Source organism: Bidens hawaiensis, unplaced genomic scaffold (genome assembly GCF_021521415.1).
Source record: "Bidens hawaiensis isolate Kalapana, Puna unplaced genomic scaffold, B.hawaiensis_p1.1 tig00058230_1, whole genome shotgun sequence".
Classification (NCBI taxonomy): domain Eukaryota; kingdom Viridiplantae; phylum Streptophyta; class Magnoliopsida; order Asterales; family Asteraceae; genus Bidens; species Bidens hawaiensis.
The window spans coordinates 796-72,884 of NW_027500523.1; the positions used below are offsets into that span (position 1 = coordinate 796).

The 72,089-nt window shown below is 37.5% G+C and overlaps 2 protein-coding genes, 1 long non-coding RNA gene and 1 pseudogene across 5 annotated transcripts; 2 read left to right on the plus strand and 2 right to left on the minus strand.

The window, feature by feature from the left end:
* The first annotated feature begins 9,704 nt into the window (after positions 1–9,704).
* LOC143602263 (protein DETOXIFICATION 14-like) lies at positions 9,705–16,095 on the plus strand. The gene is made up of 7 exons (XM_077079438.1): positions 9,705–10,174; positions 14,288–14,832; positions 14,930–15,016; positions 15,113–15,169; positions 15,257–15,495; positions 15,572–15,777; positions 15,872–16,095. The coding sequence occupies exons 1-7, from the start codon at positions 9,944–9,946 to the stop codon at positions 15,923–15,925; spliced, it is 1,419 nt and encodes a 472-aa protein (XP_076935553.1). The 5' UTR covers positions 9,705–9,943; the 3' UTR covers positions 15,926–16,095.
* A 3,553-nt stretch (positions 16,096–19,648) lies between these two features.
* On the minus strand, positions 19,649–21,652 carry LOC143602265 (uncharacterized). 2 transcript variants are annotated; one of them, XR_013147802.1, is made up of 3 exons: positions 21,589–21,652; positions 20,279–20,469; positions 19,649–19,734 (listed from the first exon to the last, which is right to left on the minus strand). It is a non-coding gene; the product is annotated as an uncharacterized LOC143602265 (long non-coding RNA). The 2 variants fall into 2 exon arrangements; XR_013147801.1 differs by having other exon boundaries at positions 21,434–21,636.
* Positions 21,653–32,233: 10,581 nt separating this feature from the next.
* On the minus strand, positions 32,234–34,134 carry LOC143602257 (protein DETOXIFICATION 14-like; annotated as a pseudogene). The gene is made up of 6 exons (XR_013147799.1): positions 33,525–34,134; positions 33,114–33,200; positions 32,965–33,021; positions 32,644–32,882; positions 32,363–32,568; positions 32,234–32,281 (listed from the first exon to the last, which is right to left on the minus strand). The product of XR_013147799.1 is annotated as a protein DETOXIFICATION 14-like (transcript).
* Positions 34,135–55,050: 20,916 nt separating this feature from the next.
* Positions 55,051–57,163, plus strand: LOC143602262 (protein DETOXIFICATION 14-like). Its single transcript, XM_077079437.1, has 6 exons — positions 55,051–56,085; positions 56,180–56,266; positions 56,361–56,417; positions 56,488–56,726; positions 56,803–57,008; positions 57,099–57,163. Exons 1-6 carry the CDS (start codon positions 55,547–55,549, stop codon positions 57,150–57,152), a joined length of 1,182 nt encoding a protein of 393 aa, XP_076935552.1. The 5' UTR covers positions 55,051–55,546; the 3' UTR covers positions 57,153–57,163.
* The last annotated feature ends 14,926 nt before the right edge of the window (positions 57,164–72,089 follow it).

Sequence of the window (72,089 nt, forward strand, 5' to 3'; positions counted from 1 at the left end):
TAAATCCTTACACCAGTGCTTGACTTTATTGATAATAGATGAAGAAGACATAGCAACTGAATCATGAACAGATGCATTTCTAGCAAGCCAAATCTCCCAGCAACCAGAGAAGATAAAACTACCCCCATTTTAGATTTGATAGAACTGCCTTGCAAACAGGTCTTAGTGAAAGCAGACAGACTATCTTGAACAAAACTAGCATGTTGAACACCTTTCAAATAAGACCAAACCTGAGAGGCAGTTTCACCTTGACAAAACAAATGAAGTAAAGAATCCTGTTGACTTCTAATGCAGAAATGAAATTGATAAGGCATTTGAAAGCCCATGTATCTGAGCCTGTCATCCATAGGAAGAGCATTCCTGAGGAATCTCCAGAAGAAGAGAATCAACCGAGGAAGCCACTGATTCCATAATAGAGACCACCAAGGACTTTTTTGGCCATGAATTCTGGGAAAATGCCAATAGGAAGCAGAGGAGAAAAGACCTGAAGGGGAATGATGCCAAACTAGTCTATCTGGGATGTCAGAATCTAGAGAGATATCTTACAAAATAGATTGAGCCTCTGTGGATAAGCTAGGCAGAACTAAGGTAGAAAAATCAGCAGATTGAATAACTTCTCTAAAAGGAGTATTAAGATCCACATTCTGCACAGAAAAATGAAATCGTGGACCAGAAATTGAAGGTATGTTGTGTAATTGGGTTGTGTGTTGTGAATTATAGTTAATTATAAGGTGAAAACTTCATGCTATTTGAAGTAATTAATGTTTTCTTAATCGAAGTTCCCTACATAGCAGAAGCTGATGAATTAGATTGTGTAAGTTGTAGTAACAATTTAGTTTCATTAAATGTAGGTTAAAACACTCATGAAGTTTTGTTGTGGTCTTGTTTTAGAAATATTGAAAAAGTCTAATTGTGTTGGGTTGTGAATTGTATATTTTGTGGACACGTTGTTAATGAAGAACTTGCATGTTGTGTAATATAAATATTTGAAGATACAATAGTTTTTCAAGGTTGTGTTTATTTTTACTTTTAATGTATGCACAATGTTTTTATTGTGTAGTTATTAGTAACACATGATTTGATGAATGTTACAACTCATGTTTTGGTTGTGTAATTGTGTAGTTACAGTAGCTTTTCAAGGCTGTGTTTATTTTTTACTTTTAATGTATGTACAACGTGTTGTATATGTGTAGGTTGTGTATCGTGTATCTGCAAATTGTGTAGATGTTAATTTGAGTATACATTTTGTTATATGTAGGCTATGTAAGGTACAAATTGTATGTGTAAGCTGTGTAGGTATTATTTTGAGTTCGAATTATGTTATGTGTATGTTGTTCAGGAGTTAATTTGCATATGTATAGTTAATGGTTGTGTAGGGATATGTTGGCTGCATATGTGTAGCTTCTATAATTGTCTGGTTAGCATAATGATACATATGTGTAGGTATATTCTTCATCTTTCTTACAGTGACAAGTCTTAACCTAGAGATGACAAAATGAACGGATTGGATAACATGCCAAAATTATTTAATATAAATACATGTCAAGTTAGGTTTGATTACCACCAATTTTTTTTCCTGACATGTGTAGGTTTTTGTGTATGAACATATGAGTAATTTGTTAATGTGTATGGGCAGCTATTGTTGTTGTGTATGCAGGCTTTTAAAATATCTAATGAATTAAATTTGAATAATATTACTTGTGTAAGGGGTGTGTGCAGTTTGTATTATATGTAGGATTAATGGGCATATTGTGTAAGTAATTTGTTACTGCATAGGGGGGGGGGTGCTGTGTTTGTTATGTATGTAGGTTGTTTAAATATTTAATGAATTACATATGAACAACGAGCATGCTATATGAGTATTTTTTTTCATGTAGGGATTTCTTTTTTGTGTAGGGTTAATGGGCCTATAAGTAACTTTTTACTATGTACGGGTTACTGGTTGTGTATGCAGATTTTTTATTTATTGAATTTGATGAATAAGTAACTTTTTACTATGTAGGGGTGACTGGTTGTTGTGTATGCAGGTGTTTTTTTTAATTTGATAAATATTTAATATTAATAATAACTATATTATAACAATAATAATAAAACTATTTTGTGATTTTTAGCGAATTAATTGAGTACATTAATATGTGTATTCTGTGAAATTTCTTATGTGAAGGCTTATGCATGTTTATGTGTAAGTTCCTATGTGATTATATAGGACTACATGAGGAAAACTTAAAAACGTGCAAGACCAGATTGTGCAGGATTTACTGTGTAGGAGTTGTGTCATGTGAGCCAATTATTGTATATGTTTGTGTAGGATGTTTCGTTTTTATGTTGAAAATTTTTATATTTTATGGGTCAGACTATGCTACTTTGTTGGTATTGGTATATAAATGCGAAATAACTTTTTTTTATTTTGCCTAAAATAGATGGAAAGGTGTATGGCTCTTCAAAATATTCCAAGCAAAAGAGGAGATGGTTATAAATAATATTAAATGCAGACTGCGGTTCATGTGAAGACTCAACAAAGCAGAAACCTCCATTGCTGTTTTAAGGATTAAATTTTCCTTTAAGATTTTGCTTTCAAACATAAACACGAAAATACCACATATTTTGGAGATTTTTTTTTTGAATTTGATGAATAAGTAACTTTTTACTATGTAGGGGTGACTGGTTGTTGTGTATGCAGGTGTTTTTTTTTAATTTGATAAATATTTAATATTAATAATAACTATATTATAACAATAATAATAAAACTATTTTGTGATTTTTAGCGAATTAATTGAGTACATGAATATGTGTATTCTGTGAAATTTCTTATGTGAAGGCTTATGCATGTTTATGTGTAAGTTCCTATGTGATTATATAGGACTACATGAGGAAAACTTAAAAACGTGCAAGACCAGATTGTGCAGGATTTACTGTGTAGGAGTTGTGTCATGTGAGCCAATTATTGTGTATGTTTGTGTAGGATGTTTCGTTTTTATGTTGAAAATTTTTATATTTTATGGGTCAGACTATGCTACTTTGTTGATATTGGTATATAAATGCGAAATAACTTTTTTTTATTTTGCCTAAAATAGATGGAAAGGCGTATGGCTCTTGAAAATATTCCAAGCAAAAGAGGAGATGGTTATAAATAATATTAAATGCAGACTGCGGTTCATGTGAATACTCAACAAAGCAGAAACCTCCATTGCTGTTTTAAGGATTAAATTTTCCTTTAAGATTTTGCTTTCAAACATAAACACGAAAATACCACATATTTTGGAGATTTTTTTTTGAATTTGATGAATAAGTAACTTTTTACTATGTAGGGGTGACTGGTTGTTGTGTATGCAGGTGTTTTTTTTTAATTTGATAAATATTTAATATTAATAATAACTATATTATAACAATAATAATAAAACTATTTTGTGATTTTTAGCGAATTAATTGAGTACATGAATATGTGTATTCTGTGAAATTTCTTATGTGAAGGCTTATGCATGTTTATGTGTAAGTTCCTATGTGATTATATAGGACTACATGAGGAAAACTTAAAAACGTGCAAGACCAGATTGTGCAGGATTTACTGTGTAGGAGTTGTGTCATGTGAGCCAATTATTGTGTATGTTTGTGTAGGATGTTTCGTTTTTATGTTGAAAATTTTTATATTTTATGGGTTAGACTATGCTACTTTGTTGGTATTGGTATATAAATGCGAAATAACTTTTTTTTTATTTTGCCTAAAATAGATGGAAAGGCGTATGGCTCTTGAAAATATTCCAAGCAAAAGAGGAGATGGTTATAAATAATATTAAATGCAGACTGCGGTTCATGTGAAGACTCAACAAAGCAGAAACCTCCATTGCTGTTTTAAGGATTAAATTTTCCTTTAAGATTTTGCTTTCAGACATAAACACGAAAATACCACATATTTTGGAGATTTTTTTTTTGAATTTGATGAATAAGTAACTTTTTACTATGTAGGGGTGACTGGTTGTTGTGTATGCAGGTGTTTTTTTTAATTTGATAAATATTTAATATTAATAATAACTATATTATAACAGTAATAATAAAACTATTTTGTGATTTTTAGCGAATTAATTGAGTACATGAATATGTGTATTCTGTGAAATTTCTTATGTGAAGGCTTATGCATGTTTATGTGTAAGTTCCTATGTGATTATATAGGACTACATGAGGAAAACTTAAAAACGTGCAAGACCAGATTGTGCAGGATTTACTGTGTAGGAGTTGTGTCATGTGAGCCAATTATTGTGTATGTTTGTGTAGGATGTTTCGTTTTTATGTTGAAAATTTTTATATTTTATGGGTCAGACTATGCTACTTTGTTGGTATTGGTATATAAATGCGAAATAACTTTTTTTTTATTTTGCCTAAAATAGATGGAAAGGCGTATGGCTCTTGAAAATATTCCAAGCAAAATAGGAGATGGTTATAAATAATATTAAATGCAGACTGCGGTTCATGTGAAGACTCAACAAAGCAGAAACCTCCATTGCTGTTTTAAGGATTAAATTTTCCTTTAAGATTTTGCTTTCAGACATAAACACGAAAATACCACATATTTTGGAGATTTCGGAGTCTAAATGAATGTTAGGTTGACCTTGAGTAGTAAAATACAAAATACTAGTTGGTTAAGTGTTTATGACCCGTTTATAGAATTTGGATAATTGTACTCTTGATTTTGATGAGATCTGTTTACTCTATGTCAAGCAAAAAAATGCTTTTCTAGTTTTTGTGTATTATGTATTTGTGTTAACAATTTAATTAAGGAAAATCAACAGAATTGGATTGGGATGTAGTCCTCATCAGATAACACATCGACAACTCTCTAAAGTAAGCGGGTACCCAACTTTCCCTAATAGCAAACATGTCTTTTAACAATTTGTTTTTGGTTAATCTAAAGTCGTCAATCAAATCATGTCATCTGGACTCAAAGGTCTTTGGCTTGATGAATACATTCCAAACTAGCTTATTAACCCAACATCTGATTTCTTCATTCAGATGCATCTCGCCCTTCAGCTTTAAACAAAAAAAAATCGATAATATGTTTGATGTGGTACGAACCGTATTAGGTAAATAAAATGGTTAGTATATAAAATGGTAAGTACAAACTAATGTATCAAAATGGGGCCTGGTAAGTATAAGAAAATGTAAAATGTAACAATATTACAGTTTTGAAATATCATATAAGTTGTTGCTGGTGGATGTGTGGTACTTAATTAAAATAGACTAGAATTTGGGTAGATACACAGATTAATTTAAAAAATTGTAATGTCAACATACTTAAACCATCCGATCAAAAAACTAAACAAACTTAATCTGACCATTATAATGAAAGGGATATATACATTCCTTAACATGTATTTTATTGGTAACGTGCCACATGCACAGTCTATATTAATGTTGGAATTTTAAGTCTGATACATGCATTGCAACCAGTAACCTTTATATTAATGTTGCGTCACTTGGAAGAAGGTGATGACGTTTCCAAGGTATCCACATCTTTGCAGCGTGAGCTACCGGCTTTGCTGCAAACAATATACCTATGTGAAACAACACCCTTTATCCATTTTTTGGTTGACTTCCTTATATCAAAACCAGCTTTAGCAGCATATGCCTTGTGCATATCAAAAGCATCTTCCCAGGTTTTAAAATGTAGCCTGACAAAAGGTTTCTCATCAGCTGGAACATTTGGAATCCAATTTTTGTCCCATCTGGTATGTATAAATACTTAGGTTGCACGTCTTTTGCATCTAATATAAATTAAAAAAATCAAATCAAAAACTAATAAATGGAGTATTATAACAAACGTTTAACTAAAGAAACTAGGAATACATTACACTTTATTAAATCTTAAATTCATCGTTGATAACCTGTCGAACACTCGACGGCCCGAATAATGTCAATATGGTTTGTATATCAGGAATCGTTAGTTTTAGTTTTTGGGACCATGGTTTCTTTCTTTGTGAACACGGTATCTTTCTCAGGAGGATGACTATTTGCTGTTAACATAGGAGTAAACGCATGTAAAAAAAATTATACACAAACAATTATAAAACCAAAATAAGGAAGCTAATGTACCAAGAAAAACGAAAATACCATATACATCCGTACATATATACGGACATACAAACAAATATATATATATATACACATCGACAAACAAACGATGACAGACATGGATACAAACATACATAAACACATACACACATACATACGCACATAGAAACATACACACATAAATGCAAAGATACAAACATACAGAGCATTTATAAATAAACATACATACATGAAAACGTGCAGACAAACGTACACAAATACGTACATAATAACAACGTACGTACATCTAATTATAAGAAACGACATACACACAGAATAACAGATCCTTTATGGATTCAATTTTCCCACCATATCTTTACAACGGGAAAAATTAATACAACAAACTCTGATGGATGTTTAAAATATTAAAATGAATATGTCTATAATCATGATAAGAATAAGCTACCAGGAAACTTACCGACATAATCATCATTACGTACGCTACTTGATTGATCATCATGTGTATTTGATCCAATTTCCATTGCACATATTTTATATATTAAATTTGAGAAAACCTGAGCAATAAAACATTCCAAATAAGAGAAACAATCATATCAGGATATTATTTACCTATTTTTTGAAATACAAAGTGAACAATGAAGATGTGAGGATTATAAGTTAAGGAAAATCAAAAGTTTTATAATGATAATCAACCATTTATGGCTGTATATTTAGTTGATCATCTAAAAGTTAATGAATTTAATCTTTCACAAATAAAAACAAAAAATCAAACATATATTGATATACATAAACCAATGAAAAAAAATCAACACTAAAACTAAATAGAAATCACATTAATTTTTTAGTAATTGAAAATCATTAGATAAAATCGGTATAGGTTCTGGAATAATATCCAATCTGTATGATGGAACCCTAATAAATAAACTCATCCTACTGCACATAATGGGGAAAACAAGTAATGTTTAAAATTGAAATTGATATAAAGATCTTGAGTTAAACCTGATCTTGCTGATAGATAATAGATTTATCATCATCTTGACCTTCAATCGATCTTGATTTATGGCAGAATAATAATAGGCAGAACAAACTTGGTGAATCTCATAATCGAAATTGACATCATCGTTAACAAAATATCTGAATTAGATATATGATTAGGTTAATGTGTAGCTATTTGTCTGGGATTATATTATCATCATATTGATGAACGATGGTGAAGATAATAATTTAATTAAATCTGGTAATATTTAATAAAAATGGTTGTATATTATAAGTAGTTACCATAAATAAAAGTATAATAAAATGACCACTATAACCCTATATATAATTAAATCAAAATAATAAAAGAAAAAATATGATTGGTTAATATTACTTCTCGCATTTCTCACTGTAAATTTACTTCTGAAAAGAACCAATACCTATATATATGCAAATATATATTTAAATTATTTATGACGTCATCTGGGTCAAACACAGGTCCGCCCTTCCGAGTCGGTCTGACCTTTGACCCGATAAGACATCCGGATCAACGTCTGGATCGGGTCTGAAAACATTGGATACAAGAAGTAAGAAAAAGGGTTGCTTAGCCTTACCCTAATTAAATCATCAGGAGTAAGAAAAGTACTAGATAATAACTAAATAAAATAAACAAATTAATAAATATTTTATACATATCATTAGGTTGACTAATTATTTAATATTTCAGTTTTTTAACTCTCGAATATACGGATTTTCAATCTAGTATATAAGGAAAAAAGTTTTTTTTCTTTTCATCTTATAATACTTGAGTAAAAGTATAACACAACTATAGCATGGCGTATTTAAAAATTCAAAGAAACGATTAGTTACATGATTTGCGATAACATTTTGTAACAGAGTTCGTAACAAACAAACTCACAGATTCAAGTACAACTTTTTTTTCTTATTTCATATAATAAATATACAGTTTTTCTAAAATTTAATAAGTTCAGATAATTTAATTTATTTTTATACAATATAATTTATACTAAAATTTAACTTTTGTAAATTATTACATTTAGAAAACGCAAACGCCTATTTATATTAGTTTTACACCTACATCAGTATTTTATAAAAATCAAGATCTAAGTTAAAACAAGTAACACTTTAAGAAATTCATCAAAAGAAACATGTTCACTCATGTTTTAATCAAATGCAACAATTTAGCATCAGTCAAAACAATTTATCTTCTAAACATTAGCTTTTAGGACAAATTAAAAGGTTATAAACATGTGTAATAAGTTAGCGGAAATTTCTTCCAGTTTACGCATGTATAAACGAATAACACGTGAAACCAACATTGAAATTCACAAAGTGCCTTTTCAAACACAAATTAAGCCTTAGATCATATTCAACCCATTTTCTAAAAATCTGTTAGGAGATTTTACAAATTATAGGGTGGGATTATGATTTGTGGTTAGAGTAAAGTGAAAAAGTAGTGATTTTTTTTTCTTGTTTTGTAAATTTACGGAAACAGTGTTTGCCCCAATTTGTTTTTTAATATGTGTTGAAAGTGGTTGTAAGTGAAAGAGAAAGAAAAATAATGATAAAGATAAAAAAAATTATTTAATTAAATAGAAGAGAAAAATGTAGTGATTTGTTATAGTGTAATTCTATAGATGATAATGAGGATAGCCTATCATTATCTTTCCATCTCCTACATTCACAATCATTTCAGAAAATGTTAAAAGTTATACGATGTTAACAGTAAAACCGGAATTTAATTTTCCCATATAACATTTCTCACTCATCTACTCACACAAAACTCATAACCATGCCATATACTTCACAAAATTCACTCACATGAATATAGGGAACGAACAGAGAATGCACTAATTACTTTTTGTCGTTTAAATCATACATAATTTAAAAAAAACAAAAATTTTAACAACTAATTTTTTTTAACTAATATTTCCACAATGTCTCAAATGAGAGTAGTACCTACAACCGTTTAGTTGAAGGACATACACATTTGTCAAAATTAGACCAAACTAGTGGTTGTTAAATCATACATAATTATTTGTAGACACAATTACACAGTTAGTCTCTAGCGTTTCTATAAATTAATATAAGATTGAGTACTAAGGTTTAAAAGTCGCATGTATGGATAGTACGGCTTCTAACATTTCTATTAACAATTAATGGAAGTTAAAGTTAATACATAACATTGTTTCAAAATTAAAATTTAGTACTCATACATGTGACTTTTAAAACTTGGTACCCAATCTTATTACTTTAGATAAATGTTAGGTACTAACTATGTAATTGTGTTTTATTTATATAAATGGGAGGAATGCATATATGTAAAAACTGTTGGGGATTTCTGCAAAGCGTATATTTTTGGAAAATCTGATAGTCGTGATCAAAATTATTTGTGGTTCTTAAATATTTTGACCGGATAAAACTCAGATTTGAGAGCAAGAATCAAGTATTGATTCTTAAGGCTTCACCCTTAAGTACCAATAACATTATAAATTATAATAAGATTATTGTATACATATAATATATGTGTAATTAATCATAAGTGCTTAAAAGTAAAAAATTAATCAAGATGAAAACCTATCGATCTTAAAAACCTTTTAAATCAGGTTTCGAGTCTAAAATCATCATAAGATCTCAAGACTTAACCCATCATCTTATGCCGTCAGACCACATGTCCATGTGCAATAATTTAGTATTCAGAAACTAATCATCATTCTAATAAAACAACTTAAACGCTGGTATTATAAGTTTTTTTAAGAGTAACCAATGGGCCATGCACCAACACATGTCCATGTTGTCTATAAATAAATAAATCAACTTGATCGACAGCTAGTAGCTACCACGTAAGCTAGGAATAAAAACCGACACACCGTACGTACGTGATATGGAGGAGGGGTTGTTGTTGACAGCCGGGCAGCCACGGAGATGGGCCGACGTATTGGCGGAGGAGGTGAAGAGAAGTTGTTACGTAGCGTTGCCCATGGTGGTGGTGACAGTGTCACAAAATCTACTGCGGGTGGCGTCTATGTCTATGGTTGGTCACCTCGGTGAACTGGAACTTGCAGGCACTGCTGTTGCTACCTCACTCACTAATGTCACCGGTTTCAGTCTCATTGTAATATCATCTTCTCACTTTCTATATTTTCTTAGTTTTTCCCTTAATTTTTCTTTGTTAATTATCTATCTACTCGCATTATTAATGTTTAATACAATCGGGTTAAGATCGAGTCAAATAAAATAATTTAGTAACACCAGCAATAAAAGAATTCTCGTGTAAAGCGCGGTTATTATCATCTAATACAGTGGTAAAAAACTGGTTTAATTATTCTTGATTTTTCTTCTTACACGCACACACAAACTATATAATTAACTTGGTATTTTTTAGAAAATCGGACTCAGACTGATTAATTAGTGACACTAGCCAACTATGTTTCATATATGGCTCTAGTTAAGCATCCACAACAACAAAGCTTCACAAACCGTCACATCATCGTCACATCATATTTCAAACTTTTCCTAAAACCTTATTTTTTTTACAACAACAAACCTCCATAAATCTGTTAAAAAATTATTAAAGTTAGATACATATAATGTTTATATATATATGTATGTGAGATAGAAAGAGAGAGTGAATATGCCACGTACATAAAGATTGTTTCAAGTTTGTAGGAGCAAACTTTCCTCTCAAAGATCTCTCTCCACAATGGTGAACTTGGCTTTTCTCGAGTTTGCCGTCCGCCACGTAGATCCGGACCTAGGGAGATGGAGCTTGTTGTGGATGCTCTTACAACTTACAAGCTAATGATCTGATCATCCAGTTTTATTCATGTACTAGTTTTTAATTTCTTGTCTGTACAGGCTTTAGGATCTTGCTAGTTGGGACTTGTTATAGGGCTGTCATAACATGTCGAATACGACACGATAAGACACAATGACCTCGATAATTAATCGTGTCATTTTTTGAAACACGAACACGGCTTGTTTAATAACATGTTAGCCTGTTAAGACATGTTAAGGGATCTATTTAAACATACAATGAATAATACATGTATAATGAAACAAAAATTTTCAAAACAAGTATAAAAATCTGATTAATACATAATCCATAACATATTTGAAACAAAAAACCACATTCCTTAACATATATGAAAAAAAAACCCACAAATGATAACATACTTGAAACAAAAACCATATAAGCAAATCAAAATATTCATTAAAAGTATAATATCAGGTTATGAAGGACATGCGTGAAATGTCGTATATAAGTATGTCTTTAGTTTTAGGATTTTAGAAGTGTATATTTATTTATTTTTTAAAATTAAAAATCTACACAGGTTATTAACAGGTTAGCAGGTCTTTAATTTGTTAGGGCACGAATTTTAACATGTCTTAAACAAGTTGACATGTTTAAGACACGAAACCTGTTAAGCTCAAATCCAAACCTGTTAAAACTCATGTCGTGTCGTGTCGTGTTAACAGGTCTGTATCATAAATTGACAGTCCTATGACTTAATAAGTTTCATATGAGAAAAGAAAATGAAAAATGACTTCTATAACATTACAATTACAATCAACGTTGGTCTACTCTCACATCACTGGTCATAGAAATTCTATAAATGAGTCTTTTGCACCATTAGTTGGTGATAGTCTGATAGACATTCATAGCCTCTAGCTAGGAAAACCTTAACCTTGTAAACATTAATACAAGTTTAAATGATCAACTTTGACTCTTTGCGTATATTATCAATGATCACGTGACCTAACTTTAGAGCTCATTAATTTTATTTAAAAAGAATATGTTAAACGTGGTAGATCATTTAAAAATGCACCACGGCACCTTGTTATCCTGATCATGCTCCTTTGAAAATCAGTTAAATGATTCTTAAGGCTAGTTATGTGTAAATTTCAATGTTGTTAAACCCGAAATGGACCGGTTAGGCTAGGAACCGGTTTGCATGAGTTGAGACGTCAGTGGTTAGCCCAGCCGGTTTATCACATGTGGTAGTCAAACTGGCTGATGAACTGACGTACTGAACATGTATAATTAACTAATATAAATTATGAAATTTGAATTTGTTATGTCATCAACTAATCTTCCTACTCTAGGAGGATGTGACATGTTATATTTCTAAGAGTATCAACAATAAGGAATTTTTAAAGTGTTTTTGAGAAGAAATGAGTGATATGAATGAGAGAGGTTAAGATGTGGAGGAGAGATAGTAAGGTGAGATTCTTGGTGTTGGTGAGAATGTACTAAGAATAAGAGAAAAATTTTCATAACCGGTACTTTTATAAAAGATATTTTAAAAATGACATGGTTTTGAAAGATGGTTAAAAAATGGTGTAACCGTGGTTTGAAACCAAGGTTTGTGTATTTTTCTATGAATGTGTTAGATGGATATTTCAAAAAGTAATAATTCTGATTAAAATAAAGCAAGCCGTGGTTTCAAATCACGGATTGCATAAAAAAATAAAACCTAATCACTTCCAATTATGTGGTGGTTTTGCCAAGCCGTGCTTTGAAACCACGGTTTGATCTTTTTTTATTTAATGCTGATAACTATATATGTAAACACGTTTTTTTTTCAGTCAATCCATGATTTCAACCGAGGTTTGGTTTTTTTTTTCCAATATATTTAGGATGTTCGAGCTTATTTGGTTTTTTCTTCTTTGAGATGACAGTTCACTATTTTTAAGTATTAGTCACCTGTATTATTTTTCTTCGAAATATTTTAGTCACTTGCATTACATACTCATATTTTTCATACCATCCATTCATGAACTATATTTTTAGTTTGAAAGAGTCTTTTAGAATTTAATTAGTAGTTATTAATACATGCAATATAATTGTATACATGTATTGAGTTTTATTCTCATCAAACCCTTCATAAAAATTACTAGCTTCGTATACACTAGTGTTGTGATATTAGAAAATTAATTCACGAGTATAACACGGTCAAGTAATTCCGATTTGTTATTTTTAGGTGAAAATCATTGAGCCTAACATTTGTTCCATATTTAGTTAAGAACCCTGACAATTCGGCGTGACGATCAGATATAAAGATTCTGAAAATGCATTAGACGTAAACCTATATAGAAAAGATCAACCATGGTTTCAAACCATAGTTTGACTTACAAAACCACCACATTAACATGAAAAGTGGTATTAGGTTACTACTTTAATACAATCCTTGGTTTGAAATCCCGGGTTGTCTTATTTTAGTCAAAAGTATTATTTTATGAAATTCCCGTTCTGACACATTCAAAGAAAAATTCTCAACCCGTGGTTTCAAACCACGGTTACATCATTTTTGCAACTTTTGCAAAAGCACCATTTATGAAAAATTTCTAAGTTTGTGAGATGAGTGGAAGGAAAGAGAAGAAAAGAGAGGAGATATAAAGTATTTTTGTGGGCCCAAATAACATATGTCACCCAAAAACACTCATAAAAACACCATTTATAGGAGAAAAGTACTCTCCTTAATTTTTTTTATTTAAAGAAATTAAATTTTTGATATCACCAAAGTAACAATATAGCATTTAAATTATATATTTTAATGTTCAAGATGGGGTTGGAACAAGTATTAGTAACCAAGTCTCATAATTATAAAACCACTCAATCTCTCATACCCGGTCATATGCATTTTGGGTTTAGGACTAGTACAAATTGCTAGTTACCCTTTGGGTGTTAGGAGACACATGGGTGTTGGTTATACCTATTGGGATTCCCAAATAAAATTCATATTATTGTCGTAAAGAGTTAATGGATTAACATATGAAGCTATTACATAAATGTAAATTAAAAATATACAAGTGTGAAAGTGTCAAGTAATCGGGTATCACATAATATTGTATGCGCAAAACTTTTTAAAATTAATCTCATACAGTCATACCCGGCCCTATGGATGAATATACTCGTCCCGAATGCTTTTAGATTTGTCTGTAGGCTTTAGGTTCAAATTCGCTTGTCATCCAGTTTTTAAAATTAACTATGGCGCTACCCGATTTTTTTATCCCCGCTCGCCATCAGATCTGGGAAGTTTGGTGATTTGCTCGGTTTTTAAACCCGTTAATTTATACTTCTTGTAAGGAATTAGGCTAAGTATAATATTAAAAAAATGGTAATCGCCATAACAAAGACAATCTTTATTTGAAGACCAATCACTCACTTAGTTTACCTTTAAGCTAAGTATTTCATTTTTACTTTTTAACCTTGCTTATATCACAGTTTGGGATGTCTAGTGCATTGGAGACGTTATGCGGGCAAGCTTTCGGGGCACAACAATACCGCAAGCTCGGTACATACACGTATGGCGCCATGATTTCCCTCATTTTAGTTTGTTTTCCGATTTCCATTTTGTGGATCTATATAGACAGACTCCTAATCCTTCTCGGTCAAGACCCTTTGATCTCAGCCGAAGCACGTAAATTTTCAGTTTGGCTCATTCCTACCCTATTCCCCTACTCAATACTCCAACTACTCGTTCGATACCTACTGTCTCAAAGTCTCATCTTTCCAATGCTATGGAGCTCAGTCGCGGTTCTTGCTATCCACTTACCCGTTTGTTGGGCTCTAGTGTTTTGGCTAGGGTTCGGGACAGCTGGAGCAGCATTAGCCATCGGAATCTCCTACACCTTAAATGTCATGTTGCTTGGTTTTTACTTGTATTATTCTGACTCGTGTGAAAAGACTCGTGTCACGTTTTCAGTTGATGGTTTGAAAACCATCAGGGAGTTCTTTCGTTTCGCCATTCCGTCAGCAATAATGATATGGTATATTCACAATGATTTTCCAAACTCATCTAGCAATTTTTTCACACGCAACTTGCTTGTTAATTTGTGTGAGATTACTGTTTCTTATACTGTGTAGTCTTGAATGGTGGTCGTATGAGATCGTTGTTTTGCTATCGGGGCTCTTGCAGAATCCTCAGTTAGAAACCTCAGTGCTCTCAATTTGGTAATACTTATTTAAGAAAACCCATAAAATATATAGTAATCTTAATTTGGACACTTTAGAGTAACTTAACATGTCTGGTGTCATCTATTGTAACAGTCTAACAGTTGGTGCCTTACACTACTACGTGCCTTACTCGTTTGGGGCTGCTGCAAGGTATGTACGTACTTAACCTGTTTTCCTAAATGATAATAAGTCAAGTGTCCGATCAAGTCTAAAGAGTAAAGATATGATGTTTTGCAGCACACGGGTATCTAACGAATTAGGGGCTGGGAATCCACAGGCTGCAAAAACGGCTATCTTGGCCGCAAGTGGTCTTGGAGCAGTGGAAGTGATCATAGCCATCACCGCTCTTTTCTGCTCACGTTCGATTCTAGGATACGCATTTGGTAACGAGCAGGAATTAGTTGACTACGTCAAAGACATAACCATTTTACTTTGTTTCACTCTATTTTCAGATACAATGCAAGCAATACTTTCAGGTTTCCAGTTTAAGCCTTGATGAATATATCGGTATTAATCCAGTTTACAGTTGTTTAATAATTGTTTTCTAAACAGGAGCTGCTAGAGGAAGCGGATGGCAACATATTGGAGCTTACATTAACCTTGGATCGTATTATCTAGTTGGAATCCCCATGGCATTAGTTTTAGGTTTCGTTATTCATCTAAAGGGAAAAGGCTTATGGAGCGGACTAATAATCGGATCAATCGTGCAATGCATTCTGCTTATTCTAATAGCATGTTCCACTAATTGGGAAAAACAGGTTGATCTTGATTAGACCCAAAGATTTATTTTTTTTATATTAAATTTGTTAGTGCAGAAGCAACTGATGATGATAATTATGTCGTCCATCTCAGGCAACAATGGCGAGAGAACGGATATTTGTGCGGACAATTATTGATAAGGAATGATTCTTCAACTAAACATGCAAAATCGAGCAATAACAAATGTGTAAAATCACTTTATGTCAAGAACTGTCTGCTACCTAGGAAAAATGAACATATAAATGTTCTTCAACGAGTTACTGATTGCTCGATGCCTCAAATCCCCAATAAATTTATTTTAAGAACATTATGTGAACTTGTAGCTAGGGCCCCATTTTGTTATAACGTCTTTTGTATTATTTAGTGTTGTTAAGGTCATGTTTTACTAGCTTTCGGTCTATATTGTAATAATGTTTCGGACTTGGCCCATGTGTAAACAAAGTCCATCATGGGGCCGTGTAATGAAAACAAGGCTTGTCATGCTTCCCTATAATATCATGTGTAATCAAAACGCTCCACCCTTGGGCATTTTGCGCCATGTGGCATCCCCGTCATCAATGGAGAGTTTTGCAAAAAGTGGTGTATTGGGCAAAACGTCAAAACTCTCCTACAATAATTACATATATTCTCCTCTCTTTCCCCTCCCCACACACAATTTTATCAAAATTCGTGCCATGATCGCATTTTGTGGGAAACGATTGGCCCAAAACGCCAAGCCAAAAAGCCAGAGGGCAGTACCCCCGGAGTTTCGGAGCCAAAATGCCACAACGAGGTGTCGCTGTAGATGGTCTAAATAGGAAAGCATGGCATACTTAACCTTTTGTCAAAATACCAACTCTCTACTAACAACTTTCTCTACCTTGTCTCTTTCCTTTCCCTTTTCGGCAATAAACCGAACCTAGCAAGATTCGAGATCCTGGTTACACTCAAGTGATTTTGTAACACCCTAAAAATTTTCAACTTAAGAGTTAGCAAAAATTGCCAATTTTCAAAGTTTAGGGACTTAAAATGAAAATCCTGAAATTGTGACCCATCGCGATAAGCGACGGAGCAACCGTAGAGCAATTGCGTTACACGATAGATCTTCACAAAAACCGATACTAGGGCGGTTTCGCGCTACGCGATGGCCAAACCCATTGGATCATTGCGTTACGCGATGACACTATTAAGCAACCGGATACCCGTGTCCAACCACGTGTCAACACAAGGCACGTTTTGAGAGGCCACGTGTCAACACGTGGAATTCTCGCAAAAAAATGCGGCTTCGTGATACGCGATGGCCCCAAGTTAGGCTCCATCATGTTACGCGATTGAAGCCAAATTTTGTTTATAAAAGGGGGATTACGGGTTTGAGCTATTCTCATTCCAAAAATGCCTTCAATCACAAACACTTGGCCTAAATCAGAACGTATAATTGATTTTTGTAATTGATTGTGTTTATTATTGTTGAGTTACACAGGGGGCAATTATAACAAACCATTAAATTTTGAGGAAAGGAAAATTTAAAATTTTTTCATAACACAGAACTTTGAATACTTAAAACAACGGTCCAAATGCAAATCCGATAAGGACACTTATATATATGATGTACAAGCGGCGTATCCACCATGTCCTTATCATATTTACATTTGTATCGTTATCCCAACTACTTTCAATTCTATATTATGACACATAATCTTATACATCATGATTTCCATGCGAGGACTTCGATAATTATGTTCCGGACCATAATTATTTTCATCGTCGGATGGTCCACATGTTCGTCCCATCATTTGGATTTATAAAACCTTTGAAAATATAATTTTAAGATTAGAAATCCCTTAGAGAAATGAGTTTTAAGTGAGACGTCTTTAAATAGACAAAAATTTATAGTTTGGTTATTTAAAATGGGGAATTTTATAAAACAACCATTCGATAATTTTTAAACTTTACCCGAGGAGCATAATAATAGAAAATCTTAATTATTACTTCAATAATTCATAAAATCGTAAATTTAAAATTTATTAAATAGTCGATACAAGGCAGAAAAGTCAAATTCAAATAAGATAGAATACGACGGGCGACAAAATCTTCTAGTAGTTTAAATCTTCAGTTGCGCGTGATATGGAACCTTGAAACTTGAGCGTCTTGGGTGATTTGATCCATGAGGGCTTGAACAGTCGAGGTAAATTGATTTGGCATCGCTTGGATAACTCACTACTAGAAAACTAAGCATTTGCGACAGCCTTTTCGGTCGGAAAGCGGTTGCAATTGCCCTGTTGCGACCGTTTTGCCACCAAAAGTGTAGTCGGAAAAACGCTGGTCGCAGTTGCTCTGTTGCGACCATTTTGCGACCGTAGGTTCAAATGCTGTTGCCGTCGCAGATCTTATCTTCCGACCGCTCCTGCGGTCGCAGATTTTCCTATCGTGGCTGCAGTCGCAGATTTTCCGACCGTGGCTGCGGTCGCAGATTTTCCGACCGCTGATCGGTCGCAGATTTTCCGACCGGTGCTGGGTCGCAGATCTTCCGACCGCATCGCAGCCGCGGTCGCAGATCTTCCGACCGTGGCTGCGGTCGCAAATCTTCCGACCGCGGTTGGTTGCAAATCTTCTGACCACTACATTTTGGAAATATATTTTGCAAAAAAGATTATTGAAATATATAAATGCAAACCCATATAAAACTAAAAATTCTATCAAAGATGTTCAATACAAGATGTTATTCGAGTTCTATAAAAAGAATATAATAACTATACATGCTTTCTAGTAAAAAAAACTCTGCATACGCTTTCTGGTAAAAAAAACCCTAACATACGCTTTCTGGTAAAGGCATTCATGAATATAGTGCAAAATATATCATGTCTTCACTTCAGTTCCTCATGGCCTGCGCATCATCATATAATTATTAACAGTTTAGTTTATCCAAGTTCTAAGTTCTATCTCTAATGCCAATTAGTAAAACGACTGACATCAAGATTACCTTTAATTACGTTTCCAGAATTTGCCAACGTGTTCTCCAAAGACAACCGATTGCATAAATGCTTTGAACTGAGCAGCCACCATCAAATTGTGTTGGAAATCTAGATATTAATCCATTAGCTTCAGCAAGGCTCTTTGGTGTGAGTATTGGGGTGACTTTTAGGAGGTGCACTCATTTTTCCATGTAACTCATCATTGTGGGTCTCAGACTCTCAGGTACCTACAAATCAAAAAGAAACAAGTGGAATTTGCATATGGATAAACAGCAGACTTGTAAAAACATATCAGGATATCAATTGAACACAAAAATTTTAACATATACCTGCCATATCTTGGCTTCAACTCGTTTAGCTAGCTTTTTTACATGTCCATAAATAGAACAATACCTGCAACATTATGGCAAAGCTATGCTTACATCATTCAAAAAGCTGACCCTTCACGGTTCAATGTGACCCCATCCCTAGATCTGTCCAGATGATCCATAGATCAACACAAGAAGAAACCAAGATGATCAAAATTGTATGAACAAAAGAAGAATTGAACCCGGGCCAAAGTCGGGTATTTACACGAACCCGACCCCAAGACCGATTAACATTAACTTTCAGAACCAAAATGAACCCGGAAAAAGTAGGGTAGGTCCGGGTTCGGGTTTTTTAGGGCCGGGTTTATCGGTTTTTCAGTCCGGACATAAATATGCACACCCCTAGGTAGGTCGACTATTTAACATAAGAAAGTAAAATAATACTCACAGTCTCATAAGGGGCTTAAAATACAACACAAATGAGGAAATGGAGCCATATCTCAAAAATATTTACTTTTGAACAGAAGTATTCTTTCTGTTTATCTCATGAAAAAAATATATAATGAATAATTCATATTTTCAAAGAAAAAAATGTAAACGTCTTTCATGTATCAAGAGAAATAACCTGATCTACGAGGACGAATTCTAACGGAAATAGTTGTTGAAGACGAGCTATTATGCGATCCTGCAAATCAAACTAACAAAGAAAATATATAAGTATATTATCACAAGAAAAATTATACAATCTTTTAATAAAGTGATGAGAGAGGTTTATATAAATTTTAACGAATCCAAATGACTTTAAACCGTTCCACCTAGGCTTGTAAATGAATCGAACGTTTAGCAAACCGTTCATGAACTGTTCGGCAAAAAATTTGTTGATGTTTGTGTAAGTCCAACTTAGGCTTCAGGCTTTTGACCGGATCTCCTCATGATCACCATAAACCGATAAAAAGACAAAAATAAAAGAAATAATATTCGGTTATAGGCTGTAAGAAATAGAAAACTTTAAACAATAGGACATCAATTTGAGAGAGAAGGATGAAATATGAATTAAGTCTAGGTGATAAGCATAGTATGGTTCTTTCAAAATCTCAATGTATTCAGAAACTATTGAACCAGTGTAGTCGTTTCAATTTAAGTTATTCTTTTATGCATTATACTCTTTCGACAGATGAGCAATAAATTAAACATGTTGAAATAGCCGCCTATGCAATCATAGGTTCAAGAGAAGTTAGTACCTCTGATAGTGCATATGCAGGTCTAGAGCTTGTAGCTTATGGACTAACATGCTACTGAACATTAGCCAATTGCATACTTAAGTCCAGTTACAAGCAATAGCTTCATATCTGGACTTAGCAAGCAGTAGCAACTTTTGGCACCAACTGGTCTTTCTAAGATCCAAATTCTTGTGGCTCCATCACTTCGGGTTCTGAGATTTATATTTTGATGTCAGTGAATTCGTAGGCCTACCATAAACTTTTATGCATATAGGTTTCAGCAGTCTAGATACTAAAGCAAATTCCCTAACAATTTACATCAACCAAGCCCGTCCCATCGTACAATAATTTCACTCTTCTGTACTGGCACTTTAATTAAGCCATATGAGAAGTGTAAATACAAATCATCCAACAAGTTTTCAAATTCTCCTTTATTCTACTTCATAAATTCAAAATAAGAAAATCTATAAAAATTATAAATTTATAACAGAAGGAAATAGCTCTTCATGTGCTTAAAATCTAATAACTTGCATTATTGAAAGCCTTTTTTGAATCAATGCATTTGTAAGTAAGGAACAACTTTATTGAAACTTGTCACATCATGATGCAAACTTGTTCAACTCCTAACAAGTCATGTAACTTTTAAGAAATTGTGTAATTTTGAGCCTCTCTAACTGTCTCTTAGGCATATGATAAAATCATGTGGTAGTTAATTCAACATTACGAACCTAAGACTTTTGAATCTGGTCAACATAAACTGAATGGAGAAGGTTAACGAGAAAAATGGGCGATTACGATAAATCAACTGGATCAAACACTTCATCAATTCAATCGACGAACGTTTTAAGCACGAATTACTCGCACAAAACTTCAAATTATCCCAAATTAAAGTACTGAATCAAATGATTAACGCGAACCAGAAGTTAATCACCAAATTGAATCAAAACCTAATCAAACACTTTTAGAATTTATCGACAAAGGTTCTAGACACGAATTACTCACACGAAGCATCAATTTCATCAAACTAAAGTACTGCATCAAATGATTAACAAAATTAGGGTTTACTGAACCAAAACCTTACCAAAATTAAGATTCTACACACAAATTACTCACACGAAGCTTCAATTTCACAAAATTAAAGTACCGAATCGAATATTTTACGAAATTAGGGCTTACAGAATCACCAAAAACTTCATCAATTGAATCGACGAACATTCTAGACGCGAATTACTCACACGAAGCTTCAGTTTCACCAAACTAAAGTACCGAATCGAACGCTTAACGAAATTAGGGTTTACAGAACAAATTATATGAAAAGTAGAAAGAAATACGCTGTGAAGATGAAGAAGCTCGAATCTCCATGTGAAGTTGAATGATTAGCTGTGGTGATCTCCCATGGGGGTGGGTCTGTAATATGCGAAGAAGACTGAGTTGTTGACTCTGTAAATATTGCAACAAAAAATATACAGTTATAAACTAAACAAAAAATAAATAGTTATAAAAACTCAACCGTTTAAAACAGTTGCAAAAACTTCAACTGCCTAGCCGCGGTTGCAAAAACTCCGACCGCCTAGCACGGTTGCAAAAACGCTGATCGATAACGGTTGCAAAAACTCCGACCTTGTTGCTAAAACTCCGACCGCCTAGCCGCGGTTGCAAAAACTCCGACCGCTAACGGTTGCAAAAACTCTGACCGCCTAACCACCGGTTACAAAAAAATTCCAACCGCTTAGCCACCGAAAATAAATGATTGCAAAAACTCCGACCGCCTAGTCACTCGGTTTCAAAAACTCCGACCGTTAAGCCACCGAAAATAAACGGTTGCAAAAACTCCGACCGCTTAGCTACCGTGTCAAGTAACTACACTTTTCGGTAGCAAAGTTGCTAAATCGGTTGCTAAAATTGCTACCATTTTTTTCGGTAGCTAATTTTGGTTGCAATTGCCCAATTTTCTAGTAGTGACTTGAGCTTGAACGGTTTGCAAGAGGGTTGATTGGTTAGAGTAGGCTTGGTAAACTTGAGCTCGCGGGTGCGGAACTTGGTAAGTTTGGGTTTGGTAAGGTTGGCCTTGATTGATGGGAGGAGCTTGAACAGGGGCGGACATACCTTACGGCCAGGCTACGGCTCAAAATTTTATGGGCAGTGTAAAAAAAAATATTTGGCTGATTTTCGTGTTTCATTACGGCTGGAAAAAAAAATAACGTTACGGCTAAGATTTTAAGCCCAACCAATATATGTTTTAAACCCAATCAAAAGCCAAAGCCCAAACAAAAAACCCATTAACCAAACGGTTGGTAACCCATTACATCTTCTTCATTTACTTTATCAAACGGTTGGTGCTTCTTGCAAAAGAAATGATATGATGTTGGAATTAAAAAGTGAGAGAGTGAAAAATGAAATTCTTCTTGGTGAAATTAAAACAGGAAAATGATTAAATCAAGAGGTTTCCTTTGCACGAGCCGGAGACACACGATGTGGTTCTCATCATAGAACAATCACAAGTTTGTTAAAATTATTCCCGGAAGTTGTCGAGGTGCTTCAATTTATTAAATTAGATGGAGATAGTGTGCAACAAAAATTTAATGCGAAAGGTATTCTATCATATTTTAAGACTCTTGAATTTGTGTTTTATATAAACTTGTTGGACGAAATTTTATGCCTCACAAATGCTTTATCAAAACATCTTTAAAAAAAGAGTCAAGATTTGTTGGAAGCGTCTAAATTGATAAGCGGGAAAAATCGAGCATTGAATAATCTAAGACAAACCGGATTTGACAAGATGTTGGCAAAAGTTACATCTTTTTGTGAAAAAAACAAGATTAAGATGTTAGATATGGAGGAAAGTTATGGTAATCAAAGAAACCCGAAGAATGTCATTACTAATCGACATCATTTTGAGGTTGAAGTTTTTAACACGGTCTTGGATATGCAAATTCAAGAATTTGGAAATAGATTTAGTGAGGTCTCAACTACTTTGTTAGAAAATATGTCGGGTTTAAATCCTTGTGATTCATTTTCCAAGTTTGACATATCTAATATAGTGGTTTTTTCAGAGATGTATCCGAATGATTTTACTAACGAATAAAGAGGGTGTTTCCAGGTGATCTTACGACATTTTATTACACTTTAAAGGAAGATTTTAATTTTGCAAAACTGGGTGGAATGGGTGATCTTGCTCGTGCAATGGTGGAAACCGGAAAACACACAACTTATCCTTTGGTTTATCGAATATTGAAGCTAGCATTAGTTTTACCGGTTGCAACTGCAAACGTTGAAAGATGTTTCTCTAAAATGAAGTTATCTACGGATTTGCGCAACTAAATGGGCAATGAGTATTTGAACAATGCTTTAGTTTGTGCGGTTGAAAGAGAAACGTTTGATAAAGTAAATGAAGAAGATGTAATGGCTCGATTTCAAGCTATCAAATACCGAAAAGGACATATTTACAGCCCAACCTAGATCCGTCACTATTGGTTCGTTAACCCGGTTAGTTTAAATTTATTTGTTGTCGCGTTCTTTATATTTGTTTCGTTAACATTGTATTAAATATGGGGAAAAAAAAATTTTTGAGCGCTACGGCTCGGTTTCGAGTCTAGATCTGCCACTGCTTGAAGGACATGTGATTGATAGGTTTGAACTTGATGGGTAATGTAGTAGGGTGTAACTATAGTTTGAACTTGATTAGTCTGGATAATTTGAGGGCACATATCACTGAGAGGATTAGGGTCTCCTGAATGGTCATGAACTAGTTTTTGGGTTATTTACGAAACTGCCACCGCGTGTTTTGTAATCCAACGATCTGGAAGGTCGTGCACGTAATGTACGATAAGCCATTATTGTACAATAAACCCCCATATATATATATATATATATATATTATCGACGATTAATATAATTAAATAACTTTAGAAAAGAAAAATTATTACATACGAAATATGTAACATATAGGTATACGTATAACTAACCGAATCACATCGAATAATAAAAAGGGTCGTTTTAACGAATAAAATACAAATAATAGAATTTGACGAAAGTCATATGAAATACACAAAATACATGAAACGAAACTTATATATATATATGTATATATATATATGTATATAGGGGAGGGTTAACGTACAATAATAGGTTATCGTACATTAGGCACGCGAGACCCTGCACCACGCGATCCTAGTTGCAATTAAAACTACGCTGTGGCATAATTGTAATTAAATCAAAAAATACTTCTCACGCAACAGATCGTCATTTGCTGCAAGCCTTCAACCATAATCAAATCATCCACAAAACTAAAGCATAATCAAAATCGATAAACCCATTATCGCTATAGTTTAATAATCTTCAAATTGATCAAAAATTGTTGATTTAATCAATTGAATTGATGTGTAAGAGGCTTTAGAATCATCAATCGATTTTGAAATTGCAGAATAATACACTTAATTGAGCTATGATTAAGGTTCATGTTTAAACGTTCTGCACAAAACTTTAAACGTTCTGGACTTTTTGTACAGAACTTCTAAACTTTTTGTACAAAACTTCTAAATTTTTTGTCTAGAACTTTTAAAGTAAAAAAGTTTTGACCAAAATGAACACCGAAAATGAACAAAAAGTTTAAACGTTCTGACCAAATTGAACACTAAAAAATGAACAAAAAGTTTAAACGTTCAACTAATACGTTCTGACCATAACTACAAATTTAAAAGTTCTGACCAAAATGAACACTAAAATGAACAAAAGTTTAAACGCTCAACTAATATGTTCTGACCAAAACCACAAGTTTAAACGTTCTGACCAAAATGAACACCAAAATGACACAAAAAGTTTAAACGTTCAACTAATACATTCTGACCAAAACCACAAGTTTAAACTTTTTGACCAAAATGAACTAATACGTTTAAATAATTAATTGATTGAAGCTTTAAATTGATGATCAATTGATCAATTTCAAGGTTAATTGATCAATTAGGTTGATGTAAATTGATAAATTCTCATCGATTTTGATTATCATGTACAAGTATCTGATGTTTTGTGTGAAACCCTGTGAAACAACAGACGATGGCTGTGAATGAAATTTGATTATGTTTCTGATCTTGGTCTGCAATTTAGGAGTCGATGTATGATCGTTGTTGATGGACGAAAGATTTAATTAGGGACGGAATAGGATTTGAATAAAATTACAATATTGCCACCACGTGTTTTCATAAATCGACAATCCAGACACTCACGTACCTATTGTATGATAAGGGATTATTGTATTAGATCCTTTATCTATGTATATATATATAAACAAAACATATAAACAAAATCGAAAAAATAAAATGGGTCGGGTTTTCGAGTTTGAAAATTAACGAATGCCACATTGACGACGGTGTTGCCGACTGACCCGCATGAAGCCGTCGGGAACTCGACTCTCACCCGGATATCCATTACACACATATATGATGAGCAAAAGTTACTGTTTAAGGTTGGTGAAATGCAAAGGCTCCTATAGAAATCGTGGATATACACCAGAATGAGCAAATTACTGTTTTAAGGAGTGCGAAACACAAACACACTTATTTCATCATAGTGTGTGAAATCAGGAACAATATCAAGTCTTTGGTGCATCTTAGATGATAAGTAGTTCAATAAAGATTATAAGTGTTTCTTTTGTGTCGTTTTTCATTCCACAATATCATCATAAGATATACTTGAAGAAGAGTGTTCTTAATTCATCTTTCTTGTCTTGATAAAACTGGCCAGTTTAGAGGCTAGCACCTGGTTGGAACTAATTGCTTAATGTAAATACTTCTTGGTGGATGCTCATCATCGACATTAAAGGAAACATTTATCTTCAAAGGTTATAGTGCTTAATCCTTTATGGACTGGTTTTATAGTTTCAAGTTTCCTTCGGATCATTCATGAGATTTATTTTAAGGGGTTGTAAAGATGCATACCTTCATGCTTCCGCTTTATAAAGAATTTTTAAAACGGTATACAAAATCCAAATAACATGTTGTCCTATATTGAACATGACGGTTTGCACAAAATGATAAAATTTTGAACTCATGGACGTTGACCATCAAAACAAAATCTATCCGTGACGGAGGTCGTTTTCCACTTTTAGCATTCCAATTTTAAACTAAACTTTTGACATATATACTGATTTGATTTTCTTTTAGATATGTTAACATACAAACCCTTTAAAACGAACTTTATATATACACCGGTGTTTACCTTAGAACTCAAACCTTTGACTTAATGAAGTTAAGCCACATTTTACATGTTATGATACCATTAGACTAGGCCATTACCTCATTAGGTAATGGGTTTTAATGGCTTTTATGTAATATATAGATTGAAAGACGTGTGTTTACTCGAATGGTTTAGAGGTAATAGATTGAACTTGTTCCTTAACCTTTAATAGATTGAGCCAGTTCCTTAACCTTTAATGACCGAGACACTAGAAAGTAGAAAATTATAAATCTTAATAACTAGCAATGTTACCCGCGCGTTGCAGCGGTGTTATTTGTCGTTACAAATATCATTTTTATTTGGTGATATTTAAGTATTACTTTCATATCAAGTAGCAAAATGTAGGCAGTAATATAAAGCATTACAATAAGTTTTGCTAAAACATTTTCATAGGTTTCTAAAAGGTTAGTTTTATGTAGATTGGGTTGTTGTTCACTCGGTTAGTCGGTCATTGTCTCGAACTTGCAACGGGGACGTTGATTTTCTGTTAATTTTTTTGGTTGTATATTAGTTTTAGAGTTTACCTTATATTCACATATTCGATGCATTTGCCATACAAATAAAAATTAAGCCTAAATAGTCTTAAGATAACCAAAAGTTTGTACAAACGGTGGTTTTTAACTGAACTTGCACGTCAATGAATAAATTGATTGTACGAAGCCTCATTCCCTTTTTTATAGTTAGAAAGCATCGAAGTGAGGTGCAAAAAATTGAATAAGAAAATTAATCAAAAAGGATATCTCAGAACACATTTTAAAGACATAGATAAGTATGAGCATTTTGATGAAAAACGATAAATTAATATAAACTATGGTGCTTGTTCATCATTTGTTTAATCTTCCTTTAAGCAACTTAAATTTTTACCCTTGTGATCAAACAAATTACACTAAAACAAACAAATTATATATTAATACACGACATGAATTACACACAAAATATGAACTTTGAATTTTACAAAAAAAATGTTTCAATTAATTTATGTTATATTTTGGTGCAATTACACACAAAATTAACTTTTAATTTTAGTACAAAATGGGGCAATTAATTTATGTACTTCGCTTCAATTATATAATACATCAAAACCGGTCTTAAATATAATTAATAGGAAAAATAGTAAAACCCATTTTCCTAAGGCGTTCACGACCACAATTTTCTCCCTCCTTGTTCCCATCGTTTTTCAGGCTGAAGTATTCCGGCAACGTTCATTTTTTCCAGTGATGCGAATTAGCATATACACAGATCATCAAAATCAACCAACAAATAAAATATAGACGCAACTCACGATTTAAAGTTTCGAGTCAAATCTAATACGCCATCAAAACACTCCGTCTGAAAAATATGTATGTGTCCGGAAGACCCCCGCCAGATAAATGACGGGTAGTGGTTTCGTCGGAAAAATTAGATATGTCAAGCACCTATCTCCATCACCCTCCTTTCCGATTACCCAAACCATACATCACCGCCTTCCCCCACTTGTCGCCCCTATCATACATCACCGGAGGCGATGAACAAAATGAACGTTCATGATTTGCCCGACGAACGCGGATTATGCCGTCGCGTCTAGACATATAGAATGTTAACACTGAATTTGGTCGGGCGTAGAGGGTTATAAATAGTGTATGATACGATGGGTTTTTTTTTTTGGGGGGGGGGGGGGGATTAATGGTGGTGACGGTTACATTTAGAAGTTGCGATGGTTTGTTGTTAATGGATTTTTGAAGAGGTAGGTCCCAGCAGAGCCCAGTTGGACCCGCAAGACTCACCTTGAACAGGGACGTCTGCGCAACGACCAACTGCTCCAGCAGGACCCACCATGCTCAGAGAACCTTACGCGCAGTACGCCAGCTGTACCCGCAGGGAAAGCCTCCCAATGGTGAAGTACCCCGCCTGTTCCCGCAGCTGCGGATACAAGCCATCAGGGAAGGCTACCCGCACTAACAGCAAGGCTACACGCACAAGGCATTAGCTACTTCAGTAGTCACATGAAGGAATGAGCAAGGCAGGAATACTCCCGCCTAAATGAGCCAGTCCGTATGCTTCTGGAAGATCTTTCGTACTATACCTACTAAGGTATAGGCGGAACAGACAATTTGACCAGAACAGCCCATGAACCAATCACAGGGTGACAGCTCACCGACAACAATACGAGGAGGAGCACCCTCTAGTACTGTTTGTCACTATTAGCCGCTGCCTACTCACCAACCCTTACGATGGGACGTGCGCAGCCTACAGTTGGTGGAACAGTGCGTAGCCGGCAGTAAAGGAACAGTGTACAGCCGACCTTTACTGTTGGCCGTAGCCTATCCACCAACCAGCATGGCCTGTGCGTAGACCACTGTTGGCGGAACAGGAATACTATTCAGCCGGCTGTACCTTCTAGGAAACCTACATTCGGCTATAAATACTCCAACACCTTGGAATGGTAAGGACATCATCTGATATCTCATCTTATCTAGCAATCTCTTAATATACACTTATATTCAGAGCAATTTAGTCTGATTCTCACGCCGGAGGGTGGTCACAAGGAGGAACCCCCCCCCCCCCTTCTCAGTGACGAGCTTACGGTGTCTGTTTTGCAGGTCATCTGAAGAACAATCTTCTCTGCTGAACCTCATCCTCGTGGGAAACATTACTTAACCCCCAGATTATCTATAATCTGCCCAGGGTTCACTTAGTGTTTCTTCATTGGCGCCATCCGTGCATAAAAGCTAGAACTAATCCTTAGTTTTTTCAAAATTTCTGAAGAAATGGTTAACGTTACTCCGGTCCAAAGGCCAGTAATCGACCAAGAAACCCCGGTAACCACAACCCCAGCAACTGGGGGGAACACCGGCGGTTATACAAATCTTAAAAACACTACCCCGGTTACCCAAGCCGGGGCAAGTGCAGTAAATATTCCACTGGGGTTCACTGATGCCCAGTTGGAAAAACGAACGAGGGTCCCTCGCCAAACACTAGATCAAGTTAAGGCGTGGGCCGAGGCACGTCAGAAAGAATTCCAAGCTGAATTGGATGAACGCTTGCGTTCAGTTCAACAGGCTGACGAATTCGGCAGTACTCGCCAACATCTCAATATGAACAGTGAGTACGAGTACTCAGACGATGAGAGGGAAGAATCCGATACCGACGCAAACCCTCGCCATAAGGCGAAAGGGAAGCGTAAGGAAACGGACTTCCAACCAAAAAGGAATTTTGGGGAAGCCTTTAAACCAACGAATGCGGAGAGAAACCCGCGTGACTTCTCCAAAACCTTTAGACCAACTGCTACAAATGCAGGAAAGTCAAAGTTCGCAAGGGACATTGCGGAAGCAATCGCCCCGAGAAGTGCCAAACAAATGTCCAACATAGGCACTTATGATGGCCTATCCGACCCAGACGACCACTTGAACAGATTCATTGCGGGGGCAACCGTCAGTAACTGGACGGAACCCACGTGGTGTTATATGTTCCAGATGACTCTGGTTGGAGCGGCCAGGGCATGGTTCGACCGTTTACCGGTCCACCACATTTATGATTGGGCGGACTTTCAGAACAAGTTCAGCCAGCACTTCAGCCAGCAGAGGAAATATACTGAAGAACAGTGGACGATCCTCAACTGCGTTAGAGAGGAGGATGAATCTTTACTAGACTTCATCACTCGCTTCAACTCCAAAAAGCTAAGTCTCGGCAACATAAGTGAAGATCTTGTTCGCGCCGCTTTCATCCAGGGCGCCGAATACCCAGAGCTTATCCGCACATTGAAGGGTAAAGATGGCATGCCATCAACATGGGATGCCATCATGACGGCGGCCAAGCGCTTTGCCGAGACGGAGAAGCAGCTGGGAAGGGATCTTCCCCAGAGTACACACCTCTACACGCAGAGGACTAGAGAAAACAATGTTCGGATCGCCCGGCAGAACAAAAAGAGGAAGTTAGGTATCTGGCAGTCAAGGGTAAACTTTGACACCTCATCCAGCTCTCACCCTCTTGTTGGCGGAAGAAATCACACACACCCTTCAAGCCAAAAACACCGGTGGACGCCACTCACCAAAAGCGTCACGGAGATATTTGCCACTGAAAAGCTACCATGGCCAAAAGCTCCAATGATCCGGCAGCGACCTAATGCGGATCAGAGCAAATCCTGTGACTTCCACGGGACAAAAGGTCATAGTACGGAAGAGTGTACATCCTTGAAGGATATTGTTGAAGCATTCGTCAGGGATGGAAGACTGGCACACCTGGTGGCATCAATCAAGAAGGGAGGAAGGAACGACAACCGGTACCGAGGCAACTGACGAAAGCCCGTTGACATCAGTATCAACATGGTTCATGGCAAGATCAGAGGAAGAAAAAGGCGAACGACAGAACCATGTGCGTGGAAGGAAGCTGAGGTACGCTTCCCGCGAGTGCCAGGAGGACCCAGCAAAGAAGGCCCTATCGTCATCAAAAGCCAGCTGGGGCACTACATCACTTCTCGCACTCTTGCTGACAACGGCGCCTCGTCAACGGTGATGTACAGGCAGTTCTTCGACAAGCTAGATGACGAAGACAAAGAGCGCCTGGAAACGATCTGCGCCTCGATGGAAGGGTTCGATGGCAGCACAAACACCCCCCTGGGCATCCTATCTTTCCCCGTCACTCTTACGGACGGGAATCACTCACGCACAGAAGACGTGGATTTTGTCGTAATGAGGAAGCCACACCACACATACGACATTCTCTTCGGAAGAGACGGGATGGCAAGATTCAACGCCGTGGTATCCTCAGTCCACGGCATGATGGGATGGCCAACAGCTGAGGGTGTAGCGATGATCACCGGCATTCCCCAGGTATGCATCGCATCTGTCTCATCTAAACCCAAACCAAAGATGGCTAAACCAACCATCACCGAGCCAGAAAGATGGGCCCTCAACGGCAAGTACCCTGACCAGGCCGTTTCCATTGGCCCAACAGTTGTTGATCCCACACGCACCTTACTCAAGCGCTTATTACTGAAAAACGCTGACATCTTCGCGTGGACACCAGCTGACATGACTGGTGTACCTCGAAGTAAGGCAGAGCATAAGCTCAAATGCGATCCGGCTGTTACGCCAATCATACAAAAGCGCAGAGTAATGGGGCCAGAACAAACTAACGCGTGTAGAACCCAAGTCAAGGAACTCCTTGACGCGGGCATCGTACGCGTTAGTAGATATCAAACTTGGGTTGCAAATCCCGTTATGGTACCGAAGAATAACAAACAATGGCGCATGTGCATAGATTTCAAGGACTTGAACAAAGCATGCCCCAAAGATTGTTATCCGTTACCTGAAATTGATCTTAAGGTGGATTCGCTGACACCGTTCCGCGTATAATGACGGAAGTTGCGACGGTTTGTTATTGGATTTAGTATATTTACGGTTGGATTTAGTAGAATTATGTTAGTGGACTCTAAATAATATATTGTGACAAAATATATATTATTATGTTAATGGACTCAAAATAATTAGTTTGTAGTGTGCGTTAGGAATTCATCAAATCTAAATGTAAGAAAAGATAATGGTAAGTTAATTTTTGGCTCTCAATTCTAAATATAGTATAGATAATATTGTTTTGGTTGCTCGTTAACTTTTGGTGACCAAGACACTTAGAAATCTTACTTCAATGTTATTATTTAACGCCCAAACTTAACAATTACCATCATCGTGTACTCATTAAATCCACTACAAATTAAACCATAATAAAAAAACTATCCCTTGCATTATATGCTGTTGTAATCATTCCTCATCAACAGGCCGGCTCCTCCTTAAACATCCTTTCTCTTGCCTTTCCTGCCTAGGACATCAACAAAACCAAAAACTATAAACAACAAAGCTTTAGATTCGAAACTACAAATTTGCAAGTCAAATCAAGAACCTGTTTCTGCCAATTCGTGAAACATGTAACAAGTGTAAGCAAAATGCATTGCATTATTATTCCAATCGTTAATCCACTCCACAGGCCTTTCCCCTTTAGATGACATACAAAACCCAAAACTATAGCCATAGGGATTCCAACAAGGTAATATGACCCAAGATTAATGTAAGCCCCAATACCTTGCCACCCACTCCCTCTTGCAACTCCTGCTTACACAATCGAACTTGTTATATTATTTGAACTCATGATATGTTTAATTAAAGTTTAAACTAAGATCGAACCTGAAAGGATCGTTTGTATTGTATCCACAAATATGGTAAAACATAGAAGAGGAGTCATGTCTTTGACATAGTTAACTACTTTCTTCTCTTCACTAAACACGAATCCAAGTACAGAACGGGAGCAGAAGAGAATGGCGCTTGCTATGATCACCTCGAATGCCCCGAGAGTTGATACAGCGAAAAGAGCCTTTTTTGCAGCCTCTGGATTCCCAGCTCCTAGTTCGTTGGATACCCGTGTGCTGCAAAAGCGTATATGTGTACTTTGTAACACTAGAGTTATAATAAACATTTAGGGAAGAGATTAAACATGTTATGGCAAACCTTGCAGCGAACCCAAAAGAGTAAGGTATGTAGTAGTGAAAGATATCAATTGTTAAACTGTTGCAAAAGATTAACCACATATAGTTAAACTAATCTAATTCGAACAATCATAATCACCGTTTTGTTAGTTAAATTTGAAAGAAGATTACCATATCGAGAGCACCGAAGTCTCCAGTTGGGTATTTGGCAAGAGTCCAGATAACAAAACAACAACCTCATATGACCACCATTCAAGACTACATGAAAAATGAAAAACCATCCCATGAATAAGGATTTTCTTTTTTATGATTAGTAGGTGGTTTAGGAGAAAAAGACAAACCACCACATAAATAAGAAGTTTTTTTATTAGTATGTAGTTTAGAATTCAGCTCATAACTATTTTAGGCATTTTTGAAAGTTATTGTACTTTTAGGCAGTAGGTAGCGAATGCCTAAAAGCATAAGAACTTTATAAAAAATTCGTCTAAAGTACTTATGAATGATGAGTCCACCAACCATCTTCCATAAATAACTTTGTACATGAAAAACATGCCAAATTTAGAAGATCATTTGAGATTTTACCAAATCATCACAACGGATGGGATGGCAAAGCGATGGAACTCTCTGATGCTTGAGAAGACATCTTTAAAATGCGTGACACGAGTTTTTTCACATGCTTTGGATCGATATTAGTACACCACAAGAATTACAACATTCAAAGTGTAGGAGATTCCAATGGCTAATGCTGCTCCAGCTATTCCGAACCCAAGCCGAAACACTAGAGCCCAACAAATTGGCACATGAAGAACAAGAACAACAACTGAGCTCCATAGCATAGGAAAGATAAGACTTTGTGACAATAGGTAGCGCATGATCAGCTGTAGTATGGCGTAGGGAAACAGGGTAGGGATGAGCCAAACCGAAAATTTGCGTGCTTGTGCTGAGACTAAAGGATCTTGTCTAAGAAGCATAAGGACTTTATCTATGTAGACCCACAAAATGGAAATCGGGATACAAACTAAAATCAAAGAAATCATGCCACCGTATGTATATGTTGTGAGCATATGGTATTGTTTTGCCCCGTAAGCTTGCCCACATAACGTCTCTAATGCGCTCGTCATTCCAAACTGTCGACGATTGACATTGTTAGTTATGTATCAAGTTTGGCTAACGTAACCGGCGACCCAAACCAAACCAATTTTAAGTAAATTAATAAGCTTTATTTTATATCGAAGCTGGTAAAATATTTATTTTAATTTTAAAAGTTTTATGAATTTTATAATTCTTTTTTAAATTTGTTGGTGCATTTTATGACCGTCGCTATGCAATTCTGATCAGGGGAAACGAATTACGAAGTTAGAACAACTTCACCATAGGCGTAGTTATAACAACTTCGCCATAGGCGAAGTTGTAACAACTTCTGCCATAGGCGAAGTTAGAACAACTTCGCCATAGGCGAAGTTATAACAACTTCGCCTACTGGCCCAAGCCCAAGCCCGCGAAGTTGTTTCGATATATATATATATATGTGTGTGTCTTATTTAGGTTTGAGTATCCAGAAAATCAGAGTATTGTGTGTCCAGTTCAAGTAGCTAGAGAGAAACCGAGAGGGAGAGTCGTGTGGGACGGCCCGAGGTAGAGCTCACCTCGGGTCGGCCGTCATTTGTTTTCGTGTTTGGTATGTAATGTGTTTCGGTTATTATATAAATGATCTGCAGATGTGTTTATCCCATTCGTGTGTTTGTTCGTGTATGTGTTTGTGTGTAATTGTGTTCTTCGTCTTCTACACCATTGAACGAGTCTAGAAGGATTCCGCACTCCTAGACCTCGTGCGGATCTCGTATCGATCGGCGACGTCCCGGGGGGGACTTACAAGTGGTATCAGAGCCTTAGGCTCTTATGCTATGGTTCGAGATCTGCGTTTTGGTGTTTCTGGCACGTTTTTTTGATGCATTTTTGGCCGAACAGCCGCCGCAGGCGAAGTTATGGGGTTCATGCGAAGTTGTCGCTTAAATTTTAGGGTTTAGGCGAAGATATAAGGTTAAGCGAAGTTATGGACAGGCGAAGTTAAGGAGGGGCGAAGTTGACTTTAGGCGAAGTTAAAAAAAAAAAAAAAAAAAAAGAGTTTTCGTCTGTATGGCCAGGTGTACGCGATTATTGTGAGACCGAAGACGTTGTTCCGTCAACGAGTGAAACTTGTTATCTCTTGGTCTTACGTGTGAACAAATACGTGTCAACTCTGGATATGGAGTTGAGGTTGTGAATGGGATATTGATTGAAACTGGATATTGACACATATTTGGGTGTTTGTGGGCAATGAAATAGTTGTTGTTCGAGGTTGACCAACTGAAGAAAGTCAAATTGAACTGAAGGTTTTCGTCATTACTGGATTGCGGTCAGAGCATATTATTTATGTTATTTTCAAGGCGTTCGAGAATTGGATCCTGAAACGTGATGCTTATCTATTAAAGTGAAAATTCTGGAACAAGTTGGATTTAATCGGGAATTAAAGTGTTTATGTTCTTGATCGTTATCCTTGGTGATTGAAGATGCTTCGGATTAATTAATGGTCATGTGTGATAGATTCTGTCAAGGTGGTTTTGTGATGAAATTGATCACTTGATGTTGAGTAGTTGAAGATTAAACTTTATCGTATGCCGACGTGTTGGTGAAGTTGTGGAGGGAGCCCAACTTCACGTGTTGGTGAAGTCAAAAGGACTCACGTGATTGGTTGAAATGATCAATTAGGCACGGGGATGCATGCATTTCAAAGACCTCAATCTATATAGTCGGAGAAGCTTACACTGAAGGGGAGATCTGATATGGAAGACGCTGGGTGATTGGTAGATTTGTGAAGCTACAAGACAGTTTCAGACACGGCTGGTTGAAGAGCAAACAGAAGATCATCAGTTAAGAGGGAGTCTGTTGGTGCATGTTTTGTAACAGATGATCTTTTGTGTTTGTTAGAATTGAGAGCAACGGTCAAAGAGGAGTCTGTTGGTGCATTTTGTGACCGTCACTATGCAATTCTGATCAGCGGAAACGAATTACGAAGTTAGAACAACTTCACCATAGGCGAAGTTATAACATAGGCGAAGTTGTAACAACTTCTGCCATAGGCGAAGTTAGAACAACTTCGCCTACTGGCCCAAGCCCAAGCCCGCGAAGTTGTTTCGATATATATATATGTGTCTTGTTTAGGTTTGAGTATCCAGAAAATCAGAGTATTGTGTGTCCAGTTCAAGTAGCTAGAGAGAAACCGAGAGGGAGAGTCGTGTGGGACGGCCCGAGGTAGAGCTCACCTCGGGTCGGCCGTCATTTGTTTTCGTGTTTGGTATGTAATGTGTTTCGGTTATTATATAAATGATCTGCAGATGTGTTTATCCCATTCGTGTGTTTGTTCGTGTATGTGTTTGTGTGTAATTGTGTTCTTCGTCTTCTACACCATTAAACGAGTCTAGGAGGATTCCGCACTCCTAGACCTTGTGCAGATCTCGTATCGATCGGCGACGCCCTGGGGGGAACTTACAAAATTGTTTAAAAAGAGATTAGAAATAGATAATCAAGTATAGATATCCACTCTGAAAAGAGTTTTTGAATATATAATCAGATAAATTTAATGTGTGAAATTTTAAATTGAAGTTTTAATTGAAAAATACATATATCAAACCAATGCCAAGCCATGTGTCAAACATAATTAAAAACAAATAACATAAAAATACCCAACCAAGATTGGCGGACCAACCTTGGTTGGGGGTAGTTTGTTGGAGAATTTGAGTTTTTTTTTCTTTTTTTTTGTTATTTGTTTATTTCTTGGCTGACCGACTGACCGATTAGAGTGGTCTAACAAATCCATGGTGATCGGGTGCTACCCTCCCTCCTGCCAAGGCAGTGGCGCCAGCCATTTCCTCGTTTCCAAAAAACTGATGGTTGATTTATATACTGATAATATATATGTTCATAAATTATAAAATATACGAATCACTAGTTCATACAAACTCGAACTGTGTTACGGAATGAAACCATTGCAAGGTATGAGACTTATCCCACATCGGTTCCCTCACCTATCAGACTATCAAGGGTATCAGAGCCGTTCCGATCTCTGGTCAGGATTACTCTTGTTATCATGACGAACACGCGCAACCAAGATGTTGACAACACCCTCAAGAATCATGACAAGGAAATTACTGAGATCCATGTCACGTTATCAGCACTAGTGAAACAACAGGAAGAAATCTTGAAGGCGGTGATTGAAAAATCGGGTCAGAACAGCGGCGGTAGGGCTAGCTCGGGTTCATCGTTTTCTCCTAGAAGTGTAGACTCGAGGGGAAATCGGCTCTTGAGGATCGGGAAGGCCGACTTCCCCAAGTTTTCGGGCGAGGACGTGGAAGGATAGGTCTACCGTTGCGAACACTTTTTCGCGATGGATGAGACTCCAGACGAGATGAAACTTAGATGTGCGGTTGTCCACCTGGAAGGGGCCGCGCTCCAGTGGCACAGGGCGTACCTGCGCATACGCAATGCTACTGCATCCGAAGTCCCTTGGGAAGAATATATGAGGTCTATTTCAACCCGTTTCGCTAACGATATGTTCGAATATCACTTAGAAGAGTTGGCCTCCCTCAACCAAACCAGTACTCTTCTCGAGCTTAACACCGCATTCGATTGCTTGTTGAACAAGGTAAACCTTACTGAGTCTCAAGCTATTAGTCTCTATCTCAAGGCCCTTAGAACGGATATTCGAGGACCGGTTAAGATGTTTAAACCGCACACCTTACATGAGGCATACGGGTTGGCTAAGACTCAAGCAATGAACAATGAGAATTTGGAAGAAAATTTTTATAAGGGAAAAGGGGCTGTTGGAAACACGAAGAGCAGTCCAAATGCAAAAAATTACACCACCCACCAATGTTACCAAGCTGCCAATTCTACCCTTACCCAATCAAACACCCGCAACCTCCACTAAACTCACGGGGGGTGCACGACGCCTCACGAGTAGGGAGTTGGAACAGAAACGAGCAAAAGGGGAGTGCTTTTGGTGCACAGAAAAATACGTACGTGGTCATAATTGTGCACGGAAAAAGAATCAAGTGTACATTATTGAGGTGGGGGATGAGGACGAACCGGCCGTGGACGAACCGGTTTCTGAAGACGAAAAGAAGGAGCATCAAATTTCGATACATGCGCTAACAAGTATTCCTTCCTATTCCACCATGCGGGTTCAAGGCACGAGTGGTACACGCCAACTCCACATCCTTATTGACTCGGGGTCGACCCATAACTTCCTTGACAGTAGAGTAGCAAAAAAGTTACAATGTGAGGTTAAGGATATTACACCAATTAAGGTGGGTGTGGCGGACGGAGAGCAACTGACTTGTACCCAATTATGTACCAACTTCCATTGGGCCATGCAAGGCAACTGATACTCTACAGAGGTTCTTCTATTGACACTAGAAAACTATGACATGATCTTAAGGCTACAGTGGCTTCTTCCCTTGCAAGATATTCTGTGGAATTTTCAAATGATGACTATGAAGTTTGAGGTTGACAGAAAACAATACGAGTTAAAAGGGTTGCAAAATAATAAGATGTCGGTTTTTTCGGTAGAGAATATGGGAGAGTTGCTGCAAAAACAAACTAAGGGAGGGGGTTTACAATTATTTAGCTTACAATTGGCTAATAGTGAGGATGAGAAGACCTACCACTCTAAGGTTATATGTGACCCAAAACAAATGCATGAAAACCCCGCATGGCAGGCACTAACCCGAGCATTTTCCGAGGTGTTTCAAATGCCAAGAGGGTTACCCCCTACTCGACCGTTTGACCACCGTATCACCCTTAAGGAAGGAACAGAGGCCATTAGCCAACGTCCTTACCGGTACCCGGCGGTTCAAAAGGATGTTATCGAGAAACCAACACGAGAACTGTTGGATTCGGGGGTCATCAGAAATAGTAGGAGCTCGTTTGCAGCCCCGGTGGTGTTAGTAAAAAAAAGGACGAGCAATGGCGGATGTGTATGGATTACCGCCGTTTGAACGATGCCACCATAAATGATAAGTTTCTAATTCCCTTAATTGAAGAATTATTAGATGAGTTGGGTGGCGCCTCTTTTTTTTTCGAAACTGGACTTACGCTCCGGTTATCATCAGGTTCGCATGGCACCCAAAGACGTTCATAAGACCGCATTCCGGACCCACGAGGGTCATTACGAGTTTCTTGTCATGCCGTTCGGCCTTACGAACGCACCGGCTACGTTTCAAGCCCTTATGAACCATGTGTTTCGGCCTATGTTGCGGAAAGGAGTTTTGGTATAACACGACATTCCACTCGTCCTTGGGAAAGACACCGTTCGAAGCCCTTTACGGGTATCATCCCCCGTTACACATTCCCTACATTCCTAAGGACGCGAGTGATAAAGAGGTGGACGAGATGATGCAAGACCGGGAGGAAGCTTTGAAAGTCGTAAAGCAATCGTTAGTCAAGGCTCAGAATTGTATGAAGCAACATGCCGACAAACACCGAACTGAAAGAGTTTTTGAAACAGGCACCTGGGTTTACCTCAAGCTGCAACCGTACATGCAGAAGTCGCTAAGGGTTCACAAGCACTCGAAGCTCACCCCTAAGTATTTCGGTCCCTTTTTTAATGTGGAAAAGGTGGGTAACGTCGCGTACAGGTTGGACTTGCCAGGAGAGGCCAAAATACACCCTGTCTTTCATGTTTCGTTGCTTAAGGAAGCAGGTGGGCCACCGTCTAAAGTCATCCCTCTTCCAACAGAAGCTCGGTTCACTCTTATGCCACACGCCATGTTAGATCGTAAACTTGTTAAACGTGGTAACCGGGCTGCTATGAGGGTATTGGTACAATGGGAGGGGCGGTCGACACAAGATGCAACGTGGGAATATTTGGACGAGCTGAAGCTGCATTTTCCATACTTTTCGGAGCTAACTTCTTGAGGACAAAAAGTGGTTAAGGAGGGAGTATTGATACGATCAAGGAGTTACGTTTCCATAATTAATGTTTTTCTTATTTTTGTGTGGTTTGCATGTTCCAAGGACCATTATGGCCTTTACAATATTTTTTGGGTTTCTTCTATAAGTTTGAACATTGTGATGTTTGGTTATTTAACCTAATGGATGGCCGATCGGTTCTGGAAATGATCCAGAAATCGATTTTCTCTTTACCTCTATAGTTTCTTATTCATAACCCTATCAAACTGACATGATTCATATATACCTAAATAGACAAAACTTAAAAGTTTAAATTGTTAACAAGAGCTAGCCCCATATATTATAGTTTCAAACCTTTTTATATATTAGCTAACGATCATAATTCATACCTAAACAGACAAAAGGTATAAATTAATTTGTATCATCTTAGATATAATATATGTAAAGATGAAAAAGTAAGCTAGACATTACAAGAAGGCTGAAGCCGGTGACATTAGTGAAGGAGAGAACGATGGCGGCTCCAGCGAGTTATAGCTCACCAAGGTGACCAACCATTGACATGGATGCCACCCGAAATAGGTATTGTGACTCCATCACCACCACCATCGGCAATGCAATGTAGCATATTCTTTTCACCTCTCCGCCAGTACTCTCTCCCATCTCCGCGGCTTCTCCGCCGCTACCGACACCCTGTTCCTCCATGATCGATCTCTTAGTTTTTGTGCTAGATGTAATTAAGGGACAGGAGTTGGGAAAGGAAATTGGAATACAATAAGACATTATATTATATGTTGGTACTAACATACTTTTTTAATCCATATAATAAAATATACATTCCATGTTCTTATATACATTATGGGAAAATCGCCAGCTTTTCAATAATAACAAAAATCTGTTACACATAAATGACTTACGTACAATTTTTTTGAATTGCGTCACGTCATCGTACATGCCTCCAATATGAAAAAAATAAAATAAAGAAACAACCAACAAATATAAAGGTTAATGTAACTGTAATAACTTTAAGAAAATAAGATGTTACAAACGATTTTTAAAATAAAACATAGTAATTAATTACAAGTAAATATATTCAAACATCTCTTGCAAAATTAACCACATTCTTCATATAACAATAAAATTCCATTTTTACTTTACACTCACAAAGATTTGAACCGGAAACACCATAGTACTACTTGATCAACGGGTTCTCAATATAAGACTACATACATTTTTAGTGTGTCATTAAATATATGTCATTTTTTTCTGACAACACGTGACAATTCACATAACCCTCCTGTATTTTATAATATTTCTTTTTACAGACTTAAATTTGTTTAGAATTCTTGAAACCCCAAAATCATTGTTTCCTTACAAAATATCAATGAAACCGGTGAAAGTTGTAAAGAACTTAAAATTGTTGAGGTGTTTTAGGTGCTACAGTAAAAAACATTAAGTCGTGTAGAGTAGTTGCAAAAAAGTATAAATAAAAAAAATTTAAAACACTTGTCACGTCATTGTCATGTAACTAGTGGCCCTTTCTCTATTTAGACGCGTAATAATTTTACTACACCACATAACTAAAATAATGTTTAAGTTTTAAAAATAAATAAATAAATAAATAAGATTGGTAATTTGTTTGTATGATTGTGATTGGTGAATTGGTTATATAAATTGGAAAGTGAGATTAGGAGAGGGGGGGAGGGGGGGTTGTTCCTAGGGGTGAGGTGGACAACGGCTACGCCCCGTTACACATGTTTTTATTGTTAACGAATTTTCTTTTAAATACCATACTCCCAAATTAAGAAATATGAGAAGCGCCCCAAACCTCTTGATATCATAATCGTAATTATGCTTAATGTTACGGAGTAATCCTCTAAGACTCTGTATAGCACTGGCGTGCGACAGTCAACCAATCCATCAACTTATGATCAATTTCACTGGTTTCATCTTGTCTTGGACTCATCAAGCGAGAGGCAACAACACGCTACCAACGAAGCGTTCGTCGTGCAAGCACAACCAGGTATGTATGCATCATTTCTCGCTAAGGTCATGCCCGATGAAATCCGAGAAAAGCCCAAGAAACCCAAACGTTAAGCACAACCCAAACTATTCGATCTTCAAATATTTTGTATGTGACATGAAACCTGTATATGATAATTTATTAAGTTATATTATAAAAGTGACTTTTAAAAATCTAATAAAGTAATCTTTTTATAAATAGTTGAATTTATTAAACCTCAATCAACAAGAAGATAATAATATATCAAATTTATTACCCCAAAGTCACATGTTTAAAAATTTGCAGCAGACTCTTAAAACAATTCATGTTGGTGAATTGGATTTCGGTTGAGACATTGTTTAAAAGATAAAATTAAATGAAAACGCATCAATAATGGACAAACCGTAGTTTGCCAACATTTTTGCAAGTTCAATGTCACGTGACCTAGTATGAGTAGCCATCCTTTCAATTTATTTTTCCTTTTCTTTTTATGCTAATTAGTTTTAACATTATTTATGTTTTTCTTTAATAATTTTTAATAATTAAGTTTAAAAAAAAATCTAAAAATACAGTCTTGTTTGGTTTTTTTTTAACACACCGGTATAAATTTTATTAGAATAAGTTTGTAAAAAAACGATTTTATTAAGCATATTTGACAAAAATTTGACGATAATGAATAATTATGTTGTTTGTATCATTTGTAAGTGAAATTTTATATTTTATGTCACGTTGTAATCTTGTTCATCTATTTTATTAAGTATGTTTGATAAAAATAAATATTTTGTTTAAATTTTTAAATATACAAAGTTTACTTTTAAATAAAAAATATAAATTATATTTCTAAACACTTTTAATAAAAAACAGTAATTATAAATTATACGTCCTTTAACAAAACTAATAGCAGAAGACGGAATTCATGTATCAAATATGTTGCATGTTACGTCCTTTATCACTAACCTAGTTAAATTATTTCGTTAAGTCAGACCACGTGACAAACACGTGAGGGCAAATCAGTAATTTTATTCTCCCCTTCCAGATCTTCCCCCCCCCCCCCTTCCAGATTATTTCGTTAAGTCAGAATTAGGGTTCGTTCGAGCTCCAAAATTGGGAATTTGGGATATCGCAATCGATCAACAAGAAGATAATAATATATCAACTTTATTACCCCAAAGTCACATGTTTAAAAATTTGCAGCAGACTCTTAAAACCATTCATGTTGGTGAATTGGATTTGGGTTGAGACACTGTTTAAAAGATAAAATTAAATGAAAAAGCATCAATAATGGACAAACCGTAGTTTGCCAACATTTTTTCAAGTTCAATGTCACGTGGCCTAGTATGAGTAGCCATCCTTTCAATTTATTTTTCCTTTTCTTTTTATGCTAATTAGTTTTAACATTATTTATGTTTTTCTTTAATAATTTTTAATAATTAAGTTTAAAAAAAAATCTAAAAACACAGTCTTGTTTGGTTTTTTTTAACACACCGGAATAAATTTTATTAAAATAAGTTTGTAAAAAAACGATTTTATTAAGCATATTTGACAAAAATTTGACGATAATGAATAATTATGTTTTTTGTATCATTTGTAAGTGAAATTTTATATTTTATGTCACGTTGTAATCTTGTTCATCTATTTTATTAAGTATGTTTGATAAAAATAAATATTTTGTTTAAATTTTTAAATATACAAAGTTTACTTTTAAATAAAAAATATAAATTATATTTCTAAACACTTTTAATAAAAAACAGTAATTATAAATTATACGTCCTTTATCAAAACTAATAGCAGAAGACGGAATTCATGTATCAAATATGTTGCATGTTACGTTCTTTGTCACTAACCTAGTTAAATTATTTCGTTAAGTCAGACCACGTGACAAACACGTGAGGGCAAATCAGTAATTTTATTCTCCCCTTCTAGATCATCCCCCCACCTTCCAGATTATTTCGTTAAGTCAGAATTAGGGTTCGTTCGCTCGAGCTCCAAAATTGGGAATTTGGGATATCGCAATCGATCAACAAGAAGATAATAATATATCAATTTATTACCCCAAAGTCACATGTTTAAAAATTTGCAGCAGACTCTTAAAACCATTCATGTTGGTGAATTGGATTTGGGTTGAGACACTGTTTAAAAGATAAAGTTAAATGAAAAAGCATCAATAATGGACAAATCGTAGTTTGCCAACATTTTTTCAAGTTGAATGTCACGTGGCCTAGTATGAATAGCCATCCTTTCAATTTATTTTTCCTTTTCTTTTTATGCTAATTAGTTTTAACATTATTTATGTTTTTCTTTAATAATTTTTAATAATTAAGTTTAAAAAAAAATCTAAAAACACAGTCTTGTTTGGTTTTTTTTTAACACACCGATATAAATTTTATTAAAATAAGTTTGTAAAAAAACGATTTTATTAAGCATATTTGACAAAATTTGACGATAATGAATAATTATGTTGTTTGTATCATTTGTATGTGAAATTTTATATTTATGTCACGTTGTAATTTTGTCATCTATTTTATTAAGTATGTTTGATAAAAATAAATATTTTGTTTAAATTTTTAAATATACAAAGTTTACTTTTAAATAAAAAATATAAATTATATTTCTAAACACTTTTAATAAAAAACAGTAATTATAAATTATACGTCCTTTATCAAAACTAATAGCAGAAGACGGAATTCATGTATCAAATATGTTGCATGTTACGTCCTTTGTCACTAACCTAGTTAAATTATTTCGTTAAGTCAGACCACGTGACAAACACGTGAGGGCAAATCAGTAATTTATTCTCCCCTTCCAGATCATCCCCCCCCCTTCCAGATTATTTCGTTAAGTCAGAATTTGGGTTCGTTAGTTCGAGCTCCAAATTTGGGAATTTGGGATATCGCAATCGATTGAACCAGTATGCGATTGAACCCCTAAAGGATTGAAGGTTGGGTTATGCTATTGTGGTAAAGAAGCCGTAATCAAAACTTCATGGAGTGATAAAAACCCAAGTCGACGTATCTATGCATGCCTGTCCAGGTAAAGATTTTATAATTAGGGTTCATAAAGGTTCAAACACAGGTAATTCGATGTTTTTTCTTCTTATAATTAGGGTTCAAAATGTAAGTTCATTCGATGGTTTGAAAATAAGAAGTGTCAAAGATGTACGGACATAATCCCCGGTTTGCTAAGAGCTAAGAACATAATGGAAGAAGCTAATATCATTCTACAAGAAGCTAATGACAAACTTGAGGAAGACAACAAGAATCTTGGATACAAAGCAAGCAAACTCAAAAAGATGTTGATTGTTAGTTGGATAGTTTTCATGATTTATGTAGTTTTCTTCTAGAGGAATGGACCTTTTGTTTGGTTTAATGAAAGACCTGTTATGTTTTGTAATAACAATCTAATGTTGTATGATCTGTGACATGAAATGCAATGTAATGTTGACTTTTCAATCTAATGTTTATTGATCTATGATTTGTAATGCATTGCAATGTAATGTTGACTTATGTAATGTAATCTTATGTAATGTTAATATTGTGGTCATGATAAATGACTCAATCTTGCACTAGTTGACTACACAATATAATCACCATGTTGAGTGAACTAGTTGACTACACAATATAATCACCATGTTGAGTGCACTAGTTGACTACACAATATAATCACAATGTTGACTACACAATGTAATCTTGCACTAATTGACTGCACAAATTAATATCACATTGAATGCCAATTGCATTGATATCAATTGACTGCCAAATTTTTACACTAGTTGAATGTATAAAACAATTGATTGCACAAACTAACAATAGTCATCAATTTAACCATTCAACACAATCATTACATAAACCTACCATTCAACATAGTCATTACATAACCATCCTTATTCATTACAACAAAGTTCAAAAGACCAAATATCCTAGATCATTAAAACAATTTCAAAAGACCAAACTAAGATCCAAACAACATACATACTAGATAAAGGGGTAAACCAACCTAAGATCCAAAAGACTACTCCAACAAACTTCATGCACCATGTTCCAAAGACCAATCATAATCGTTTTTTGCATGACCTGATGTTGTGTCCTTACTTGCCACACCTTGAACAAGATCCTTTAGTTTCTTTCTTTAACAACGTACCAGCTCTAGTCATTTCTTCCATCTCAAATGCAGATTTCTTCCTTACCTTCTTGGGTCTACCAACTTGTTTGTTATGTTTGGGTGGTGTAATAGATATAGTACATGGAGACTTTGGCCATAAGGTCCTGTCATTGATTGGATTTATCTTAAATGAATAAACCTGTCTCCACCTCTCCATTGTATGCACTAGATGAACCCAACTTTCTAGAACACCAACCCTCTCACCATTAGTAGCCTTATACCAAACTGCTGAAACCACATGTTCACATGGAATACCTGATTTGCAAATAAATACAGTTAAAAACTTGACAAATAAACAGTAGACATAGTTTTAGCAATTGCATACCTGTTAGTTCCCACTTTCTGCAGGTACATGTCTTCCTAACTAAGTCAACAACTGTTTGCTTACTTGGTCTACCACTGACCTGATACAAATCCCCCCCCCCCATTTCCACTGAACACTATAGTGTGATGCATTTTTTCTAATTACATAAAACTCTTGGGTGGAAGTGGGTGTAAGCAGGCTTTCAGTCTTGTTTATAACCTCTAAAACATTCACTATCCTTCTCATTAAATACTCCCTTATGTAGTCAAGAGCTGATATGATGGCTTGTCTTTACCTTCCACTATCTTACCATTGAATACCTCACACATGTTGTTAAGCAACACATCAGACACTGCTCTACCTGTGAACACAAACAAGACATCAAACATCACACAAATTGTTGATCAACACAAGGAATACATCAAAGGCTTGTAGTTCATACCAATGAAGTGTGATTTTGATCAGTATTTAGGATGAATGTTGGACAACCACAAGTGTGCTTCCTTATTGAATGCCTTCAACTTTTCCATTGCAGCCTCAAATTCATAAACAGTTGTTGCATGGGCACACTTATAGAGCAAATCCTTGTATAGCTTCCCTCTAAAGTTTGCCTTGAAATTCTCATGAATGTGTCTGACACAGAGTCTGTGCTCAACACATGGGAACAAGTTTTCAATTGCAGGAAGAAGGCCCTGTTCAACAAAGCATGAGTTAGTTAGTCAAATCCAGATGAAAGTAAAAACTTTAAAACATATACATTACATATCTTTTGCCTATCACTGATGAAAGTAAAGATTGATTTTCTACCCAAATCCAGATCATCACCTAACAGTTCTAAGAACCAAGTCCAAGAGCTGGAATTTTCTTTCTCTACAATTGCAAAAGCAACAGGGTAGATTCCATTATTTGGGTCAACACCTACTACAGATAATATTTGACCTGGGAATGGACCTTTCATGAATGCACCATCTAGACCCAGCAGATCCCTCCCTATTGCTTTAAACCCTTGCTTTAATGCACCAAAACAAACATACATCCTTCTAAACCTTCTAGTAGGTAAACTTGCATCGGTGTCCTCTTCAACCTGAATCTTAACAATAGTATCTGGATTTTGTTTTTTTAAATCTAGCACATAATCCCTAAGAATAGCATACTATGAGATGTAATCTCCTTGCACCATTTTCTTAGTTTTATCCCTAGCCCTGCAAGCTTTCAACCTGGAAACCCTTAATTCATATTTTTTTTGAAACTGTTCTTGAACAGACTTGACATGTATGTTAGGGTTTGTATGAACTTGATCTAATAGTTAGTGTGACAAGAAGGTTGAAGTGCAAGAGTTGATTTTTCTTGTTTGAAGGCATTTATCCTCAATTTATAACTTTCTCACCACCCAAGATTCAACACTCTTTGGTTTTGAAATTAACATTAACCAAGGGCATTGAAATTTGTCGGGATTTATTTTTTTACCCCTACCACCAACATTAATGGGCCATCTGCCCTTACCTACCACCACATTTTGTTTGCCCTTTTTAAAGCAGCCCCTTTACTTGTATTTCCTTTCCTACCTTTAGCTTTTGGTTGACAGACAATATGCACCCCATAATCATCAATATCAAACTATATTATCCTTAGCAAACACAAGTTGCCTCCTAGTTTCAACAGAATGTTGTTTAACAAACATCTTGACTTCTTTCTTGGTCCCAAACTCTTGTCCTATAAAAAAGTTAGCCCTACCTTCACTATTAATATTTTGATTTGCCCTTCTAATAGCATGCAACTGATGTTTTCTATTGCTTGTCTCATTATCATCAGAATCTGACCCACTAAGAATCAAATCATTGTCTAGAACTTCATCTTGTATATCTGTATCTTGTTGGACGGCGTTAGTTTCTTCCACTTTTAAGTCATTGTAATCCCTCATATCAACTTCATGATCATCTATGCCTTCATTAACTTTAGAATGCCCATCCTGTCTTGGCTTCCTTGGCTTACACTAACATCACAATCAGTATCACTATTACCACCACTTGACTGGCAAACACCACACTTGAAAATCTAAAAAAGTTAGCATGGACAATAGCATAAGGTTCGTCATTTACTTCAATTTCTTCAATTGTCAATTTTTTTGGCTTATGTAAGGACCAAAACTCCTTAATGTCTTTAATCCTATGTTGGGTATACAATTTTATGAGTTTATGCTCTTCTACATGTGTAGCTAACCTCAAAACATCTTGATCGCCACACAAGTATTCAAGACCAGTATCCAGTGGCGGAGCCATACATTTTTTCTTTTGGGTTCAGGATGTTTTGGTGCTCGATTCTTTTCCGCCGCCAAAGTTTTTAGGTCGGGATGGGTCAGGTCGGTCTGATAAATAAAGTGTCATACCACTATCATAACACAAGTAGATCGATCATTAGCATTCAAAAATACACAAAATTCATATTAAATAAAAAGAAAGAGTCTGTCGGCCGTTGTTGTCTGGTTGAAGTCCGTCATATGAGTGCTGAGGTCGTTAGGCGATGGTTGGAGCCCTGATGCGAATTGACGAAGGCGATGAGATGAAAAGCGTACCCTTGAGGTCGATATATAGAAACAAAAGTTGATCGATCTTGTTTTTATTTTATTTTTATTCAGGTATTATCTTTAAAAATGTTAATTGGATTGAATTTATTGACCAATTCTATTAGTTATTATTGGCCAGTTTATAATGTTTGTTAGTAATTTTTATAATTTTTTTAAAGTTTTTTATATATTTTATAAAAGAAATATTCATTACTAAAAAACATTTTAACTAAAAGTTTCATAATCAGTGTAGGGATGAGCGGATAGCAGTACTGATTACTAAAATGTTCGGTTCGGCGCCAGTATGGTAGGCAAATTTGGGAAATACTGATAGCGGGGTACCGGAAAAAACTCAAAAACTTGGTATCGATTCGAACCCGACAGTACCAATTTTGGTACACCGGGTACTCGTTTTGCTCATCCATAAATTAGTGGGTTCGAATACTTTTTCTAAAATGATACCAGGTTCGTTCGTCGAAAAAGAATGGGTTCGCTTGTTAGTTCCACACTACATGTTGTATATAAAACCGAGAAAAGACCGGGTTCGGCCGAACCCGGTGTACTCAATGTGGCTTCGCCACTGCAAGTATCTAAGTCCTTTGCTGGATGTAAAAACTGGTAATAAATAACATTAGTACTAGAATATCCTAGCTCACCCATCATTTCATCAACTTCATGAACTAAGAATCTGTCAGTGTCGATCAAGTCCACGAAATCACAACGACCTCCTACATATGTACGATTTGGAGGACTAGTAAACCAACCACCGTGATTAATCTAGAAGCTGAAAAGATTCGGATAACCCACTGCAAAATAGCATAATTTTGTAACACAAAACCATAGCATAAAAACCTAAAAAACTAAAAAAATTCAAAATTGAGGGTACACATTACCGTATAGTTGATCAAGATCCTCATATTCATCACTTTCTCGAATGTACCACTGTAATGTAGACATTATCGTCGTTTAAGGTTTCCGCAAAAATTATTTTGAAGGAAGATGGGGGTTTACGAAACGAATCGACAGGGTGGGTGTTAAAAGAAGGGGGAATGATCTGGAAGGGGGGATAAAATTACTGATTTGCCCTCACGTGTTTGTCACGTGGTCTGACTTCATGAAATAATTTAACTGGGTTAGTGATAAAGTACGTAACATGCAACATATTTGTTTCATGAATTATGTCTTCTGCTATTAGTTTCGATAAAGGACGTCTAATGAAAATCAGAGCAAACATAAAGGGCGTATTTTTCCATTTTGTATTTCAACATGTTCAATGTCACGTGGCCTAGTATGAGTGGCCATCTGATGTGTTGTAAAACACACAGTTTTTCTTGCTAGTTTCTATGTTGTTTTGGGCTTAAATATTAACGAATATTATTAGTTTTTGCGTGCATTTACATGTTTGTGTATGAGATAGATCCCATGTTGAAGAGAGAGAGAGAAAACGAGTTAATTGGAGAAAGGATTAGCTAAAATGGAGCTCGGATGAAGCCGGTACGCACAAACGAAGTTTAAACGAGTCAGCAGTCGATAAAAGAAGACCCAAAGGGCATGGCCACGCCGCGTGGCCATTTGACCCTTCATGGACGTGGGTGGCGGCGCCCTAGGAGGTCCCATCAGCTATTCAAATGCCCAGCTGGTCTATTTTGTCTTATTATAAGCTGGTTGGACCGGGTTTTCAATATATTAACTTGTTTAACAAGTTTATAACACTTATATATATATATTATAAAACCCTAGAATGATTATATAACCATACTAGCCACCAAAGAGGCCTGGGGAACAAAGAATTAAAAAGGAGAAGGTCTCGGTTCGTCGTTGATTCATTGTTTGTTGGTTTTTGAATTATTAACGATTGTAAGTTCGTTTTATGTTTTTAAGAGACCAAATGAGTTTTATTCAGTTTCTAATGACCATGGTGATTATTATTATTCATATTTACTAATGTTCCATAATTATTATTGGCTAAACTTGTTTGAATCACCTAGGTTTGATGTTTAACAGTTTAAATTAACTAGTTTAGGGTTAATGAGTGGTTCATTGTTTTTCTATTGTCAAAGTTCATATTTTGTGATTTTAATCCCGTTAATATTTTCTTCCATAGATGTATATTAGGTTTTATGAGCCCCGTGTGATTGATTATTACATAAATTAGTTTTGTATGGTCGTTAATTGCATAGTTCGGTTAATACTTTGTGTGTTGATTGATTGTGATAGACGTATCATTAGGGTTTGTGTTGCATAGACCATTAAAATCAGTAGATTAAACACCTTTGAGTTGGACCAAAGTCTTAGGTTTCGGCTTATATTACTAGTTAGTTGATAGTGTTAGTCGTTGCGAGACCACGTGCGGTTTTTTCATTATCGACTAGGTTAAGTTTGTGAGTTGAGTTGTTTTATCCTTAGTGTTGAATTACCCCTTTTCTCCTAGGTTTATAATAGTTTGAACCTTAGCGAGGCTTGTAGCTTAAACATGGACCAAGTGTTGAGTCATTAGGGTACTTAGAATAAACAACCAATAATTAAAAGTTAACTAGACGCCGTTAGGGTTTTCTGATAAAACTGACCATAGGGACCCAGTTACTTTAGCCTCTTATTTGTTAGCTCATCTTTAGAACCCTGGTTTCAACCACGTGTTAGCACCCGAGTCATCCTACAGCCGTTAGATCATCCTACCTAGGTGATTCGCTTTCCCATTATCGTTAAATCCCGTTTAGTATTTCCGTTAGTTCCCTTAAGTTAAGTTAATTAGTTTAAAATAATTAATATAAAATCAATTATATATTAAGGTAGGGGTTATAATCTGAGCCGTTCTCACGTGTCTTCGAGTTCGAAATCTGGACTTTCCTTGTCTTTGTTGTGCGCGACCGGTATACTTGTCGTTTGTGTGAACTAGGATAGATTGTATGGTTTTTAAAGCTTAGTTGCGATTCGTGATCGTTATTTATATATATTTTCGCACATTAAGTTTTTGGCGCCGTTGTCGGGACACGGTTTGAAGTGATTAGAGAACGACCGAGTTTAGGGACTTACCTGTTTTTTTTTACTTGCTCTTCTTATTTTTTATTTGTTTTTAGCTTAACTTTAGCCTAGTTAATTTTAGTTTTTCATTTTTTTAGTCGTTGCGTCGTACCCGCTCACAAGGACCGCCGAAGCTTGAACCGTCTGACAAAACCGAGAAAGTCCAGCCTGAGAGAGAGAGCCATCTGTTTCACCGACAGGTTCTGATTCTTCTTCTTCTTCTTTCGCATCTTCTAGGGATAGGAACATGGGTGACCAAACGCCTAGGAGAGTAGTAGCTGACTATGGTAGGCCGACACCGAATCCTCATGCTAGCATTACCTTACCGAACGGTGTCGCCATTGGCAACCGTTCCATTCCTGCCCACGTCATGTAACTCATCTAAACCACACTCCAATTCCAAGAGCTAGAGAGCGAAGATCCTTCAAATCACATCGACATGTTTGTTCAAATATGCGAAACTTTCAATATCGGCAACATGAACGATGAAGCCGTCTATCTCCGTCTTTTTCCCTTCTCACTTGCTGGCAAAGCCTACAAATGGCTGAAGTCACTACCTGCTGGATCCATTACCACTTGGGCGGGCCTTCAAGAGAATATCATGAACAAATTCTTTCCGCCATCTAGGGATGACAAAAAAGCTCGTGCCCGACGGGTATACCCGAAACCCGATGGGTATGGACCGGGTATGGGATTAGGATTTAAAATTTTTCACGGGTACGGGCCGGGTTTGGGATTAGATGATACCCGGCCCGATTACCCGAAAACACATACCCGTTTACCCTAACCATATACCCGAATTATATATCCGCAAAATTCTTTGTATTTCATAGGTTGTGAAGCGTATATATAAGAAATTATATACAATTTATAATGATACTATTTATTTATTGTCATTCTTATATATATGAGGGCATTATATTTATATTTGTAATAAATTTTGTATGAATAAGATGTATAAAATAATTATAATTAATAAAAAAAGGTACTTGAAAGTCCTAACGGGTATACCCGATACCCGCGGGTATGCCCGATACCCGACAAATACCCGATGGGTAATGGGCCAGGTATGGGACACGGTTTTACAAACGGGTATGGGCATGTGAATACCGATACCCGGCCCGTTGTCATCCCTACCGCCATCTAAATCCGCTCGACTCCGTGAGGAAATTTGTTCCTTCCGCATGAGGTACGACGAGTCTTTCAGGGAAGTTTGGGAAAGATTCAAGAACCTCCTTCTTAGTTGTCTTCATCATGGTTTAGATAAGTGGATGCTCATCGAGAAATTCAATAATGGAGCCACACAGCACGTGAGAGAGATGTTAAACCAGACTGCTAACGGGAACCTCCTCAAGAACAAAGATCCCGATAGTGCGTCGATCAGTTTGACGATCTAGCAGCGAGCTACGAAGGGCACGGGGGTAGATATTTTTCCACGTCACCGAGAGGAGTACTTCAGGTCGATTCGAGCACTAGCATGCAGGCACAGATTTAGACATAAACTCTAAATCCCTAATAAATTCCAATTTTCAATTTATATTATCCAAAAATCCAATAAACCATAATCAATCATTCAATTGTCAATAAACAATTTCAAATTAACAATGAATTTATATAAACAATTATAATTTTAATTATAAGTAAGAATACCTAAATTGAGCACCAAGAAGAGTCAAACCGTGATGGTGAGTGGTGGAGTGCCGCCATGCCGGAGTGGTTCGGGAAGGAAACACGTTGGTGGTAGGGTGGTTGATTGAACATTGATGTAGTTAATTGTGAATTGTGAATGGCGACATTATGTTTCTAATAAAGATTATAATATAAACTGGTTTATTTGTTTGGACACTATACTTTACTTAGGCTTTAATTGAGTTTTTTTAAATTGGTTGGGCTTAAAACACATAGGGGTAACATTATAATTTTCCAGTTCCGGTGCTGGAATAATGGATGATGATGATCGTATGGCGCCTAATTTGCATACCACAACACAAATCATAAAGTTTAGTTGTAAAATTCAAATTCCCACATTTAATGTAATTTTAATAGTATATATTAAGGAGCCAGATGCAATAATTAATTGCCTTATAGCAACCAATGGGCACCAACTCATGCCTATGTTGTCTATAAATGATTCAACCTGCTAGCTAGCTAAGCTACCACGTAAGGAATAAAAACCGTATTGATGGAGGAGGGGTTGTTGACAGCGGAGCAGCCACGGAAATGGGGTGTCGTTCTGTCGGAGGAGGTAAAGAGAAGTTGTTATATAGCGTTGCCGTTGGTGGTGGTGATGGTGTCACAAAATTTACTTCGGGTGGTGTCTCTGTCTATGGTTGGTCACCTCGGCAAACTGGAACTCGCAAGCACCGCTGTTGCTACATCACTCACCAATGTCTCTGGCTTTAGTCTCCTTGTAGTATCTTCACTTTCTCTTCTTTGTTAATTATCTACTTGCATTTTAAAGGCGGTTATTGCCAATTAATGTAGCGTTTTTTTTTCTTGAACGGCGAATTACTTTTGTTGTCCGTGGGACTTGACCCTTCCAAGTCCCAAGTCCAAGTTTCAATTCAAGGTGTTTAAAAACGTCGTCTTTACCAATGAATGGACCACCAACCTATTGGTATTTAATATAGCGGTTAGGTCACCTTTTTAAATACTTAAAAAGTAAGAATTTCATTTAAAGCGCTCTTGCTAATATTTACATAACCTTTGGTTATTGAGTAGGAATAACTAATAGTGTGAAGTAATTCACTAATTTGAATAGAGTAATTGCAAAATCTTCTTTTATTTGAAAAGAAGATATTAGATATGCAATTAGTTGGTGGTAAACGTTCTAGATATGCGATTAATTCATAACCTCTACGAAAACCTTAATCTTGTAAATAATAGTTCAAGTTTAAATGATTTAACTTTGAGTACATGATCAATGGATCTCGTGACCTGATTTTAAAGTTCATTATTTATATTTAAGAAGAATATCTTACACGAGGTAGAGCATCTGGAGACCAAAATGAACCGCAACACCTTGTTAGCAAAATCATGATCAGTTAAATTAAATTACTTCTTATTATGATTAGTTATGTGTAGTTTTCAACCGGTTAGGCCTAGAACAGGACTCCTTGATTGGTTTGCATGGTCTGAGATGCCCCTGGTTGTTCCGGTACTAGCTACTCAGTTTATTAAGTGGCACTCGAACTCGTGAACTGACCGAACATGATGTATGATAAACTTCTTTTATGCATTAATACTCGTCCCGAATGTTTCAAGTTTGTCTGTCGGCTTCAGGTTCAAATTCGCTGGTCATCCAAATTTTAAAATTAATTATGTCTTTATCCGGTTTTTAAATCATGCTTGACCATCCTGTCGTTTAACCTGAAGCCAGTTTGGTTACTTGCTTGGTTCTTAAACACGTTAATTTTATATATGCTTATTGTTAAATACTAGGCGGCTAATAAAAGCCTAAAAATGAGTAATGGCTATAACAAAACTGATGTTCTTTTGAAGGTCAATCACTTAATTAGTTTCCTTTTATCACCTCGTTAATTAGGGTAATTATTTCATTTTTATTTCTTAACCTTGCTTATATCACTTTAAAACTAAATTGACAGTTTGGAATGTCGAGTGCATTGGAGACGTTATGCGGGCAAGCTTTTTGGGTACGACAATACCACAAGCTCGGTACATACACGTATGGCGCCATGATTTCCCTCATTTTAGTTTGTTTTCCTATTTCCATTTTGTGGATCTATATCGACGGACTCCTTATCCTTCTCGGTCAAGACCCTTTGATCTCAGCCGAAGCACGTAAATTTTCAGTTTGGCTCATTCCTACCCTATTCCCCTACTCAATACTCCAACTACTCGTTCGATACTTACTGTCTCAAAGTCTCATCTTTCCAATGCTATGGAGCTCGGTCGCGGTTCTTGCTATCCACTTACTCGTTTGTTGGGCTCTAGTGTTTTGGCTTGGGTTCGGGACAGCTGGAGCTGCATTAGCCATTGGAATCTCCTACACTTTAAATGTCATGTTGCTTGGTTTTTACTTGTATTATTCTGACTCGTGTGAAAAGACTCGTGTCACGTTTTCAGTTGATGGTTTGAAAACCATCAGGGAGTTCTTTCGTTTCGCCATCCCGTCAGCAATAATGATATGGTATATTCACAATGATTTTCCAAACTCTAGTAATATTTTCACACCCAACTTGCTTGTTAATTTACATGAGATTTCTGTTTCTTATGCTGTGTAGTCTTGAATGGTGGTCTTATGAGATCGTTGTTTTGCTATCAGGACTCTTGCCGAATCCACGGTTAGAAACTTCAGTGCTCTCAATATGGTAAGGCATAATATATACTTGAGTAAACCCATAAAATAGTGATCTTAGTTTGGACACTTTAGACTGACTAAACATGTGCCATCTATTGCAACAGTCTAACAGTTGGCACCTTACACTACCACGTACTTTACTCATTTGGGGCTGCTGCAAGGTATGCCCTTAACGTGTTTCGTATTTTCTTAAATATTAACAAGAAAGAGTAAAGATATGCTGTTTTGCAGCACACGCGTATCTAACGAATTAGGGGCTGGGAATCCACAGGCTGCAAAAACAGCTCTCTTGGCCGCAAGTGGTCTTGGAGCAGTGGAAGTGATCATAGCCATCACCGCTCTTTTCTGCTCACGTTCGATACTAGGATACGCATTTGGTAACGAGCAGGAATTAGTTGACTACGTCAAAGACATTACCATTTTTCTTTGTTTCACTCTATTTTCAGATACAATACAAGCAATACTTTCAGGTTTCCAGTTTAAGCCTTGATGAATATATCGGTATTAATCCAGTTTACAGTTGTTTAATAATTGTTTTCTAAACAGGAGCTGCTAGAGGAAGCGGATGGCAACATATTGGAGCTTACATTAACCTTGGATCGTATTATCTAGTTGGAATCCCCATGGCATTAGTTTTAGGTTTCGTTATTCATCTAAAGGGAAAAGGCTTATGGAGTGGACTAATAATCGGATCAATCGTGCAATGCATTCTGCTTATTCTAATAACATGTTCCACTAATTGGGAAAAACAGGTTCTTGATTAGGCCCAAAGATTTATTTTTTTTTTAATTTTAATTTGTTAGTGCAGCAGCAACTGATCATGATAATGTCGTCCATATCAGGCAACAATGGCGAGAGAACGGATATTTGTGCGGACAATTATTGATAAGGAATGATTCTTCAACTAAACATGTAAAATCACTTTATATCAAGAAGTGTCTGCCACCCAGGAAATAAAAAAAGAACACAAATGTTCTTCAAGTCTTCAACAACTGTTTAATAAATATATTGTAAGAACATACTGTAAACTGATTAACATAGAGAATTAAATGAGGTTTTGTAGCCTACGTGTGTCCATGAATGTTTTCATACAAACTAAACACAATAGTGTAAGCCACATATGGTAATGAAATGCTTCAAAGTACACCTTCCCTTGAAACAAACATGGATAACTTACACGGGGGAGAGATCAACATTATTGAGGTGTATTTGGTTGCAAATCAGTCCCAATTTCTCATAGTAGTGATTAGTGAACAAAGATGTAGACATAGAAGCCGAATTAGTGGGGTGTGAGTTGGTTGTTCTAAAAATCGTCATGTTTAAACATGCTTTTTTTTTTACCAAAATTAACATAGATGAAAACAGTTTATTCTTCATAAGACGTTATTATATTAGAGCCAATAAAAATTCAAGAGCATGTACACGTTATTGAATTACATATCGAATATATCTTTTGCTTTAATCAAATATACAATATTATTTGCATACGCTCTGGTGGTACTAATATGTCCTTTTCATTGGGGGGGGGGGGGGGGGAGGGGGTAAGGGTAAGAGCTTGGGTTTTTAAATGGAGACTCAAGCTCAATTCTCACTTACAACACTTTGGGGGACATTGATAGTTCAATGAAAGAATACTGAGATATTTGTAATTTCCAGTTTGATCATGAGGGCATCTGGATTGTACTACCAATGGTTCTTCTGGCGGGTGGGTTTTTCCCGGAGCTAGATATAACTTGAAGACACTTAAGAGCTCCGTACAGCTGGGTTGGGCCAGTTGGCGATGATGACCTTAAGCCACTGGATCACCTCATACAGAATACCTAGGAAATCTATGTTTGTTGGCCGTTCAAAAAAAAATATACTAATAATCTTAACCATTCACAATATTCTTTGCATACTCTCGATCCTACAATTATTCATCATTTATATGTACACAAAGAGCATCAATTCTTTACTTTGCAAAATCACTCACGGGTACAGCAAGAAGAATCCATGTTAGTCGTTCTTTGAATTTCGTGATAGATGTGTAAAGTTTTTATTTGTATTGAACCATGAAAGGTTGATTGTCACGTTGCTTTTTTCTATAAAACTGAAAAGTGTAGAATTTTTATGTATTCAATCATGAAAAGGTTGATTGTCACATTGCTTTCTTTTATTTATTTATTTTTTTTTTGAAAGGCAAACAAATATATTAAAAAATCAGAGCAACTGTCTAGTAAGAGACTAGACTAAGAACTACAAACATGACCTACCAAACAAAAACAACCATCCATAACCAAGTGTAGATCAAAAACTAAAGTTCTTCCAATTCTCCCAACCCAAATGAGCCAATCTTGCTCTACTCTTCACCCAAAGATAACCCAAAACTTGTATGTCCTCTACCAATATATCTAACCGAACTTGACTCCCTTTATGCACCCGCGCGTTACAGGCCTTCCACAACCTCCAAACCGTAACCAATACAACAGCATGGAGAGCTTTTGCCTTCTTTGGAAATATAGAGAATTTATGCATCTCAACTATATCCCGGAACCCGAACGCAAAGAACACCGGAAGCTTGCACCATTGAGTGATGACTTGCCAAAGCTCTTGCGCAAGTCTACATGAGACAAAAAGATGTTCAGCGGTTTCCTCGACTTCACCGCAGAAAGGACAAAAGTTAGATGTAACCGCCAAATTTCTGGCCGCTAAAGATACAAAAGTTGGCAGCCTCTCCAACTCTGCACGCCACGCTACTACATTAACCTTTTTTGGAACCCAATTGTTCCACGCGAACGAGTAGCTATTCTTTAAACTTTTAACCGAAAACGCCTCATCTTCATCAACATACCATGTCAATATATCTTCTCCCGGATTCAAGACAATTGAATGGCAAAGAACTAACAACTGTCTGAGTTCCTCCACTTCTGCAATTGACCCCGGCGCTCTGGACCAACCCCAAGTACTGCATATCACCCCATCTACCATCACCAACCGATCCACCACCGAGCACAACTTCAATCCCTCGATAGAAAAAAGGAGTGGAAAACAAATAAACAGAGGTTCTCTACCAATCCAATAATCTAACCAAAACAACGTATCAACCCCGCTCCTAACATTATGTTTTATCGCCCACCATAAATCCACACCTGATTCTATTAATTTTTGTGAAATACCAACTATATGTTTCCATGGACCCGTAAACGAGACTGAAGTCGGGATAGATTGCCATGACCTGGAAGAATGGTGGAGAGACCAAATAACCTTCCGCCATAACCCGTCCTTCTCATCTTTAAACCGCCACCACTTAGCTAACAATGCTAAGTTTGTATCACGTAGAGACCCGAACTCGAGCCCGCCATATTTGTGCGGGGCAACTACCTTCTGCCACGCCACCCAATTTACTTTAGCTTTTTCTTCCGATCTGCCCTAAAAAATCACTCTCCTCAACCGCTCTAACTTCTCCAACACCCCAATCGGAGCATGAAAAAGGGAGAAATAGTAACTTGGTAAGGCATTGAGAACCGACTTGATTACCGTGATGCGACCACCGAAGGATAAATTCTTTGCTTTCCACACCGACAACCGTCTCCTAAACATCTCCACAATTGGGTCCCAAGATTGTATTATACTCATATTACCTCCAACTTGTAACCCGAGATATTGGAATGGGAAATCGCCTACTCTACAATGAAGTAAATCTCCCATATGAATTCTCTCAGCGTCTTCCACATAAGTCCCATATAGACAACTTTTTGCAAAACTAATTCTAAGTCCTGAGACCAAATAGAAAACCCTTAACATTCTACTCAAATTAATAGCATTCGAATAATCCCATTCACCTAGAAGATTACATCATCCGCATAAATAAAATGCGAAATCGTTGGACCATCCAACCCACATTTCAGACCCTTAAATAAACCGCAGCTCAAGGCCCGTCTCATAATCTCTGAAAGAGCCTCCATAGCTATAACGAACAAAAATGGTGAAAGAGGATCCCCTTGTCGAAGGCCCCGAAAACACTGAAATTCCGGAGTAGGAGACCCATTTACCAGAACCGACACTCGACCCGAATTTAAAATCGCCGAAATCCATTTCCGCCACAACAACGGAAAGTTCATTTGATCTAATATCGAGTCTAGGAAGGTCCAATTTAAAGAATCGTATGCCTTATCTATGTCAACCTTGAAAATAAAACCTTTTTTCTTAGACTTCCTCAACCACGAAACAACTTCATTTAGAATCGAAGGACCGTCAAGGATGCTTCGTTTAGCCAAGAAAACGGATTGTTCTACAGATATTAACGAGTTAATCACACTTTTCAGCCTATTCACCAAAACTTTTGATATCACCTTGTTTAAACATCCAATCAAACTTATTGGCCTAAAGTCACCAAATGAAACAGAATCCTTAGTTTTAGGAATTAAAGCGATGAAAGATGAGGCACAACCTTCACTAAGAGAACCCGACACGTAAAATTCAGACAATACATGCACGAATTCCCCTTCAAAACAGTTCCAACAGCGTTTAAGAAATTTGAAGTTAAAACCGTCCGGACCGGGCGCCCTGTCACCCTCACACTCCTAAACTGCATCTTTCAATTCCGTAACCGAGAATGGTTTAATTAATGAAGACGCTTCCAAACCGGAGAGCTTCAGGATACCCGAACACACTAGCCCCGGTCTCGATGGTTGTGGCTCCTTAAATTTATTTTCAAAGAAATCTTATGCCCGATCCTTTAACAAAGTCGGATTTGCAATCCAATCTCCATCAACCTTAATACCATGCAACCGACTACTACTCAGGTTCGCGTTTAGGATACCATAAAAATATGCAGAGTTTTCATCTCCCTCAATAGCCCATCTAACGCGAGCTTTCTGCTTAACATCTCGCGCTTTAATAGCTTCGAATTCCTTAACAAATTTCAGACAAACTGTCCTACACTCCAACTCGCTTATCGACAGTGGCCAAAATTGAGCAACGTTTTCAATTGAGTTAATTTCCGCCTTCTTACTATTATACTCCCCCTCTTTCTGTCGTCTCTAATTTCCAACCCAATCCTTGATCCAAAATTTTAACCATCTCAGTTTGGTAACCAACTGTGACATCTGCCCCGATCCGACCCGACCCAGGTACCCGTTTCCCTTATCCGATCTCTTTCTTTTACGATTTAATATTTATTTATACTTATATTTTACTTTTAATAATAATAATATATTTTCCTTCCCGCCTCTTTCTCTCTCTTTCTTTCTGCCTTCCTTTTCTCTTGTCGCCGTCCCGCCCTCCTGTTTAACCCCTCAGCCTTGTTTCCCTCTTTTTCTCCTAACTCTCCTTGTCCTTTGTTTCTTCCCGCCTAAGGTTGTCTGCGCAGCTCCACGCGCCAGACTCCTTGCAAGGAAGCCTGCGTGAAGACCACCTGTTACTGCGATACGCGAGACGAACTGTCCCCACAGCGCGCTAAGGATTTTAGTTCTTCCCGCGGCGCGCTATGGATACCGTTCTTCTCGCGACGCGCTAAGGAATATAGTTCTTCTCGCGACGCGCTTAGAATTAAAGTTCTTCCCGCGGCGCGCTTAGAATGTAGTTCTTCCCGCGACGCGTTAAGGTTGGTTCTGTCTGCCTTCGCGCTCGCGCACTCTTGACCTTCTGTCTGCCTTCGCCCTCGCGCGTGCGCTCGCGCTCGAATCTTCTCGCGCTAGACTTATCTTTTCTTCTGTTTTATCCAGCCTGTTTGCCTTTGTGTTGTCTTATCCTCTGTGCTGTTGACCTGACCTATTTTATGTCTGAAAAGCCACTTTTGGCGCAGCATTCGCACCAACCCCATTGGTTGAAAGAAAAATAGTGACTGACATTATCTTTTGAGATCTGCTTTTCCATGCTTGACCAGTACCTTTATCTGACCCGCCCATGTCTGTTTACTGTTACCTGTCAGCTTTTCCTTTGTCCCCTGCAGCTGCCATATCTTTTGATATCTTTTGCTTTTGGAATCTTTTGCTTTTTGAGATCTTTTCCCCTTTTCTAGGGATTGTGTTCCCTAGGGTTTCCCTATAAATAGTAATGTTAATTTCCTAACACTACACACACAAAGCACTTAAACTCCCCTGTTCTTCCTTGCTCTCTGCCGTTGATCCTCTGTCGCCTCCCTCTCTGCCTCCGTCTTCCTCCCTGTTCTGCCCTGCTTTTCCGGTAATATATATTATATATAATTTACTAACTTATAATCAAGACTTAAAACAAATCATTAAAACAATAATCTTATTTATAGGTTAACTTGTGCTTGTTTAAAGTTGGTTCTTGCTTTATCTTACACCGCACCGTTTAACAAGTGAGTAATCTCGTACCTAATCCCTTTTTATTTTTAATGTTTTGGGATGTTCATGTGTTCATACAAACTCGAGTCTTAAACTTGTTTATGAACTTTAGTCGCGCAGTATCCCATGTGTTGAGGACGTTTACTTGGCTGTTTATTTGTATGTGTGTATCATTAACCGCTTTGTTCGGCCTATTCCGAAGTTTTCATGGATCCATTAGATGAACACGGGAGACCTATCGTTTACGGTTTTCTTTGTTTACACTTGCACAGATGTTTTCTTGTTTTTGTGCTCATTTGGGAGCACGGATTGAACTATTAACTATGATCTATTTAGGCTTGATCACAATCTGATTACACCCTTGTTAAACACCAGACATACACGTGTTGCGCGCAGTGATTATTGTTATCTATTATCTATTAAACTTGATTTCTCACCAACACGCAAGTGTTTGACGTTTTATTTTAACACATGTTCAGGTTTGCTGTAACTACATTTGGAGCTTGTGGACACGTAGGACGTTTTTACTTTTGGACCTAGATTAAAATGTATCAAGACAAGTTATTGTTGTTCGAATATTTTACCTTATAATATAATGATTTATGTTGATTTATGTTACCTTGTGTTTACGTTGCGCGTGCGCGAATGAATATATTTATTAAATATTGACACCCAAATAGTGTCACGAGTAATGAAACAATATGTGGCGCCCCGATGTATAATCCGCCTTTGGTCGGGGTGTTACAGATTGGTATCAGAGCTCGTTGACTTTAGGATAGGTGGTTAGACGTAACGGCCTAGAATACCTAAGAGTCCCTTCTCGCGCATGAGAGAAATCTCATGTTTGCACGCTTATTGTTAATTACTCGTTATTTATAAATATGCTTGCGCAGACGCAGCGTATGGTTTTATGTTTTATTTCGCGATATTTCGATTTTTGCTGAATTTCGATTTTTATTGATTTTACTTACATATTCGTTTGTTGGGATTGAAAATCCGAAAAGTCATGGTGATACATGAATAGTTGATTTTCAAATTCCATTTACGATTATGTTCTGAGGTTGGGGACTTGAAAAGTCATGGTGATACATGAATTGTCAACCTCCAATACTCATTTTCTTGTATATTTTATAGAGGATTGAAAAGTCATGGTGATACATGAATCGTCAATCTCCAATACTCGTTTACTAGTCATTTTAAATTGAGAATTCGGAAAGTCATGATGATACATGAATTGTCGATTCTCGATTCGAATTTGTTATCTGTATTAAGTTTGCATTCAAATTCATGTTTTACTTTAACTGTTGATGGTATCTAACCCCGCGAAACCAAGCTTTATAAGATTATACTTTGCGCTAAGATATTAACAAAACTAAAACTTTTATAGAATGCCTCCGCTATCTCGCCGTCATCAGAGGAGAGAAGCCTCGCGCAGGCGTAGACAGCAACGTTCCCAGGAAATGGCCACCGCAATAGCCCAAGCCTTAAACCAAAACAATGCTAACACCTCTGGTTACAACATTAAGTCCTTTAACGCGGGTAACCCTCCAAAGTTCACAGGTCTTGAAGGAGCCACCGTGATGCTCCAGTGGCTTGAGAAAATAGAAAACACTTTCCTCCATACCCAATGCCCTCCTGACAGACGAACCCTATATGCTTCCAGTGTCCTGGAATCTAGAGCGCTTACATGGTGGAATGGAGTAGCTCATGCGCGTGGCGCAGAAACTGCTTCTAGCATGCCCTGGGAGGAATTCAAAGAAATTCTGACGCGAGAATTCTGCCCTCCCAACGAAGTTAAGCGCCTAGAGGAAGAATTTTGGAATCTTAAGCAGTACAGTGGCGAAGCGCGCGAGTACGCGACGCGTTTCCATGAACTAAGCCTGCTTGTCCCTCACCTTGTTACCCCTTCCCGCCGAGCCATCGAGAAATTCCTTGGGGGTCTCCCCATGGAAATTCAAGATTCTGTATGGGCCAGAAACCCAGTAACCCTCTCTGACGCCATTGAGTTGGCCGCTGTGCTCAGCGACAACCATGTCAGAGCAGGAACCCTGTTCCTGCGGGGAACAGAAAAGACCAAACCCACCAAGACTGTCCCAGAACCAACAGAAACCAAACCTGAACCCTCTAACCGTAACAACCTCAAGCGCAGGCGCAAAGCCTATGCGCTTACCAGCCCACCCATTGTCCAGCATACCCAAACCCACGACCCAGGTCATGCTACAACTGCGGTGATCCCAGTCATTTCCGGAACGCGTGCCCGAGACTACAAGTGCAAATCACACAAGCGAATCCGGTGAACCAAATCTCGAACCAAGTGACGCTGCGGACGAGCTTTCAACATAAACGCGCACCAAGCGCAAGCGAATAATGACGTAGTTAATGGTACATTTTTGCTTAACGGACATTATGCTTCCGTACTTTTTGATACTGGCGCCGATAGAAGTTTTATTTTTCGCGCATTTGAACAAAAACTTGCGCGACCGCGCATAAACTTAAACGAAAACTTTTCAGTTGAATTGGCTAATGGCAAAACTGTTTTAATTAACTCCGTGATTAAGGATTGCACGCTTAACCTTAACGAAAACGATTTTCTGATCGACCTCATCCCCATGCCTCTTGGAAGTTTTGATGTTATCATTGGTATGGACTGGCTCTCGAATAATCGCGCCGAAGTTATTTGCGCCAAGAAGTTGATTCGCATTCCTCGAGAAAACGGTGATCTTCACATCTACGGCGAGAAACCCTCCAGTGGTCTTAAGCTTATGTCTTGCGCCGAAGCCCAAAGACTCATGCGGAAGAAGTGTATTGCATTTTTAGCCCATGTGGTTAAACCCGATGAAGGAAAGAAGAAGCTTCGCGATATCCCCGTTGTGCGTGACTTCCCTGAAGTTTTTCCCGATGATCTTCCTGGTATCCCTCCCGCTCGTGAAGTCGAGTTTCGTATTGATCTTGTCCCTGGTGCTTCCCCCGTAGCCAAATCTCCTTATCGTCTTGCACCCGCTGAAATGCAAGAATTAGCAAGTCAACTTCAAGAGTTGACAGCTAAAGGATTCATTCGCCCTAGCTCTTCGCCCTGGGGTGCTCCGGTGTTGTTCGTTAAAAAGAAAGATGGTACGTTTCGCATGTGTATCGATTACCGCGAGTTGAACAAGCTCACCATTAAGAACCGGTATCCCTTACCGCGTATTGACGACCTCTTTGATCAACTCCAAGGTGCCTCTTGTTTCTCCAAGATCGATCTCCGATCTGGCTATCACCAGTTGCGTATCCTCGAAGAGGATATTCCTAAGACTGCTTTTCGTACTCGCTATGGCCACTTTGAATTCCTGGTCATGTCCTTCGGTTTAACCAACGCACCCGCCGTTTTCATGGATCTAATGAATTGGGTGTGTAGGCCTTTTTTGGATAAATTCGTGATTGTGTTTATCGATGACGTTCTGATTTATTCTAAGACCAAGGCAGAGCATGAGCAACATCTTCGGTTGGTGTTGCAAAAGCTTAGAGCCGAGCAGCTCTTTGCCAAGCTCTCCAAGTGTGAATTTTGGTCGGATGAAGTACAGTTTCTTGGCCATGTTGTTAACAAGATGGGTATCCATGTCGACCCATCCAAGATTGAAGCAATCAAGAACTGGATTACGCCATCCACTCCTACCGAAATCCGTTCCTTCTTGGGCTTAGCTGGTTACTACCGGCGATTCATTTCGAACTTCTCAAAGATCGCATTGCCTTTAACAGCTCTAACGCACAAAGGTAAACCGTATATTTGGGGCTCGAAGCAAGAAGAAGCCTTTCTGACGCTCAAGCGATTGTTGTGTGAAGCTCCTGTTCTTGCGCTACCTGAGGGTAATGAAGATTTTGTCGTGTATTGCGATGCATCCAACCAAGGTCTCGGTTGTGTTCTTATGCAACGAGGCAAGGTTATCGCTTACGCATCAAGGCAACTTAAGGTTCATGAAAAGAATTATACGACTCACGATCTCGAACTTGGTGCAGTTGTTTTTGCCTTGAAGATCTGGAGACACTACCTTTATGGTACTAAGTGTATCCTCTACACTGACCATAAAAGCCTTCAGCATATCTTTGATCAAAAGGAACTCAACATGAGGCAACGCCGATGGAACGAACTCATCAGTGATTACGATTGTGAGATCCGGTATCATCCTGGTAAGGCTAATGTGGTAGCCGATGCGCTCAGCCGAAAACCCAGCCAGCTTAACTGTATCTTGCCGCGCACGCAGCTTCACTTTGCGCCGATTCAGAGCAATCTTGAATCACGCATTCGCGACGCGCAGCGCGCATCCATCAGTAATGGTAACCTTCGCGCCGAGTTAGCGTGTGACGCGGAAGCGCATTTTGTGCCCAATCTGAGTGGAATTCTCTGTTATCTTAATCGCATCTGGATTCCCTTTGATGAAAATCTTCGCGCTGATATCCTGAGTGAAGCGCACAAATCTCGATATTCCGTTCATCCTGGCGCTGATAAGATGTACAAGGATTTGCGCATTACTTATTGGTGGCCCGGTATGAAGAAGGATATTGCTGTGTTCGTAGCTAGATGCCTGACTTGTTCTAAGGTAAAAGCTGAACACCAACGCCCATCTGGTTTGCTCGAACAACCAGAAATTCCTACGTGGAAATGGGAAGGTATAGCGATGGATTTCATTACCAAGTTACCTTTGACAGCAAGCAAACATGATAGCATTTGGGTAATAGTGGATCGTTTGACTAAGTCTGCTCACTTTCTGCCCATTCGTGAAAACTACCGTGTTGAGCAACTCGCGCAGCTTTATGTCAAGGAAATTGTCTGCCATCATGGTACTCCTTTAAGCATCATATCCGATCGCGATGGCCGTTTTATATCTCGCTTTTGGAAATCTCTCCAATCTGCGCTAGGAACTCGCTTGGACATGAGTACTGCATATCATCCTCAGACTGACGGACAGTCTGAGCGAACTATTCAAACTCTTGAGGATATGCTCCGATCTTGTGTTCTTGATTTTGGAGGTAATTGGGATTCACACCTGCCTTTGATCGAGTTCTCTTATAATAACAGTTATCATTCCAGTATCGGTATGGCCCCATTTGAAGCACTTTACGGTCGTAAGTGCCGCTCCCCGATTTGTTGGAGCGAAGTGGGTGAAGCTCAAATCACAGGACCCGAACTTGTTCAAGAGACAACCGATAAAATCGCCAAGATCCGTGATCATCTGCTGACTGCTAGAAGCCGACAGAAGAGTTACGCAGATCGCAGACGAAAGCCTCTCGAATTTCAAGTTGGTGATCTTGTTCTCCTCAAAGTGTCGCCCTGGAAAGGTGTTGTCCGCTTTGGGAAGAAAGGTAAGCTTGCTCCTCGATATGTTGGACCATTCAAGATTCTCGCGCGTGTGGGAAAAGTTGCCTACAGACTTGACCTGCCGCCCGCGCTCAGCAATGTGCATCCAACGTTCCATGTATCCAATCTCAAGAAGTGTTTAGCCGACGAGAACCTTCACATTCCACTTGATGAAGTTCAAGTTGACGAATCCATGCATTTTGTTGAGAAGCCTGTTGAGATTTTGGATCGCGAGGTAAAGCAAACCAAGCGCAGTCGCATCCCTATCGTGAAAGTCCGCTGGGAGTCCAAGCGCGGAGCCGAGTTTACATGGGAAAGGGAAGATCAAATGAAGATCAAGTACCCGCACCTGTTCTCTGCGCAACCTACTTCGAGATAAATTTCGGGACGAAATTTCTTAAAGTAGGGGAGACTGTGACATCTGCCCCGATCCGACCCGACCCAGGTACCCGTTTCCCTTATCCGATCTCTTTCTTTTACGATTTAATATTTATTTTTACTTATATTTTACTTTTAATAATAATAATATATTTTCCTTCCCGCCTCTTTCTCTCTCTTTCTTTCCGCCTTCCTTTTCTCTTGTCGCCGTCCCGCCCTCCTGTTTAACCCCTCAGCCTTGTTTCCCTCTTTTTCTCCTAACTCTCCTTGTCCTTTGTTTCTTCCCGCCTAAGGTTGTCTGCGCAGCTCCACGCGCCAGACTCCTTGCAAGGAAGCCTGCGTGAAGACCACCTGTTACTGCGATACGCGAGACGAACTGTCCCCACAGCGCGCTAAGGATTTTAGTTCTTCCCGCGGCGCGCTATGGATACCGTTCTTCTCGCGACGCGCTAAGGAATATAGTTCTTCTCGCGACGCGCTTAGAATTAAAGTTCTTCCCGCGGCGCGCTTAGAATGTAGTTCTTCCCGCGACGCGTTAAGGTTGGTTCTGTCTGCCTTCGCGCTCGCGCACTCTTGACCTTCTGTCTGCCTTCGCCCTCGCGCGTGCGCTCGAATCTTCTCGCGCGTGCGCTCGAAGCTTTCTCGCGCTAGACTTATCTTTTCTTCTGTTTTATCCAGCCTGTTTGCCTTTGTGTTGTCTTATCCTCTGTGCTGTTGACCTGACCTATTTTATGTCTGAAAAGCCACTTTTGGCGCAGCATGCGCACCAACCCCATTGGTTGACAGAAAAATAGTGACTGACATTATCTTTTGAGATCTGCTTTTCCATGCTTGACCAGTACCTTTATCTGACCCGCCCATGCCTGTTTACTGTTACCTGTCAGCTTTTCCTTTGTCCCCTGCAGCTGCCATATCTTTTGATATCTTTTGCTTTTGGAATCTTTTGCTTTTTGAGATCTTTTCCCCTTTTCTAGGGATTGTGTTCCCTAGGGTTTCCCTATAAATAGTAATGTTAATTTCCTAACACTACACACACAAAGCACTTAAACTCCCCTGTTCTTCCTTGCTCTCTGCCGTTGATCCTCTGTCGCCTCCCTCTCTGCCTCCGTCTTCCTCCCTGTTCTGCCCTGCTTTTCCGGTAATATATATTATATATAATTTACTAACTTATAATCAAGACTTAAAACAAATCATTAAAACAATAATCTTATTTATAGGTTAACTTGTGCTTGTTTAAAGTTGGTTCTTGCTTTATCTTACACCGCACCGTTTAACAAGTGAGTAATCTCGTACCTAATCCCTTTTTATTTTTAATGTTTTGGGATGTTCATGTGTTCATACAAACTCGAGTCTTAAACTTGTTTATGAACTTTAGTCGCGCAGTATCCCATGTGTTGAGGACGTTTACTTGGCTGTTTATTTGTATGTGTGTATCATTAACCGCTTTGTTCGGCCTATTCCGAAGTTTTCATGGATCCATTAGATGAACACGGGAGACCTATCGTTTACGGTTTTCTTTGTTTACACTTGCACAGATGTTTTCTTGTTTTTGTGCTCATTTGGGAGCACGGATTGAACTATGAACTATGATCTATTTAGGCTTGATCACAATCTGATTACACCCTTGTTAAACACCAGACATACACGTGTTGCGCGCAGTGATTATTGTTATCTATTATCTATTAAACTTGATTTCTCACCAACACGCAAGTGTTTGACGTTTTATTTTAACACATGTTCAGGTTTGCTGTAACTACATTTGGAGCTTGTGGACACGTAGGACGTTTTTACTTTTGGACCTAGATTAAAATGTATCAAGACAAGTTATTGTTGTTCGAATATTTTACCTTATAATATAATGATTTATGTTGATTTATGTTACCTTGTGTTTACGTTGCGCGTGCGCGAATGAATATATTTATTAAATATTGACACCCAAATAGTGTCACGAGTAATGAAACAATATGTGGCGCCCCGATGTATAATCCGCCTTTGGTCGGGGTGTTACACCAACGCCAAATCTGCGGGTCCCACAAACCTGAAAGAACTACACTGAGACTCTATAAACTCGACGAACCCCGGGATATCTAACCACATGTTGAAGAAGCGAAACGGAATGTGACCGAAATTCACTGAAACGGAGGCAAGTAAAAGAGGCCTATGATCTGACAACTCTTTGGTTAAGGCGGTTAAAGAGGCGAGAGGCCAAAGATTCATGTAATCTTTACAAACCAAAATCCGATCTAATTTGCTAAACTTATCTCCCATATCATAGATGTATGTGAATTTTCCCCCTCCCATCTGATATTCAACTAGACCCGCCTCCTCAATAAATTCATTAAACGCCTGCGCATTCACCCTGTTAAAATAAGAATTTCTTCTTTCAGACAGCTCCCGGACTTCATTAAAATCGCCCACCAACATACAAAACCCCGACACCATTCTTCTAACACTCAACAGTTCCAACCAAAGACGATTTCTTTCCACGACATCATTCGGAGCATACACATTAATAATAGTTAAAGAGGCGTTTGTCGACTTAATAACCCCGTTAATGACCAAGAACCGACGATTTTTTAAAACACCAGTTTTTACAAAAAAACGAAGGGTCCCAAACACTAAGAATTCCACCTGACTGACCAACGGCATCGACCATATCATAATCAAACAAGGAACGACCCCAAAACCTGTTCGCATTGAAAAAAGCAGAATTCCCCAACTTAGTTTCCTGAATAGCTATAAAATGAATCCCATAAATCGTTTTTAACCCACGAATCTACTCGGCCTTTAAAACATCGCCAACCCCCCTTATGTTAATTAATAGAACATTCATTGATCAACTGGTAGAGCACCTTCACTTGCAATTACCTGTTGGACCAGCTCTCTAAAATTCCCCAAATCAGCCCCTATGTCAGCTCTGACCTTTATCGTGGCATCCACTTCCAAATTAAAACCTTCATCAAATGGACGCGAATCCGATATCTCCTCCAACGTACCACAACCCCAATCAAATTCGACTGATATATACCTTGCTTCGAAAGATCTGAATTCGTCGGTCGAGGATTTTGCTCCGAAGTTAATGAAGCTTCTTCGACGGAGTCACCAGAAAAAGCCGTGGAAGAAACCAGCGAGGAATTTCTGGCCATCAAAGAAGAAGCTCTAGAGCCGTAGACTCTAGATAAAGAGCGGCCCTTCTGATGATATTATCTCTTAGAATGTGCCTGCCTCTCATCGATGAATCGAATAAAGTACCAGTAGCCCTCTTGGATTTCTTAGGTTTAGGGAATCGCATATTAGCGACAGACATAGAACCAGACGAGTTTGCTAAGTCGTTCAAGTCAGGTAAGTTACCGGGTCTTGAAGGCTCAAGATTTTGAGAAGGCACCACCTCAATTTCGTTGGGAACTAAGATGCTAAGTGGGTTGGACTCATGTAAGACTACACCCCCATTTTTTAAGCAATCAGAGCCCGGACCCAACTGAATCAGGCCCAACATTCAGAGTAGAGGGAGGATGGTTGACCTGACGTAATCCCTGAGCCAAAAGATTTTCCAGGCTCTTAGACTGTGCAAGTGATACATCAATGTCACCACCTTGATCAACGGCCTGCCGCACAGTAAATGAAATGTCTCCCTCAGCACCTCTGCTACCGTACGATTCGTAGCAGGTAAGTCAACACTGTTTCTAAGAAAAACTTTTTCTGGAGTCGCCGTCGCAGCCACGCCATCACCAAAATTTGAATCTTCGGCATCGGAAACTACTACCGAAATGTCTCCGGACTCATCCTTTTTCGAAACGGACGACCCGCCTTCTCTGAAAGCGGGTGCCCACCTC

What these genes read in the sequence shown, in the direction of transcription:
- LOC143602263 (XM_077079438.1), top strand. Translation starts at nt 9,944, where the DNA reads ATGGAGGAGGGGTTGTTGTTGACAGCCGGGCAGCCACGGAGATGGGCC. An exon ending in ACCTCAGTGCTCTCAATTTG is followed by an intron (nt 15,017 to 15,112) that starts GTAATACTTATT and finishes CTATTGTAACAG; the next exon opens with TCTAACAGTTGGTGCCTTAC. An exon ending in AATGCAAGCAATACTTTCAG is followed by an intron (nt 15,496 to 15,571) that starts GTTTCCAGTTTA and finishes TTTTCTAAACAG; the next exon opens with GAGCTGCTAGAGGAAGCGGA.
- LOC143602262 (XM_077079437.1), top strand. Translation starts at nt 55,547, where the DNA reads ATGTCGAGTGCATTGGAGACGTTATGCGGGCAAGCTTTTTGGGTACGA. An exon ending in CCGTCAGCAATAATGATATG is followed by an intron (nt 56,086 to 56,179) that starts GTATATTCACAA and finishes TATGCTGTGTAG; the next exon opens with TCTTGAATGGTGGTCTTATG. An exon ending in ACTTCAGTGCTCTCAATATG is followed by an intron (nt 56,267 to 56,360) that starts GTAAGGCATAAT and finishes CTATTGCAACAG; the next exon opens with TCTAACAGTTGGCACCTTAC.